This window comes from Populus nigra, chromosome 19, assembly GCF_951802175.1.
Source record: "Populus nigra chromosome 19, ddPopNigr1.1, whole genome shotgun sequence".
Taxonomy (NCBI): domain Eukaryota; kingdom Viridiplantae; phylum Streptophyta; class Magnoliopsida; order Malpighiales; family Salicaceae; genus Populus; species Populus nigra.
In genome coordinates, this window is record NC_084870.1 from 6,271,038 (window position 1) to 6,340,384 (window position 69,347).

Genomic DNA, 69,347 nt, shown 5'->3' on the forward strand with positions numbered 1-69,347 from the left:
AAAGAGGACCAGAATATAGATCTTAATACTGAGCCTGCACAGCCTGGCCCTCCTATCCTTTCTCACCTGAAAAAGATTTTGACCTGAACAAGCCCCTCGAGGAACGGTGACAAAGAGGATCATGCGCCAATTGACATGCAAAATTCAGGGCAAGAAAAGAAGTATATTATTGACGAGCCAAGAGCTTTATCAGGGTAAATTATCTAATTGACGCTTCCAATGCAAAATTAAGGGTGAGCAAATCCACTGGATGAACTCTTTTCCTGCCTTCGTTCTTGAAATGTTTCACTTCCCTCATCCAAGGAAGCAGATATTGTGTGTAAATTGTGAGAAATCGGCACCAAAAAGGACTGAAATGAACATTATAAAAAAGTTGATGCACTTAAAGTTAAAGAGACCATGTGGATACCATATCACCATGTCATCACTCACCATAAGATGCCACATCATTGCTAACGATAAACTGATAATGGGATAAGAGGGAGATGGCCTGACGTTTAGTCTTTCCATTTTTAGGAGAGAGCAGAACATCAAATGTAATGGCATTTGTAATGATAGCCAGACAAGCTCTGTTTCAGTTGAAGAGCAGCACGAGTGTAAAGGCCTGCGTTAAAGAGTGTAAACATGATAATTCTAACAGCAACGTTGTTCAACTTCCTGAGAAGACTCGCAACTCAAGCGTTCTTGTACTGGGTGGAACGGGTCGGGTCGGTGGGTCCACTGCCACTTCTCTCTCCAAGTTCTGCCCTGACCTTAGAATTGTGATTGGTGGTCGAAACAGGTAAATTTAACAAAAGCCCTTGTTTGTTTTCTGTTTGGTTTCCAAGAAAGTGACTAAAAAAGAAAAATAAGAAGTGAGGAAATTGATGGTAGGGAAAAAGGTGCTGCGATGGTGGGTCAATTGGGGAGGAACTCCGAGTTCACTGAAGTCAACATTGAGAATGTAGACTCATTGGGAGCAGCTCTGAAAGGTACAGTAATCTTTTAATTATCAGAATTGCAAAGCCATTATTTTTTACTTCTGTGTTTTCTAGTATCTGCTCATGTTTTGATCATACATATCCTGGGTCATTTTACGGCTCCATTCGGACTTAATTGGGGACAAGAAAAATAAAATTCAGAAGGTTAAGAAGGCTTCAGCAAGGATAAATTTTGCAACTATTTTTCTTTTCACTGTGCTTTTTGAGTTTTAAAGAGATCTTGCTGTTCATGATTGTGCTTGATTTATGTTATTTTAGCCCTCCATATATGTTGAGAAGACAAGTTCCTGTATCTCATTGGAGTTCTAAGCATGGGGGTTGACTTCCATTTGCTTCCTCTCTTATGTAGAATTTGTCTCATAAATCATGGGGTTCTACATTTTTCATGGAGCCCAACCAGGTTTAGTCCAGACAAGATTTAGATTCAATATCTATAAGTTCCTAAAAAATGCCATGACTTGGCCATGCTTTAGGAAACAAGCACACTTCAGCTGTAATAATTAATACCTCCCAAATGAAAATCTCGGCTGTAATCCTACTCAAATGAAAATGTAATGAACTGAACAGCTTTGTTCTGGCTTCTCAGAACTTCCAAGTCTCAAGCTGTATTAATCCCTCTGCAGATGTAGATCTTGTCGTTCATGCTGCAGGGCCTTTTCAACAGGCAGCGAAATGCACTGTACTTGAAGCTGCCATAGAGACCAAGGTGAGGAAAGGTAAACATTATGTTTCTGAATATCAACGTTCTGGTTAGATTTCTTTGTACAAGTGAATGCTTATTAGGCCTGTTTATAATTGTTACAAAGATATTATCTTAGGAGCTGTCTTTTTGCCTTTTCCTAACAGACAGCATATGTTGATGTTTGTGATGATACAAGCTATGCATTGCGTGCAAAGTCCTTCAAGGATAAAGCCTTAGCTGCAAATATTCCTGCCATAACAACTGGTGGAATCTATCCAGGAGTGAGCAATGGTATGATTACCAGCATTCTTGCTAGGTCATCATTTTTATTTGCATACTTTGTCCCCTGTATAAAATGCATTTCCGTATTTGCAGTCAAAACACACTCATCACTTATCATTTTGTGAATTTAAGGAGCATATCTTATCATATAAACCATGTGCCTCTGGATAGAGTCAAATTCAAAAAGATTAATTCCGGCAGCCCCAAGTACATTGCTTCATTGCTTTGAGATGACTTTTTTACGAAAAAAAGAAGAAAAGTTATAACTCAACGAAGCTTTGCAGTTTGAGTTTCTGAACATTCTTATGACTCATGCTATCAGCTGCCTTAAGGTCATGCCACTGCCAGTCTCATGCAAATCCACCATTTGGGCCAAGCTAGCAAATGCCTGAAGAAAAACATAATTACACTAGCATAGAGTAGCATCTTATAAGTTACATTGATATAGAAGTGGCGGATAGATCATACATTACGTCATGTGGAAAACCACCTCACATTCAGCTACTGTACTTTTATTCAACCCTACTTGCTAATTTCTACCACTATCATGACAGTCATGGCAGCAGAGCTAGTACGTGCTGCGAAAACTGAAAGCAAGGGAAAGCCAGAGAGGCTGAGGTAATTGTTTTCTCATCTTAGAACTTAAACCAAAGAAAGTTTTGACCAGTCAATAACTCCTTATTCATCACCAAATGCCACTATGGGTTCTCTTACAATTTTAGCATAATGTATCATCCCTTGAATGTTAACTATCCATCTAGAGATTCTTGCCTTACCGCCACTTTAGTTTACCAGTATCCGCAGTACCACCTCAGTTCTCTAATATAAGTTCTGATGAAGAGTGGTGCTCATCTCCATCCATAATTTCTGGTACCTCATAAATTTTTCCTTGAAGTGGAAAATGTGTGTTTCATTCTGAAAGCACTTCTTCTCCTTAGCCATGCCATCAACCTCATAGACCAAAATCCTTCATTTTCCTTTCTGATTTTGGTTGAAAGAAATTTGGTCCTTGGTGGTATCTTTAATGCTTATTTTTGAGTTAAGGCATATCATTATGAAACTCCTTTCATTCCAGTAGAAACTAATCAATTGAATTAACATGGAAGTGGCGCATCTTTGCTGCTTGGTAAATGGTGATCCATTGCACGATGCAATAAAGCAGCTATTCAATGGTTTGTTTTAAAGTTTATACTGTTTACACTCGAATTCTCTTCTTCTCAGGTTCTACTACTACACAGCAGGCAGTGGTGGTGCTGGTCCAACCATACTAGCTACTAGTTTCTTACTTCTTGGTGAGGAGGTTGTTGCATTTAATAAGGGTCAGTCTCAACAGCATTTTACAAACCAGCACAATCCTCTTCAGTTTCTACTGTAGTCCTCCTCCTCTAATCAACACTTAAACAATGGTAATGTTTATTTAATCAGGAGAAAAGATCAAACTAAAGCCATATAGTGGAATGCTTAACATCGACTTTGGAAAGGGGATCGGAAAGCGAGATGTTTACCTGTTGTAAGTGCCTGAAAGAAATTTCTCTCAAATCAGAAAAAAAATCAACGTGCCAGTTTCTAGATGCCAATTCATCTATTTAACAGATCTACAATCGAGTTTTGAATGACCCTCATAGATTGGGATGGACCAATTTTGATCATAGTTATATCAGTATTCATGCACCAGTTCTCACATCCTTATTTTAAGTACTTACAAATTTCCGTGTATCTTTCTGGCTTTGGTGAAAACTTTTGTTTTCCACACCCTTAACTATTGCAATTAATCAAACTTGGAGAAATTATAGCCTTGCCAATGCCACAGTTAGAAAGTTTAGTCACTATTTGTGTCTTTCAATGGCTCAAGACCATCAATGGATGAACTGCAAAACACTTCATAATCAAAATTTCATTTCCTACTTGAATCAACTATGAATAGTCTTCTTCTGTACATCAGCTTAAGAGAATTTCCTCTCTTCTCATCTGGAGCTTCTTCCTCTCCTTCCTAGAATGGTTTGCTTCATGTTGTTCCTCGTCCTTTTTCTTCTTTCTTCAATTCCATGATCACATACTTCTGTTTGTCAGGTTCTTCTTAGTTTGTAGTAGTGTAACCCTTCTATCCCCCGGGGTTCCCTTGGGGTAAATTGACCACAACTACATTGTAGTTAGTACTCGTTTTTTTTTCTTTTCTATGGCTTGTGCTTTGCTCGTTCTTTAGCATTTTATAGTTTGTAAACCAAAACTTATGACAAGAATGTTCTTCAATGAAGCTCATCCATGAATGAAGCAGTTTTCTGTTTTCCTACAAATACCAAGTCCTTCTAGGGTTATATTATTGGAAGTTAATTCATGTTTACTGGATCCAAAATAACATGTTGCACGTGTCACATGCATTTGGTTTTTTTATTCTTCTTTATTTTATAAGATGCATGTAGTGGTATATTACAACTTTGAAAAACTGTACATTATATGGTAACTGTCTTCTGTTGAAAAGAGCCATTTGGTTTCTGTCTTGATTTTTTTGTAAATATTGTAAAGATCCTTTGCTTTCAAAAACTTTCAACTCAATATATATCTTTATGTCCAGGAATTTACCTGAAGTTCGAAGTGCTCATGATGTCCTAGGAATACCAACAGTCAGTGCTCGATTTGGAACTGCACCATTCTTTTGGAATTGGGGAATGTCAGCCATGACAAATCTTCTGTCTCCAGTATGCTCTCACCTAATTTCCATAATCAAAATTACCAATACCACTAATAGTTAAAAAGTGTAGTTTGATGATTTCATAACAAGTTCATTCTATTGCTTCTGAAAATGTTATCAATGGATATTAATCTATACAAAGAGTTAATGATAAACTCTGTTTTTCCTTTTTTTTAACCAAAAATTGGCAGCTTGCCATATAATTTGTTTTTTGCAAGTGAAGGATCATTTGATAACAACTAAAGAAATAGGGGCATGCCGAGATACGATGTGCTATGCTCTTAAATCTTGACATTGTAGTTATAAACCTTGATTAATTCTTTGCAGGAATTTCTGAAGGACAGGACCAAAGTCCAACAGTTGGTTCAGTTGTTTGACCCTCTAGTCCGAGCAGTTGATGGGATTGCTGGAGAGCGTGTTTCAATGAGGGTGAGATGATGGTGATGATGATGATAAAGAAAGCAATTCATAGCTGATTATATTTACTTAGTTGTATTAGGAAAAGAGGATGGTGGAATGCACTGGATGTTAAGCAAATTATTCAACAATATGTTCCACTTCATTGTTAATTTTTCTACTCATTGGACAGGTTGATTTGGAGTGCACAGATGGGCGCAATACACTTGGTTTATTTAGTCACCGGAAACTCTCCGTGTAAGTCCCGGGTTTCAAGATAATTTTAGCCCATTCAATTAAAACCAGCATTCAAATGCTTCTGAAAAAATATGTTAATAACAAAATGCTAAGCTCTTGAAAATCCTGGCTTTCAGTTCTGTGGGAAATGCAACAGCTGCTTTTGCTCTTGCAGTTCTTGAAGGTAGCACGCAACCAGGGGTCTGGTTTCCCGAAGAGGTATGTACAAGAGCTAAATGATTTTATTAATACAAGTTCTATATTCAAATGTTACAAACTCATTTTCAAATTCTCTATATAGCCTGAAGGAATTGCAATTGAGGCAAGAGAACTTCTTCTGAATCGTGCAACAGAAGGAACGATTAATTTTATAATGAACAAGTAATTATACTAATCCAGAGACGCAATTCCCTTCATTTGTTTCTTTTTTTTTTCCTTAGCCTTGCGTTAATGTTTCTTTATTCAACAGGCCACCTTGGATGGTGGAAACAGACCCAAAAGAGCTTGGATTGGGAATATACGTGTGAGAATTCTAAGCTATCCAAGCATACTGCATTTTTCTTCCTCGGTTTTGCTACTATACAGTTAAAAGGTAAAATGTTCCAGTGTCATTTCATAATATGTCAGTGTCTGAATTCACAAGTCCAGGTTCAAGTGACTTACACTAATCTGACGTTTACTTTCCAGGTATTACAATTCAGGACTCAGGTGGTGGAGGTTACAGATTTATCCGGAGCTTTTTATTTAGCCCTAAAGGTTGCAGACTGTTCAGATGTTTACTCTTTTGAGGATATTCATGAAAATAGTAAACCACCTTAATGAACTAAGGAAACAATTCTAATTTTTCACTCAAGTATAAGCTGTAAAGTACGTACACTTTTGAACACGTTTAATCCTCTGATTACATGATCGAACCAAGCTTTGTACTTCTTCGAATATGAAGAGAAAAAGGGTTTGAAGAGGTAGGACTAGGGCAAATTCTATTTTTAAAATAAAGCTCGAGTTTGATGCCAAAATTCTCCGGGAATCCAAAGATTAACCAGACTTGAAAAGAGAGGGAAAAAAAAAAAGCAAATGAGAGAAAGAATCGGTTGCTATGACAAAGCTGACAATCAGGAAAGTATCCTATAATTCTCCTAATCTTTACCCTGCAGTAAGACATCGCAAACTCGATACAGTAGCAGAGGGGACAGAAACTTTGCTTAGAGAACGCAATGGAAAGATCCTTTGTAAGCAAAAAATACATATCAGAAAAAAAAAAATCGTGAAATGGGATGATTATGAACAAAAAATGCTTCTACAATGCCAAGAACTGATTTTGGACACTGAATTATGTTCATGCTCCTTATTGCCATGGGATGATTATGAACAAAGCATGCTTTTACAATGCCGATAATTGATTTTGGACACTGAATTATGTTCATGCTCATTGCCACATCCTTACCAAACCTGGAAAAGTACATATCCTGTGTAGGAAGAGGATTCTGTAATGGATAATCATTGCATGCATGTAACAACTAAAACCAACAGGATGGATGTGCTTCTACAACTATCTACAAACCCTCATGGTTATCTACTAGCTTCAGAAGAAATTTGTTACGTACCTAGTCTCTAAGAAAGGTGCAGCATATGAGAAGAAGAAGCTAAAGGTGCTACCACTGTCAATGAGAATGATCAGATCCCTGCCTTGATAGCTTCCTCTAATAAATTCGTATGGATGGTGTTATGAGCATAATTATCTGCTAATACATTCAAGGATAGGCCATATTTCTCAATTTTGCTATCCGGTGCCATTTCTGTATTGTTGTTTCCTGTTGCAGCATCCATAAATTCTTCCTTTTCCTGGCCTTCAATCATGTGCAGACCTTTGACAATGCACTTATGTCCTGGTATAAATTTTTCCCCACACTTAAAACATTATCCCAACCTGCGCCTCTGCTCATACATGGTTTCTGAGACCTTTGGTGTCTGCAGATTATTGCTCATATAGTTGGATTGTTGATTACCAAATGATCTTCCCCCTTGACTCCCCATTACTGGTTTGGTAGTGAATCTGTTCTTCCTTGCCAAGATATTGTTTGATTCCTCCTGCCATTTAGCTTGATCAAAGGCTGTCATCAACGTGCCTGACTTCAGTATCTTCAACATTGGCCTGATGTCCTCCTTTAATCCACTAATAAAGCTGGAAATGTAGTAGGACTCTGGCAGTAGTGGATTTAGTGAATGCATCAATGATTTTAGCTCTTCAAACCTCTCTATATACTCTTCCATGCCGCCCTCCTGTGTTAGCTTATTGAATTCCTCCATGATATCATCTCTACTACCAAACCGACTGTATATGGCTTTTAAGAACTTTTTGCATTCTAGACTAACATCCAGTCCGCACATATATCCTTCAAACCATATTTCTGCCTTCCCTTTCAAATACAGGGCTACTATTTCCACCCACTGTTGCAATGGAGTTGCATTGAGTTTGAAAAACTTGTTGCACCTTCTCAGCCATCCTCTAGAATTGTCTCCTCGAAATGTTGTTAGATCCATCCTAGGAAAACCTGCATTAAACATTGCTCTCTGCGGTTCCTGTCCATAATTTGTATCTCCCCTCGCATGGCCTTTTCCCCTAGAAAACATTCCTTCAGGGCTGCCCCTTGCTGGCGTCTGTAGTATACACCTGGAGGTACTTCCCATCTCTTTTCCAGTCATGTGGTGAGCAAGAAATGCCTGGAACTGACTTGATAACGTTTCAATTTGAACACTAATCTGATCAGTCTTCCTACTTTGTTCCCCAAGCTGCTCCTGCCATTTACTTTGTTGATCGTTCAAGGACTCCTGAAATTCTTGTTGAATGATCTGTATTCATTCCTCTAGTTTCTTGTAATGTTTTTCCACGCTTTTAACCATGGTGTTAGATCTTAAGGCTCTGATACCAATTGTTAAGATTGCTTAACAAGTGAAGAAGAAATGAGGTGAAGAACAGAGGAATTGTTTAGAGAGAATATGAGAGAGAAGAGTTGAGACTGAATTTTCTGTGTGTATATTCTATATCCAACTGATATCCTTCACGTGTGTTTTATAGTAACAGGAATCACTACTAACTAATTATTCTAACTGACTATAACTGTTGTAATAACTTGCTAACTAACTATTAGTAACAACTAACAGAATTAACAGCCATCAAGGGTTGCATGCTGCAGACGTTATCAACTCTGCAACACCCTTAACTTCATATGCTGCACCTTTCTTAGAGACTAGGTACGGAACAAAATTGAGCCATGTCATGCCTGTAACTAAAAGCAACTCCCAGCCCGATAAGAATCCATAGCTTAAGTAACAGTTATCTTAATGAAGGAAATTGTATATCTGATAGCTATTGTTAGCATATCTCTTGGAAGTAGAGAAAAGTTGAGCATTGATTCAGACGTGTATATTTGAAAGGATCAGCAAGTTGCTTCAAGCTACCGCTTCTCCTGCTAAACCCGGCCTCTCATCAGTTGTGAGTAATTTGGTATCAAAGCCACAACAACACTGCAAAAACAAGGGTCAAATTTCCTTGAAATAAACTACTAACCATTGCTCAATAAGAGTACAGACACAGTACTACTGTTTTATTAAAACACGACTTCCTGCATCTATGGGAAGGGTCACTGGCAAAATGAAGCATATCCTGCTCCATTAATTCTATTATTTTTTTGTTCAATGGTAAGGATATCCTATAGAACGATTTTAAGAAAGCATTTTCACCCAAGATTTTATATTAATTTAGTTTTATTTTTTCAACAAATTAACTCATTTTCACTTCTTTCTATTTTCGAATCCCAACCTGCCCTTTTGCCACTTGACATGAGATAGCAGCCATATTATCCCTTACCCCTCTTTTAAACCTTGTCATGAAAATGAACACATTAAAAAAAAAAAAACAAAATAGGATACTCCAATAGATAGAACTGAAGTCAAGGTATTCAAATGGAAATTTAATAAAAGGTTAGGCACTTGGAAATGGTGTGAGTTTGGGCATGCCACTCATAATTAACTTACATACAATCACTAGACGACATTAAACTAAGACCAGTACATCTAGGATTCACCTAAAGAATTCATCTAACCAAAGTCCCATATAATTTCCAAGATATTGGTTTAGTTTCTTGATTGCATTGTCAACTTTTCATCTGTACAAAGCCGATGCATTTACACAACTCGGACAGTTAGCAATCTCTTCCAGAATTCAACCTTCACGCAATCTGACATCTGACAATTACCTGTCAAACTTTCAATACAAACCAGCTCTCCTGTACCAAATTAGCTAGCATGTGAGAAATCCACGATTTTTGGAAAGGTTTTCAATGGTTAGGCGGTTCTCTGCATTTAGGTTGTCAGTTCTTAAGCATTAGTAGGTATGATTTCCCATCTGCAAGACCTCTGGATCAAAGATGCCGGCCAACCACCAGACTTGCTGCCTGACTTACAGATGGACTAACTTGATCAGGGATCTCGAGATTCTTCTTCTCATTCATGCCACACAATTGTCATCAAAATCTGTTAAATCAAGTGGATCCTGGCTTTTCATTGGTTGAGTTACCGACCATGTGACCTCCAAACCCCCTTCCAATGTCTCCTACTACTGCTTTCAAATGGATAATTCTGAGGTTCTGTATGTGTTCTGTATGTACTGCTTCCACTTCGTTTCTTTGGGTCATTCCTCATCGCTTCTTCAAGATCATACTGTGAGCGCTGCAAAACATTGTATATTGACCAAATAAACACCGATTTTTCTCACAGAATGGAAATACGAACCACAACATACCAAGGCATTAATAGGTGTACAGCAAAATAAGCAACTTATCCTCCAAATGAAGGGCACAAGTTATGCTAAGCGGTAAAAGAATTCACAATGATTTGTTCCAGTTTTTACATGTAATAGCTGAATTTATGAGTTTAAACATTTTTATTATATTTATCAAAAAGATTGGGCAAGGCCTAACACGAAAAGGGCAGGCCTGTATGATCTGCAAAGGAGTATTAATGGCATGATGATCTATGATGTTAATTACTGTGCAGCCAGTTAGGTTGCAGTGTACTTTTCCAGGGAACGCACATAAGAAAAGTAAAAATCATTATTCAGGGCAAAGGGAGCTACCAAATGTCCGACAAACAGCGTATTGTTTAATAGATAACAAGTCATGCAGATTACAAAAAGAACACTTCTAATGACACAGAGCAAGCAGCAAAACAAGTAAACAAGAAGTATAAGCATGCAAGCATCCCAGCAAAGGAAACACCATGAACAAGAAAGAGAGACATGCAGGAAGAGAGTTAAATTTGTCAAAACAAAACTAAGTGCATTATGATTCTTGATGTTCTTGTTCGGAGAAATTAAGCATGATTGTCATCACTAGACCATGAAAATGCAGCAAGTGTCTTAGCTACAAGCACATAAAGCAACATCATATTTTCACATTAAATAACTTCATAGTCAGCCTTGCAATCCACTAGTCGTTGTGTATGTTAGAACAAGAGACATGCAGCAAGAGAGTTAAGTTTGTCAACACAAAATTAATATATTATGGTTCTTCAAGTTCTTGTTCAGAGAAATTAAGCATGATTGTCATCACTAGACCATGAAAATGCAGCAAGTGTCCTAGCAACAAGCAAATAAAACATCATATTTTCACATAAAACAACTTCAGCCTTGCTATCCACTAGTCATTGTATACATTAGAACTTGGTTTTCCACATAACTAAATGCTCTCTACTTCACCTCCTTTTCTTCTCTTTTTTTACACAAATAACCACAAAAAGAATTTGCATAATTTTCATTTTATAACAAACCAACTATTTGAAATCATTGGAGACGGGGGGCAGTATTGTAAATTGTAAAAGAAACCAGTGAGCAACACACTGACACCCATATTGAGGCAATGCATCTTCTTAGACTAGCTCAAAGAGTACCTTGTTAGCAAGAGAAAATACTTCGGAACATAAGTTTTTCCCCATTTGGGAGGGCAAACAAATGATTATCAGATTCACAGCAATATTAAAAAGCTGAGCCAATAGAAGATGTGGAAGTATAATAGATTGCATAATAGAAACGTGCATGAGACCTTAGCAGGGTCTGAAAGCATGGCATATGCCTCTCCAATCATTTTAAAAAGTCTGTCAGCATCCTTGTGGACTTCTTCTCCTATCTCCTTCCACAGGCCATCATCTACATTATCACTTCTTGCCAAGGACTGACCAGCCTACATCAATAACCAATGTGTCAAAAGGGTGAATCATAATATGCATATCCATAAAGTAGAACATGTAAGAAACCTTGTCAGGATGGTGTCTAAGTGCAGCTTTGCGATATGCCTTCTTAACTTCTGATGCTGAAGCAGAAGGTTCAATTCCCCTGCCATCATAATTTGATTGGTAAACAATTTTATACCCCACATTTTAAATGAGTCTTAAATTTAAAGCAACAATGTGATAATAATAATAATAATAATAAATAAATAAATAAATAAAGAAGAAAAGTGGAGCAACAATAATAATTTAGTCTCTGTGATTTTGAAGTAATTGTAGGTGTCCTAGTTTCAGAAATCATAAGTTAATTACCTAACCAATATTATTATTGTTGTTGTTGTTACAAAGGAAAGACAAACCCGACCTGAGACCTATTGGGGGAGGGAGACATGGATACCAATTGAGTTACAAACTCATTGGCAGGGGTGGGGCGCGAACCAACTATGAGGGGGCCATGCCCCCCAACATTTTTGAAAATTCAGTAAAGCCCCTTCAGAATAGTATATGTTTCATATAAGCCACTATAATTTTATAATTTGGCCCCTCAAAAAACATAGTTTTTTTGTTTTCTTTAAAGCCCTATCCCCCACAACTTTAGTCACGCTCCACCCCTGTTCAATGGCTCCTTACCCAGCATCGACTGTTAATTTACTGAAAGATTGGTTTGATATTTTTTAAATACCCAAACAACCATTTTAATTTACAGCCTCATTTCTTTCACCCAGCCCTCTATCCCTCTCTCTAAAATTCAACAATCAAATTCTGAATCGAAAATCTCAAATCCACTATCAAAATTCATAATTTGGTGTAAGAGTGATTCTTTTTTTCTTGTCTCTTGTGAGCCTGGGATGTCTTGAGTTTTGTAACGCAGTCTAGACCTATCTTCTTCCTTGATCTTCAATTTTGGATAACAACATATATGCCTTTGTGGAATAGGAAATAGGCAAGGCTTGCAAATAACAGAAGTGAGAAATTAATAGAGAAAGAGAGAGGGTCTTAAGGCTTTCAGTTTTAAAATGCTTCGTAGTAGTTTAATTTAGAGAGAGAGAGATGAAGAAAAGAAACTTGGGTTAGGGTGTCACAAATGAGATTGGAAAATCTGGGTGGGAAGGAGGCGTGCTTTGGGAACAAATATTATTAAATTAATGACAACACGGCATCTCGTAAAATCAACAGTCAACTTACAGACGGACAAAATTATAAACAGGTTTTAAAAGGCAGGCTAAATATAGGATTTTTTTTAAACCAGATGCAACTTAATCACTAAAAGTACTGGCACTAGATGACAATGACATGGGGACTAGCTTAACCTCAGCTCATTTATTTCAACATTTGCTTAAAAAGAGTGATCATAAATCATATATCATATATCTCTCACATGCAATGGAGCCACACAAAAGACTACTCTCTGATATAGCAAACAACTACCGTCCATGATCAAAAGATTGAATAGAAACCATTCATATTCCAGCAAATGATAAGACATTATAAAGAGATCAGAACATATGGAACTTCTAGGATCAAAAGTGACTTACAGAATGAGGTACATATTCAGAGGAATCTCCTTTCTGGCTTCTTCTTCTATGGTAGAGAGACGTAGGCGAGCTTGTCTTAGATCATTTGCCAAGTTTGTTATTCTATCAGAGTGCCCAAAATGTTTAGTTTTCTCCTCTGCTTGCTTAATGAGAATAGCTACCACTCTCTGAAGATCATTAGCTGCTTGTCCATAATCCCTTATCATCTCATATAAAGTGGCTCGTCTAGAGATTGCCTAATAAAGCATGGAGAGTACATCACCAAAAAGGTTGTTCAACTGAAACCCGCGTGATTTTGGCCCTGAAAGTAGCTAAATATACCACTACTCTGCCTAAATTCTCAAACATATATTAAGAAAAAAACCAGTGTTTTCCAAGAAATTTATCATTTTTTTTCCATGGATACGAAATTGTGCATCCAAGGCAGAGCAAATGTGCAGATATCAATTTAGCAATTCAGTAAATTTCACTATCATAAACCTGAATTCTTGATGCAATTTAACAAGGCAAGTAATAAAGTCGGAATATAATTAAATTACCTTGAAAACATGTCAATTTCAACAAGTTCCACAACTTAACTCAAAGCCAGCAATCTTCTTCAGATTGACTTTGGCACCAGAAACAAAAACAATAATGTGATGAATCACCTTCGTAATCAAGTACAATTTTAAAGCTTCAGAATATAAACTTTTGATACCCAGACAGATTTATGCTCTCCCAATTTGAGCAAATCAGAACACTGAGTGTTTTCTCTTAAGAGCTAATTTAACCTTTAAGGCTCCGTTTAAATTTTCTAGTGCTCTTACCAACACCATAAATGATCTGGTTCAGCTAGGAATCGATAAATTGCCAACAGATTCCATACATCATTATGCCAAAAGAAAAAAAAAAGTAAAGGATGACATCGGTTTAGAAGAAAACCTTCAAATAATTTCCATCAAGAGCAATTGCCAGGCTGCAGTCTGCTATAGCATCAGTGATTTGGCCCAGTGCTTTGTATGCAGCAGCTCTATTGCAAAAACAAATGGCTGCAAAAGGCCGTGATTCTATGTTACGGGACAGAGCAGCACTGTAATGTTCAATAGCTTCTGAATGCTTTCCTGCTTGAAATGCTTCATTCCCTGCTGCCTGCAGTTAGTTGTATTTATTCCATAAGATAAGAGATTGAGATACGTCAAACACTATTCAGGGAAAACAATCTAACACAAGAATCCAATACCTTATGGCGTAAGAGTTCTTGTACAGTGGCAGCTAAGGGTACTAGTGATTCCTGTGTTTCAATATCATTCCTGGACAGACTACTGAAGAAACAATACTTTTATCATCATTCAAATAAACAAAATCAGAGATATGTGAAGCATATTACTTACTTCCTTGCAATAGAAGTAAGTTCCTCTTGCTTTTCTAGTGAAACAATAGCCTCCTCCAGTCTTCCAAGATGGAAGTAAGACTTGAAAATGAAGCGGCAACGCCAGATCATAAAGGAAGTGCCCTTTGTGAGTTCAGGACCAAGATTTTCTACATGGTAATCAGCATGTAATGGAGGAGAATTCTTCTTAGCAGAATCAAATGTATGCTCACACAGTTGAATTAACTCTTCATACTTCCGCAGCTGCTAGATGACACAAAAGTTAACCAAGCTCCCACCATCATTTTGTTGTTTATTTGATTCTTAAATAGTGAAATTAGTAACCACACTCATGTAGGATTTGATGTTGGGCTGGATTGGCATAGCAAGTGCCAGCCCAAGTTGTGGTTTTTTGGCAACCGATGTAAACTAATCACTTACTTCATATGAAATGAATTCTAATGATGCAAAGAAAATGAAACATGTAGCTTGCCCCAGATAGTATGGGAGAGGTTCACTTGGAAAGAAACTAATAGAATGCAGTTCACTAAAAATAAAGTTTTAAAGCTTCAGTAAGAGAATTACAAACCATGAAAAGTGACTCTGCTTTCATTTCAAGTAATTTTTCAGAGTACGAACTTATCAACAACCCCTCAGCAATTACTTGTAAAGCACTCTCTGCATCATTAGGTGCTCCCCGTTTCAGAAGTAGAGCAGCATGTTGCATGCACTCAGACACTTTCTGCCAGTCATGAAAAACAGTTAACAGCCACAAAATAGGAAAATCATATATAGTCAATTTAAAAGCAAAGCTTCTTGGCCATGTGGTTTGTGGAGCTGTAACTCTAAACCACTCGACCATGTTGCAAGCTTTGGTAGCAACACAGCAACAAGATACAAGAAGTTCAAACGTGGATGGCATCCAACAATTTAATCAGAGTTAAGTCATATTAATTGTGCATTTCATGCCATTATTTAACTAAGGGTACATGTACAGGGACAATTAGACCACAAACTGAATAAAATATCAATTTTAAGGTCTTATTCAAACAAAACAAATGAAAAGAAAGATTACCTGTGCCTTTTGCAGCCCGTCAGAGGCTTCCACAGCAGTTTTTTGGTCCACGCAGACATCAATGCCTAACCGTAAGCACCTCTTGAAATATTGCACTGCATCTTCAACTTCCCCCAGAGCAAGGTAACAACTTGGGATAAAAAAAAAAGAAGGAAAATAAGCACAGCACATACAAGCAAAACTGCATTTACAAGGAGCTGATATTCAACAAAATCAGAAGCTAATGATTGAAAAAGGGAATTGGCCTGAGAAAAAGTGATTAAAAGTTTAATGAATTACATAGAAGCAAGAGAAGTAAAACTTTAAATCATTTATATATTCCGTGTTTACATCAACAAACAGCAAGATACTAACTCAAGCATACAATGGCAACACAACTTCTGTGTCTAAAATGAGGAAAAAGAGCATATTAAGGCAGCAGTTACCAACTCTTAAGTACAAATAAGTTGAATAAGAAATTGAACTAGCAGTATGTGCATGAATACATAGCAATTAAATCATCAAGTCATCCAGAAAATTTATCAGAAACAAATAGTGGAGCTTACTTTGCAGCTCTGACTTGCACCCTGAGAAAATTGGGATCCATTGCAGCAGCCATCTTACAGTCTACTAGTGCGTCTCTCATTCTTCCAAGAGACATACGGGTAGCCGCACGGTTGCTATAGCACAACATCAATGCCCTGAGACAGCTTCTAGATGTCTCAGTTTTAGAAACACAATTTACACCTTTTGTGTAACAATCCTCAGCTTTAGACAAATCCCCGCTAGTGTATGCTTGGTTTCCCCTAAAATAAAAGGCATGAAAAACATAAGAGCAATAAAATCTTGCAACCATACAGTATGGTTACAGAAGCAAGAGGTAGGTAGATAAACAAGAGAATATATTCCAAATAAGATAATTTTAGAAACAAGATTGACATGAAGTTGACGAGAATGTATCGTACCTTATTCGCCACTTCTCACATGCTTCTTGAGCTGCAACAGATGCAGAAACAGACCCTTGATTAATCTCCTGTCCTCTAAGCAGCTCACGGGTATCCCCAACCACATGTGAAGGACCAGATGAGCCAGCTTTCTTGCTCCGTACAGGGGACAGGGGTGAAGATGGTCCAGAAAATGGTGTAAATTGCAAAGAAGATGATGCATATGAACCTTTGGAATTAGCACTTGAATTGAAGGAATCATTATCAACTTTAGCCAGATTCTTCTTTTTGTGATGACGTTTTGGAGATGCTTGTGCAGTAGAAGAGGCAGCAAAGGTGAAGCCCGAACTCACAGCTGAAAAAAATTGTGTCCTGAGGTCACTATCTAGATTTGCACTTGAACTGGCTTCACTTTCTGCTGAAGCAACCATAACATCGTTGATAGAATCTATTTCCTCATTTGCAGATTTAAAGCTTTCAGTTTCAGCCCCAGAAATAGACTCTTCCAGATAATTTTCAGCTCCAATATTTTTATCAGAACAGTATTCAGAGTTTTGCTCTTTAGTTTCTCCGTATTTCGTATCCTCTTCATTATCCATTTCCTGTGTTGCAACAACCAGATCTTCATCTATTGCATCATTCAGAGCAGCTGGTTGTGAATCAGTTGATTGATGTTGATTATCCAGAGTGAAAGATTCCTCCGATGCAACAGAAGTTTCCCTGGAATTTCGAGCATCAGACAATGTTTCCTGGTATGGTGAAATATCCATTGGTGAATAAGATTCGGAAGCCTCTGGAATTTCTTGGGAACCACCTTCCCTATCAACAAAATCTTGACCTGGCCACAGAGGGACTTTGACATGTTGCCTCAATTTTCCCCTTTTCTTCTTCACTTTCAAGTCTTTAAACTTCGTACTGAATTCCATTGTCGGATTTGATCCTGTGAAAATATATCCTTTGGGATTTGGTGTTTCAAATTCTACAAATGGAGACCTAGCACTGTCTTGCTTGCTTGCAAAACTAAACCAATCTGTCTTCTCAAGTCCACCAGTAGGTGGCACCCTGAACGCATTCCCACCAGCCAAGCTACTGGATGAGAAGGCATGCGATGGCCCTGCAACTCCAATTGGTTGTGCATCGACTTTTGGTTGATCTATAGGTACTTGAAAGCCACCAACATCTGTACCCAGCATTCCTCCTTCAAAAACAAATTCCGTTGGATCACCACAATCATGGAATTTCTCATCCCCCTTATTTACAGTTGGCATGAAGATTCGTGATGAAGAAAATCTCATGTCAGTTTGACTTGAATATTCTCCCTTCACACTTCCGAGGTTCAACTTGCAACCCCTCTCACGTGAAAGTATACTCTCATTTTCTCCACCCACATAACCGCCAGTGCTTTCCCTGCTTCCAAAAGCAAAGGTATCCTTCTCATTGTTTACATTATAAGTATCTACAAAGTCCTTTATGCTCAATTTCTTGATCCGATCAGGAAGTGCATTCTCTGAAGCATCAGCAAAAATATCACTACGCTTTTCACTACTTTTTAATCCAAACTTTTTGATATCTTCAGCTCGAAAACTACCACCACCATTAGTGGCATCCCCGGCCTCTTCAATATTCAATTTCTTGTCTAACTCATCTGATAGCACTGACCCCACATTTCTCCCAATAGAACCGCCTACATTGTCACCACTCTCAAACCTAGCATTTGCACTTAACTTAGACTCTCCATCTACAACTTTCTCCTTATCATCAATGCTCAGCTTCTGCATGCTCTCATCAACACCAAAATTCTTATTACCATCACTCGAAATAACAGAACCACTCTTATCATTCTCATTTACATTAGTTCCACCTCCAATTCTCAAACTTTTCAAGTCCTCTATAATTCCCTTGCTGGAATCCGAATTAAAACCCACATTACTTCCACTAGCTCCAAACAAAAACGCCTCATTACCACCACTCCCAGAATCAAACCCAGTTGAACCAGAACCGCCCAGTTCAACACGACTCGTATCAGGTCGAAACGGATTGAAACCAGACCTAGCCCAGATATCTTCATTGGCATTAAAGTTCTGGGGATTTGATTGCCTCCTAACTTTTACCAATCTTGGCCTCGAAAGACCACCTTTGGCTGACGATGATAACGATGATCGAGAGCTAAAGTTTGGATCTTGGTTGCTAAATTGGGTTGAGTTTGAAAACCCGGAATTTAAATTACCAAAATTTGACGGATTCATGCTGGTTTCTTGTTTTGATTGGGGATTTTTTTGAAGTTAGATAAGAATAACAATAAGAGGCAGATAGAGAATGAGAAAGCTGACCGTTGATGTAACTATTAGGGTTTGGAATCTGAGCTCCGGTGTCTAGCAACGCCGGTGACATGTCAATGCAGAAGGAGTCATTAAATCGAACGGTGGAGAATAGGGTGGTGGAAACTTGATGATCAAAGAGGTTTTGTTGTTAGTGGAGAAAATGATGGGGCTTTTTTTCACATAAATAATTGGGCTCATTAATTAAGATGTTTTTGTAGTAATAAATATTTTGGGGGGGTTTTAATTTAGGTGGCTAAATATTAGGAAGATTATTTGTATGTAATTTTGTGTGTGTTATATTTTATATGTATGGTGCTGGTTTGGTTACCCTTATCTAAAGGAATTTGAATGGATTCTTTTAAGGTTTTAAATTTTAAATTTTAAATTTTAATTAGATTTAAAATACACTTAGTTTTTAAAATAAGGGAAAACTAATTAATATTTGTTAAGTGGAGTATTTCGGATTCATTTGTATGTTAATTAATCTCTTTTTTTAATAATTAAAAAATTACAATTCTTATTTTGATCTATTGCTTTTAATTTTTTTTCTCGTGATTTAAATCTAAAAAACTTGATAATAATTATATAAGTTTTAACTCAAATATACTGATTTTATATGAGATAAAGTTGTGTTTGCTTTTAGAAAAAAAATTAATATTTTTTTAAATTATTTTGATGTATTGATATTAAAAATAAATTTTAAAAAATAAAAATATATTTTAATATATTTTTTTAAAAAATACAATTTAATAAGTAATCTCCATCATAATCTATAATGAAAAAACCTAGTTTTTGTTAAGGGTCACAAGGTGAGAACTTATATTATAATAAAATCTTTACTCAATTCTTCCCTTAAATGAGTTTAAATACACTATGATAAAATCAAACCTGAATTTATGGTTATTTTTTTAGAAAAATTGATGGTAAGGAATATTTCAGACTAGTTTGTGTATTATCATAAACTTTCTTTTTTTTCTAAAACCTCTACATATACATGGTATGTTGAAAGAGAATTTAATATTTTTTATGAATATTTACATGTTAAATGTAAGAGATGATATCAAAATGCTAAGAAATTACGAACACCATGTTATATGCATACATTATTTTTTAAAAATAAATCAAAGAATACCATGTTATGGGACGAACAGCTGCAAGAAACTGCTGCATTTATCGGGCACCATTCTTGATAGCTCCTTGTTCTTATATTTAAGTAGTAGAGCATAATTTAATCTATGTATTTTAGTAAAATAGTTATTTTTTTTTTTACAAAGAAGATCCTCTTTATATCATATATAATGCCAGTTATTGAGCTCTTGATTTTGTCTGAGGTCCTCACTTGATTCTTATGTTGGTCAGAAATTCAAAGTCTGTTGTAAGAGGAATAGTCAATAGACTAGCTTGTCAACATTGGTTTTTGGCAAGGCTCCATGAATTTCTTTCTGTTAATAAACTAGTTTGTACGGCAGTCATGCTTGAGCTTCCGAGTCCAAAAGACTTGGAGAGCTATTTGCAGGCTATAACTTAATCACACACCCTAAGAACTACTATCATGTATATATCGCAGTGATGGGCTGACGGCTCACTTTTTTCAACAAAACTCGTTAGCATTCAGTTTATGTTGCAGATGCACAATCCGTAGGGGGTTTGCCGTGGAAAGAATGGAAACAATTTGCCATCCGATCAGGAAGTCGTAGGCCTTTATCAAACAAATAGTATTGGAAGGATGCGAATTTATTATCCAAACAGAGACACACTTGAAGCCCTGAGAGGATCAAACATAGAAGTCATCCTTGGTGTCCCCAATGACAACCTTCGGGCCCTTGCTGACGCCTCAGCTGCTACAACCTGGATCCAAAACAACGTTGTAGCCGCTCATCCAATGTCGGGTTCCGCTACATTGCTGTTGGCAATGAAGTACACCCTGGAGATGCAAATGCACGATATGTTCTACCAGCAATGCAGAACATACATGATGCAATAGTATCTGCCAACTTACAAGGTCAAATTAAGGTTTCAACGGCGATAGACACGACTTTGTTGGGCATATCCTACCCTCCATCAAAAGGGTCGTTTAGTGACAGTGCAAATCCTTACATAAGCCCTATCATCAACATCTTAAGGATCAATGATGCACCACTTCTTGCAAATGTGTATCCCTACTTCAGATATACTGACAACCCACAAAGCATTGATCTTAACTATGCCTTATTTACTTCACCAGAAGTAGTGGTGCAAGATAGTCAATATGGATATCAGAATTTGTTTGATGCATTGTTGGATGCTCTTTATGCTGCTCTTGAGAAAGCAGGTGCCGCAAATTTGAGCATTTCTGTATCCGAAAGTGGTTGGTCATCTGAAGGTGGAAATGCAGCAACAGCTGGCAACGCAGGAACTTTCTATAGGAATCGAATTAATCATGTGAAACAAGGGGCTCCCAGAAGATCTGGAAAGGCTATAGAGACATGCTTATTTGCAATTTTTGATGAGAATCTGAAGGTAGCAGCACTTGAACAACATTTTGGTCTATTCCTCCCCGACAGACAGCCCAAGTACCAACTTACTTTTGGTTGATAGAAAAAATAGTGTAGCATTTTGCACCTAATTACTGTTTGAACAAGAGTGTTTGAGCTCATATACTACTTGTGATGTCCTGCCAGGCTTATTCATATAATACAATAAACTTGTTTGCATTCTGCAAATTATTAATTTGATGTTCAAGCAAGTTTCTTGATCCTCTCAAGCGTATACAAACTGGAAGGTTTGCTTTAGAATAAAGGAGAAAACAGAAAAGGAACAGAGGAGGTGCGTTAGCCATGTTTCATGACATGAGATTTTAAAATACTGATCATGTTCAACAAGGGGTGCTTTCTGCATTGTTTTGGATCATCACAATTTTTATTTTTAAGGGTGTCGTTAGTAAATTTATGAGATTTTATATAGAATAAAATATTTTCCTTTTTTAATTACTCTTGCAAGCGATTCATATTAGTAAATTCATGTGACTAGTTTTGGTAGAAAATTTATGCTGTAAACTACTTTAATGTGCATTCATTCGATCCCTATATCCTTGAATATCTTGTCATAAATGTTCGCCGTGAGATCGCCTTGCAGTCTCTCTATATATACGCCTAGAAGCAGGGGAAGCTTTAGAATCTAACACAGAATTTATGTCGACACCGGAGAAATCTTTTAGGGTTTTCTCTTTCTTGTCTTTCCCATGGCTTTCTTTAAAGCAGGTAGTCAAAAAACTAGCATGGCTGCCATTTCCCTATCGTTTGTTGGATTCTTGATGTCTGGCCTAGAAGCTGTAACAGGTACCGTAATCTCTCTAGCATACATACATACATATATATATACATACATACATACATATATATATATATACCCCCCCTCTTACTTTTTCTGTTGGCTTGGGTAGATTGCTATGTGGTGTTGTATGGTTGTAGTTTTTTCCCGTTTATTTCGCTGTTGGCTTGTTTGGAGCCCTTTTTGTTCTCCTCGAGCATCTGTTGATCTTTATACCGTCTTGTTGTTTATTTTTCTCTTAATACTTTCTCTTGAATTTTGAATCACTGATTGCTTTCTAACATATAATCTAACTTTGTTTCCTACTCCAACCAGGTGCTCAATCTTTAGGTGTCTGCAATGGACGGTTGGGCAATGACCTACCTTCTGAACAAGAAGTCGTAGATTTTTATAAAAGCAATAGCATTGGCAGAATGAGAATCTATGATCCAAATCAAGAAACCCTCCAGGCTATTAGAGAAACAAACATCGAGCTTACCCTTGGTGTTCTAATCCAAACCTTCAAGCGCTTGCTGATGCCTCAGCTGCAAACAATTGGGTCCAGGCCAATATACTAGCCTAATCACCTGATGTCAAGTTTCGATACGTTTCAGTCGGTAATGAGTCAAGCCTAGTGATGATGCAGCTCAATTTGTTCTACCTGCAATGGGAAACATCTACAGTGCCATAGCATCTGCTCAATTTGTCAAAGAACCATCTTACCTAAAATTTTAAGTTGTTAGGTGAGCTTCTAGGATATGATTTATATTATTCTCTAACACACCCCTTCAAGTGAAAGCTCTTTAGGCTTAAAACTTGCACATGCTTATTTTACCTTGTGCTTTATATTTATCAAATAAATGAGGATGGTGAGATTTAAACTCGTGACCGCTTGGTCATCAAGGTTCTGATACCATGTCAAAAAACCATCTCACCTAAAAGCTTAAGCTGTTAGATGAGATTCTAGAATATGATTTATATTATTCTCTAACATAATTTATCCTATCCTCCATCAGCAGGTGCATTTAGCACTAGTGCAGGCCCATACATTAACCCAATAGTCCAATTCCTAGCAACCACAGGGGCACCACTTCTTGTCAATGTGTACACCTGCATTAGCTATATTGATAGCCCACAACATATCGATCTAGGCTATGCGTTGCTTAACCCAAAAGGACCTGCTGTGCAAGATGGAGACCTGAATTACCATAATCTTTTTGATGCGTCACTGGATGCCCTCTACTCTGCACTTGAGAGAGCAGGTGGACTCAATGTGGAGACAGTTGTATCGGAGACTGGCTGGCCATCGGTGGGGAATGATGCAGCTACATTTAGTCACGCGGAAGATTACTATCAGAATGTGATTAAACATATTGCAAATGGAACTCCGAAGAGGCCAGGACGGCCAATTGAAACTTATTTGTTTGCCATGTTTGATGAAAACCAGAAGGGTGGCGCTGAAACTGAGAGACATTTTGGCCTCTTCTTCCCCAATAAACAGCCCAAGTACCATCTCCAATTTTCTTAGAAGAGTTCTGAGTTTGGTTTTTAGTTTTTAACTAACCAATGATGTTTTTACTCCTAATTTTAGTAAAGTATGTATATGAGATGCTTTTAAAGCATTTTTAATTCCATTTTACTATTTTTATGCACCTTGCGCCCCTCCTAATTTGAGTACAGCATCATTCTTCCACTAGGTATATGGATTATTTATTAAATTAACTAATATTGGTTATTATTTGAATCGCTAGGATTTTTCTTTTTGGGAGAATTTAGCTCTCTTGATCATGGTTTAGATTCTGACAAATTTGTTCTCTTGATTCAGATTTACTAGTTCAAAGGAGCAATAATTGTCGTGCTCATAATATTTTGATGCTCCCAGTATCATTTTCCTTCAATTTTGATGTTTTTTATTTATTTATTGTTTTTCTTTTAATAATATTGACAACCTCGTACACTTTGAAAAACACCCGCGTTAACATACTCTATGACATTGTGGTGACAAACTACATGATTTTCATGGCTGAAAATGCAGATATTTAGATGGCATACGTACAAAATGATGTTGCAGGGATAGACAACATCTCTCCCAATTTGTAATTGCATGAAGAAGGGTGAAAAAAAAATGGGAGATTTTTCTAGGAAACTAAAACTAAGCAGAACATGAAGCAAATTTAACGATCTAATGCATAGGTTTCCAGCTGCTAGATGCATAATACGGAAATTGTAAGAGCATGCAACATTGAAGCAGCTCTCTAGGGGACTATTCCCTGGACTTTTCGGCCAACAAGGCATTGTATTCCTCTCTCAGGCTGTTATATTTGTCACTCAAGCTCTTGAAAACTTCTTTTTTATCCCCTGAAGGTCCCTTCATTTTCTTCTCCAAATCAAGCTTCACTGAATCAATTTGACTCTTCAGCTCCTCAATCTTTCTGGTCTTCTCCTCGAGCTGTCTCTGCAGTGCTTGCAGCTCGGAAGAGTTTTTGCGTACATTTCCTAAAAGATTACTCTAATGTTAACAAATATTACAAACATCAATTTCCAGAAAATTTTATTAATCTACACACCTTCCTGTTAAACGTTAAAAGGCAGGCATAAAAGGGCACCTGAGAAGGAATTGTTCGAGGGGTCACTGCTGTTGTCCATGCTCTAGAACTACGCTAATTCCTGAAGGAACAAACTGAAAGAAATTTACTACTAGTAGAAAAATAGCGTGATATAAAATGTTTCCAAGGATTTGTCACCCTGTAAATGTTCCTAAAATTACTTTTTTTCAACTTTCTCCATCATATCTTTAATATGTTTCTTAATACATGTATAGTAAGCTCTCTGCCTCCAAAAATTCTGTGTCGACTAGGTTCCAATTATCAAGCCAGAAACTCCTCGTAGAATGTGGCTAAGTTAGATGGACATAAAAGAAAGATCTCAGCCTGACTAATGGTTTCCTCCAATTTCTTGATCCATGTAGCTGTTTTTTGTGTTTAGTTTTCAACCCTGTTTTTCCATGGTAATGTTGCTAATTTTATCTGTCATTGCTCAAAAGAAAATTTAAACGCAGTTTCTTAGAGTATTGCGATAAAAGATGAGAAATTCCTTTCGTCTCAAAAATTAAAGCAAATGGTATGATCATTGCTACTAATAAGAGATCATATGAAATTGCCTGTTAATGAATGGACTGAGTGTGTTAAGAGAAGAAAACTCATTGATTCTTAAGACTCGGCCCATCTAGTGACCTAACTGGGGCATGTCCCCAGCGTGTCGAGACAGGATTCTCCTGTTAGACACATAGCCCATTTATCAACCCAAAGGCCTTCATTTGGAACCATTACTCGGAAGTCACAACAAGTGTATGAACAAGAAGAAGAAGAAGAAGAAGAAGAATTATTTAGAGGGTGGGGGAGAAATTAAAAAGAAGGTGTTTGATCTTTGGTTTTATACGTAGAGCTTCAATATTTCAGCAAAACAGTGAAAAGCTTCTTCATTAATGTTATATAGACTGACCTTGGAGGTGTCACTGTGTTATCCAAGCAAAGAACTGCACTCTTCTTTTCTTTGTGGTGGCCCTTTTACTGTGAAATATTGTGTGCTAATGAATAGAACTTCTTTATATACACAAGCATAACTGACCATGGAAGGTATAGCTAGCTAGGTAGAACATGGGGAAGCCGTGAGGCAAAATCCAAAAACAACGACAAGAGGGCATCTTCCTTTGATGGAAGCAGAATCCTAGCCGTGGGTTCTGGTACTGATATTTGCTGGGCCATTGATGTTAAAGTCTTCTCTCAGACTCATCACAACTCACAGGTCTCGAACAGTGTACCATCGAGAATCAGAATATGTGCTTGTTTGGAAGGGACAGGAACATGTGTTTCCAAAACGCAAAAGAGCAACTTCATAAAGTTATATTGTCAAGTAGCTAAACTTTGCTTCTGCTATCACAAGGGAGTTAAGAGTGCTGCCAATTCATATCTACAAAGCTGTTATGAAGAAATCAGAGAGAATTGTCATTTATTGTTATTACATCCGTTACTCTTCTAATTTTCTAACTTACGATACCCCAAGGCTTCGTGCTTTCAAGAGAGTTGTTGAGATTATGGACCTGAGTTTTATTTAATATAGTTTTTTATTTGAAAATATATTAAAATAAATTTTTTTAATTTTTAATATTAGTTCATCAAAATTATAAAACCCCAATTAAATTTAAAAATATATATTAAAATATTAACTTGGAGATAGAATTAGTTAAATTGAATTAAAGATATAGAATTAAATGACAAGGGATGAAATTAAAAAAAATAAAAGAGTATATAGCACTAATTGTTAGGAAAGAAAAGAATTGGGACAAAAATAAAATAACTGAACAAGTGGGGTCAATATATAAATATTAAGAGTTTGGGCTATAAATATCCTATTTCCAGCGGCAATATAAAAGAAAGGGAGGGGGTATTGAAGTTTCCTACACCAAAAAAACAATTGAGAGGAAATTCAACAAATTAAAGGCTTTTGGATAAGATTTAGGTTAGATGGTGAGGGAAACAACTTCAAAACAAGAATTAAAGAAAAATAAGCGAAAGAAATTAGGGATTTGAAGAGGAAAGAAGGCAATTTATAGGGGGAAGAAGGAGTGTCGAAAATATTTTTAACTAGTTGAGAATCGAAGCTCACTTTATCACCATGCAAGGGGTTTTAGGCTTGATTACATAAGTTAGATTGAATACGATTAGGAATTTATATATAAATTGCAAATTCTATGTTAGGGTTCATGAGTAAAATTAGAGGAAATGATAAATTGGCTTTGATTAATGTAGTTGGGATAGAAATGAATAAAAACAACTTAGAATGATGAACAATTGAAGAAAAAGATTATGGTGTTGTGAAGGGTGGTGGTACCGACCAAAAAGGAAAAAAATTGGAAATTTTTCAAAACAATACACAAATGTTGTCTGGTTATAATTATTTTAGTATGTGTTGAAATGTGAAGAATATGTTAAAAAGAAATAGAAATTTTGTGTTTAATTTGTGATGGAAAGATTAGTTATGCGAATTTTTATGTTATGCTGAAGTGTTGTAGATGAAGGACTATAGTAAAAGTGAATGTGCTTTCGATGATAGAATTTTAGTTATTTATAGAAGTATGTGAGAAAAAAATTAAGTTAATTATTAAAGATACAAGGTTAATGATATTATAAGTTACATAAAGAAGAAAACAAATAAAAGTATTTTGTTGTATGTCAGAAGAAAAAATTGAAAAATTATACATCTTCATCACTAACTTTCAGATAGGTTTAGGACTCGAAAGTGATGAAAATTAGAATAAGTTCTTCATAAAAGCTGAAGTTTTGGATGTTAGCTTTCCAACAAAACCGAGAGAGGGCCGGATTAAATTTTATTAGATAGTTTTTAGATATTGCAATAACAAGCATTTTTTGATGTTTTAGTGACAAAACCATATTTTCTTCATTTAAGTAAAGTCATAGCCTTGTATCTTAGATTTTGTAATAAACAAACTATGCACGAAACTAAATTTTATAACTTCATATATTGTTAAAATATTGACAGTCGTTTTTTAGCGATTAAGTTAAGTTAAGTTGACTAAAAGTAGCTAAATTTAAAATTTGTTTAGGATTTCTTTTAATGTAAGATTTAATGATGGAAATTATAAGAAAGAAATTGTACATATAAATTAAATAGTTAATGATGATTAGCTTAAAGATATGGAATCGCACCAAGTCATTTTAAGTCAAGAATAAAATGATTGTCTATGGAGTTGAGTTTTAAAATGTGTTGAGAATAAAATAGCAAATGATATTGTTCCCACTAGTATAAGAAAGGCCATAAGACCCACCCAACAACGGAGGGCTATTTCACGTGTTCAAATATTAGGTAAATGTTTAACACTTTAAAACTAAAGTATTATTTAATTAAAAATATATTTTTTCTTAAATGTATCTTGAGATCATTGATAAATGTTAAGTTGTTGGAGAAATTAGTTATCATGGTAATAAGATTAGTGTCTGGTTAATAGAAAATTAAAGAAATTAATTACCCTAGTAAATGAAACTAGTGCCCTGCTTAATGGATAATTGGAGAAATTAGTTACCTAGTTAATGGAATAAACTAGTTCTTGGGTTCATAGGACTAGTACTTCGATTAATAGGTGATTTGAGAAATTCATTCATGTAGTAATTGAATAAATATATAGCTTGGGTTAAAGAGGACATTTGTATGCCCTTAAACTATACACAACTTGCATAGTTGGGCATACAAATATAATAATAAATATTCATTGTGTATAAATTGATTGCATTGGGTGTTATATAAATTTTCAGGTACCTCGTAGTATCGTGCCGAGTAGGAGATCTTGTACTTTTAGTTTTTTTTTTGTATAATCAAATGCATATTTTGCCATGTAATGTGATTTTGTATCAAAGAAAAAGTATTTGAATCTAAATTAAGTATAAATGATGTATCTAAATTAGCTTCTTTTCAAGACACATGATTGTAATTATATGAACTTATTTTTTAGATTTATTTTGCTTTAAAAAAATAATATATGTCTTAAATCATGTTATAATTAGATTAATCATTTCATTATTTGTAGTATTTATTGAATAATATAATAATTGATTCATTTGACTAATGTTGAAGAAGAAGAAGTTTGTTCTCGTGTTGGGTTTATTATAAACAAGAAAGTCCTGAATGACGGAAAAATATTAAAAGTTTTATTTGCAGGTTGTGAAAATTGATTGAGTTGGTAACTTAGTATTAAAGAATTAGAAAAAACTCTATCAAAATTCATGTGGAAATAGATTTTTTTTTTTAAAAAAAGAATTACATGCTTTCAACAATAATACAATATGTATACATGGAATCCTATGTAAGATAAAAATTAAGGTTATTATAAAAAATCATCAGAAAATATTAAAAAAAACATTAATTTAGTGTTTTTTAAGTAAAAAATACTTTTAAAAATATATAAAAACAGAAAAAATAAATTATGTTGTTTGCAACTTTAATTACTGTTTATAGTTGAATTCATGGAGAGACACCTTCAACTAAATTTAGATATAGTCTTTTGAAAAAAAACTCATTGTAATGCAATCTATACCTTATCCGAGTGAACATATCATAGGTGGTTTAAACTTTTTCAAACAAGGGTTACAAAGTTCATGTTTAATTTATTCCCCAAAAAAAAAAATAGAGTTTGTGTTCAATTTTTTAATGGCTTGTGAATATATATAAATTTCATGAATTAACTTACTAGTGTTTTTTAAATATATAGTCTAGTAAGCCAATTTAGTGATTCATTCATTCAAAACCTAACTCGGATTGAAATTTAAAATTAACTAGGTAAGAATTGATATTATCAAACATGATTGATCATTGATTTGGTGGGTAGTGGATTAACTCGCAGATCGGCCAACATAGTTAAAGTTTGGTTTGATTTAAAAAAAAATCAAAAAAACATTTTATCTTTTAAAATAATATTAAAACCACATCATTTATATTAACAAAATCAACTTAAATTAACTATTTAACCAGTAACCCAAGCCTTCTGCCAAGCCAGGTTTAATAACTTTGCACCCTGAGGTTTCATAAGAAAACAAGATAGCTTCTTTCCTCCTTAGAGCTAATATAACCTACCACATGTAAACTAATTAATAAGGGATATGTGAAAAAAAAATCAGCAAAAATAAGAAATTGTTTTCTTGATTTCTTTCGAAGAACAAGGTGTTCTCAAGTCATTCCACACAGCAACCCGAACTAAGTATATTTCCCAGTAATTTTAAAAATGTGCTCCCTGCATCGTTCTAATATATTTATAATAATTTAATAAATTCTCAACAATAAAAATGTGTGTAATTATATAAAAAAGAATTGAGGAAGGTTATTTATTTCTCAACAAGGCTCGGTTGAATTCGGCCCATGGTGCGGAATAATGATAGATGATGGACCTGTTGTTTGGAAGAGTATGGGCTTGTCTTTAAGAAAGATAATCTGCACTGCAACTATATTTAGAATTGTTTGGGCCTTTATGTACTGTTTTTATGTTTTTTATTTGTAAATATATTAAAATAATATTTTTTTAATTTATTTATAATATCAGAATTCCAAAAATATATAAAAAATAATAATAATTGTTTTATAAAATTGCTTTGGAAACGTGAAAACAAACTGTCAGAACCTAAAACTAGACCGCCCATCACTGAAATTTTGGTTTTGATGCCAAATTTCCAATCCGCCTTTTCACGATTTGATTGGACACGCACTTATTAGTGCTGCCGTCAGGTGGGCTCATCACTGCCTCGTTTGGATCTGACCCACCCTCCCGTTTGAACTTTTCTTTTTTCCATTTGTACAGTGCTTTAAATAATCATCTCTTCAAACGATGTGGTCATTTTCCCTGAAACCCAAAAAATATACAGAGACTCGTTTGAAGACTCCTTGACTCTTACCAGTCCTTCTACTCCAGTTGATGTTAAGAGGGTATCATCCAGCAATGTTTAGTGACATTTTTCTTGTTTTTGGAGATGAGGGGACGTATCATTAGATGATTCAGTTTCTTAAACGTATGGAGAAGGTTTTCAAAGTAGATAGAGCAATGGCTTTTCTTTTCTTTCATGGCAATGAAAGGCAGGTGACCATGCAGCCAAGACGAAAACAAGGTTAGCAAGAGAACCTGAACGGTTGGAAAATCTCTGTAAATTAACCTCATTGACAATCAAAAACAAAACCTGATATTTTAATGGAGTGATGTAATTGTACCAGAAGTGGGCAACTAAATTACACAGAAAGGACATGTTAACATCAGAAGAAACACACACAGGAAAGGGCAGTCAAAGCCATCTGAAGAGTAAAGGACAAGATATCTGTATAAATCATGAAATTGATACCGACCAGTCAACTACGGTGGTCCATAGTCTTCTCTGTGCACGTTGGAGAAAAAAAAAACTAGTTCTAACATAATCCAAATATGATCTTATGAGGGGAAAAGACTTGTGGCTAGCCTGACGGAGACAATTAAAATCATGGAAAATTAATTAGCTTGATACCTTGCTCGCAAAGCTAAACTAATTGCAAATTCTCAGCTTAAATGATTGTGCTCATAGCAGCCACCATGGTCAACCTTGAACCGTGGATGCATCGTAAATGATAAGGAACTTGTGTCAATGGTACACAACCCCTCGGGCCGCGACTGTCACTATTTCTGGCATCCTCTACATGCATCATTTATCACATATTCAGGTAGATTTTTCATGAGGGGACAATGCTGGGACTTGATGGAACTAAAAAATGTGGAGTTGTGAGGAAAAAGTCTGATGACAAGTGAGAGCCAGGAGCACATGCAGAATTACTGTATTCTACGTAACATTACCAGAGCAGTAGGGATCTAATATTAATAAACCATGAGAAATAAAAACAAACACTTTCGACAAAGCTGATAAGGAAATGAGCGGGATACCCTGAGGCATCTTTATACATTGTCAGCACCCATGTGACAAGAGTGGCCTATCCCCACATGCGGACCTAAAGAAATAAAATGAGACAAAAATGTCCCCTGAAAGTGTGCCTTGATATTCTGAATGACAAAACCAAATTCCAAAATCACATTTTTCAAGCTTTGTTTTTACTTTGATGATTCCAACGCGGATGAAAGTTCTAAACTTCGATTAACAAGAGCCAAGTAGCAAAAATTATTTGGATATCCTACTCAACTTGGACGCATGGTAGCTGAGCATTGAATTCTAATCTTCTTGGCACCGATTAAAAGCATGCTTAGTGTTCAACAATCACAAGACAAGGATGGTAAACGATTGTAAACATGTATAATTGTCATTATAACAAAGAGGCATGATATTTAAAGTCCAGCTATATAGTCTGTGGTCCTGCACACGACCTACAAAAAGGGCAAGTAGCAAAAAAGAGAAAACCCTACTAAAACTAGTTTGTCTGTCCACTACGTATGTAATATGTAGTTGCTGTTAGTAGTATCGTATTGGTGACAAGGATGGCTATCTAGCTGAGGTAATCTCTGCGATTCTACCATTAAGTGCAGGTATCATATAGGCTATACATCTACAGTTCCTTCTATGTGCTTCTCTATTTTTCTGCATGGACAAACAAGCAACTCAGCATCATAAAGAAATCATTTGAACAGAAGACAACCACAGAACTCAAATGGAGGAATAGTGCCTTACCCTAGTAAAGTTGGTCTCTTTGACCACACTAACCTTTATTACCTACAAAACATTAGCTACATATCCAAAATAAAACCAATCAGAAAAAAGGCTGTCCATTAGAAATAACATGCGCTTGCAATTGAGTCAAATTATAGGCAAGCAGATAGCACCTTGGCATTGGAACTCAATAAGAAGCCTCGTCACTAGTAGAAGTGGTGGGCACTGATGCATCATTTTCAGACCATGAAGAGACAGATAACTCATTGCTTTCTTTAGCTTTGGCATAAGGGAACAAGTCAGAGTGCTGATTCTCAGATGATTTTGTGAGGTTATCGGGTTCCACATTGCTTCCATGGCTACAGAATACAAACCAGAAAATGAGGAAACACAACGAGAAGTGAAAGGGGGGAATTAAGATCTAAAGAAGTTTGATACAAAAAAGAACAATCAAAGGTGGCATTTTGATATAAAAGATATCTTCCTGAGTCTGCAATTCGATACCTTTCAGTGAAGCTCTCCACCTTGCAATTAACATTGTCATTGTTCTGAATGTAAGCTGCGTTCAATTCATCCTGAAGACTCTGTTCAATGGCAGCAATATATGTAGATTTAGTGGCACCTGATAAATTCCCTTTCTCTGCCAAAAGAAAGTTACGTTAGTAGTGGGGAAGCTTCTCCATCATTGACATAACATGTTTCAAATGCTAACCAACCTTCTAATGTGATCTCATTCTTGCCATTGGAGGTAAGAATGTCAGTTTGATTAATGGGAGAATGATGAGTGTGCAGGGAAATGGGAGCACCAACAGACAGACTACGCTGGTGACGATGTACATAATCTCCCCTCAAGTCTGGAAGTTGCAGATTAATTAACCTTCTTCCCTGGAGTTCAATAGCTTGCTGCAGCTCTGCCTGCTCCTCCAATTTCCTTCTCAGCATAATTTCAGGCGTATTGTAAAGCATTCTTGCTCCTGTAGAAGGAAGTGAGATTAATTAAATAAAGATAATTAAAGAAACACGTATGATTTAAAAGTAGAAAAAAAATCCTAAAAAAATAAATATTTTCAAAAACATCGAAAGTTTATGCTTGTTTGTTTATTTTTTACTCACCAAGGTGAATATCACGTAGCTCTCTAGGATCAAAACCTGAAGGGCTTGAAGTAGGTGAAAAATTCCCCCTCTCAAGTAACTGTTGCATCCTGTTGTTGTTTCATTGGCAAGTAAACCATAAATGCCAGACATAAGACACAAAAGGAAACAGCAACGAAGAAAACGATACCATACTTGTTTGCTACTTTTCCTTTCTCTTTGTATGGCTTGACAAGCACACGTGACTCGCAGATATAATGAGGATTTCCCTTTGCCAATATTTCCTTCACAGTCTCTGGGTGGACAAATGTAACAAATCCAAACATCCGCTTCTGCTGGTATGGAATCCTAACATCTTGAACTGGTCCGAAAGAACTACAAAAATAAAGAAATCATCGTAAATACAATACTCAACAATGACCTCAGCAACCAAGAAATAAAGCAGGATATATCACAATTTTTTGCCTCTTCCAAATCATGTTTCAAAAATTTCTAGAGAAGAGAGCTCTATATCAGACTAAATACAACTAGCAATCACTATTTTCATTCTTTGATTTATCAATATGAGTCAAGAGACTCGGAATTCTAGATCATATCCCTTCCAACTCCGAACAAGACTCCAAACACACTGGCATACGGTCTTCAAACTCTCACCTCCACAGCTCAGCAATATATTTTCCCTTCCTTCTTCAAATAGACAAACAGCTTTTCATTTGTTTGTTTCTTTTTTTCAGATGGGCATGAATATCAGATGCTCGTCTATCTTTAGCCAGAAATGGTAGAAATATATTATTGTTTTCTTTACTCATCTATTGTTTCCTTCCAACTCCAGAGCAGGACTAAAAACACACACTGGCATACAGTCTTCAAGCAATATATTATTGTTTACTCCCTATCATCAGTCAGAGGAATGCACCGATCACAAATGCCGTCCCTTGAACCAAGAAAAATTTGTGACAATTGGCAACGTAAAGTTTACCAGTATTCTTAACTTTTAACAATAGGAATTTCCACCATGTACAATTCACAAATTATACTTAAGTTTCGTTGGCATAAACATGTTTTCATCTTTTTGCAGGCAATCTAATCAGTTCCTAGCACTTAACCTCTAGGTACTACTTTTAGAAGTAAACAACAATAATAACCAAACTGAATTCTTTGAGACGGGCAAGTGAAAAGTGGTAATTTACCAGAAATAATTAGAAACATCTTCATCTTTGAAAGAGCTGTCAGCCGGGAATGTCAAGTATATCTGTCTGGATGCTGAATTTGCCTTTTCAGCCATTCCCATTGCAAAAAAGCCATTCCTTCCACCACGGAGCCGACTGAAATTGTAAAATTCGTCACCCATCATAGCTGCTGCTGCCCCCGATCTGCAAGTACCAAACATCCACAAATCGCACCATTACCCAATCCCGAAGTAAAACTCCAATAACGAGTCAAATTCATAAGAAAAATGTCTTTCTTGTTAAACGGAGAAACATATGCATAACGAGTTCCATCAAATCATCCAATTAGACTAGAACAGTATCCAGACAAGAAAAAGAAAACCAAAACTAGCTCAATTAAAAAGATGAATTTCTCTCTAATCTTTTTCCTATCTATATATCCGCACTATGACTATTTTTTCTCTACCTCCCTCAAAAAAAGACTCTTTCTTTCTTTGACCAGTCAAAAAATAATAATAAAAGCAAACTGAAAGATGGAAACACTTAACCTATCGCGTACCCTTGGTCTCATCTTGTATGTAAGATGAAAACACTTAAGGGATTGCTCAGTTGAGCAATAATGTCCCGAGATTAACAGGTACACCAAATTAAGACCAAAATTCCACCAGTAGAACTGATTGAAATTGAAAATCTGACACGTTATACGAGGATACGGCATGCTAAAAGCAAAATTAGTAACCTTGAATATACCTATCGGTTTTATTCTGTTGCTGCAACAGAAAATTCATGTACTTGTTATAAGCCATTCTTTGCTGCTGCTGTTGCTGTGCAGCCTTCATTCTCATCAACTCCTCTTGCTGCTGCAAATAAAGTTCCTCCATTTCCCTTGGTGAACCCACAAGAACACCACCACCATTAACCTCAGCCATATTTTCACCACCATGAACAAACTTGCAACTTTCTCCATTCTTGCAAAACCCTCTAGCAAAATACAGACAAGGCTTATACCCAAGACCAAACCCCCCATCTTCAGCACCAAAACACGCATCACTCTCTGAAAATCTCCTTCTATGCAAATGGCTATCTCCATTATCAACCGGATAACCACCCAATTGAACCCTTTGGTCCATAAAGCCCTCATTTTTTGAAGAGGGGTCATCAAGAAACGAAAGATAATCATCTAATTGATACTCATCAGGGAAGTCAACACTATTATTACTGCAATCACCACCGTCATTACCACCATTCCTCGAGAATGGTGGCACTAAAACAGACCCAGAACGTATATTATCATAGGACAAAAAAGGACTGGACTTTGGGCTAATTGAAGTGTTACTGTTACTATTATTTGGCAACCCATGAACAGGCCAGGCATTTGGAGGCGGGTTTTTTCCAAAATCAAGGAAAGAATCATTATTTGTGACTCTTGGAGACGATTGTGAAAAGGGGTTAGTGTTATTACAAGGCCTTGCTATGGGATTGAGAGGCAACGGAGAAGATGGTGTAGAAAGTGTAGAAAACGTGTTTGTGGAGAGTCCAAAGTGGATTTTGGCCTTAAAGACTACATTTTGCAAAAGGGTTTCAGGGCCAAAGGCTAAACGTAACAAATCTTTTTCAGAGGGGACTTGTATGAGAATAAAACCCATAATTCTAGCAGCGTTTTCTGGATCTAAACTCTTGAGTTTAGTTAGCAGTATGTTAGTTATCTCATGAGTATCCATGGTGGTTTTCTTAGGGTTTTTTTCTGGTTGGTGGTGGTGGTGGTGGTGGTGGTTTACAATTACTTCAAGAAAGACATAAAAGCAGAGGGACGTGTGTGTGGAAGTTTTGGTTTATGAGGTTTTTGTGTTTTTTTTTTTTTTTGTTTTGTTTGTTCCCTGTTTGTTTAAATAGCCCAGAGAATAAAACAGGGAGATCTTGAGATAGGGTTTTGAAGTGAAAGAAGCGGGCTTGGACTTGGAGAGTGAAAATCTCTCTCCTTTTCCTGTATTATTTATATTCTGTAAAGATCTCTTTCTTATTTTGAGTCCTTCTACCTATGCTTCTCTATTATTGTTGTTATTGGATTAGGGAAGCGGCCACGGAGCCTTATCGGGACCACGTGCTCGGATAAAAATATAGGAACCTTAATCATTATATTATACAGTATACTATGCAGCCAAAATAATATTATTATTTTTCTTTTTACTCTTTATTACTGTGCATTTGTCTAGATTTATTTTTATCGTTTTTTTATTTTTTAGTATGATGATTAAAATTTATTCTTTTTAGTTTTTGAGTGTGTTTAAAAATATAGTAGGAATTGAAGTTGGGATGGAAGGCCACCCAACTATGCATATATCTAATTTATAAAGCTAGTTTTTTCTTTTTAATTTATTTTTTTTATGTCATGCATGAACTTAAATTTATTGTAAACTCTTTCTTCATCATTGTGTGCTATGTTGTCGATATTTTATGTGTTGAAATTTCATCAGAATGTTTGAAAAGAGGGTGGAGATTGTGCTTTTAAATTTTTCTTACTTTGAAATATATTAAAATATTTTTTAAAATTAATTTTTCACATTAGCACTTTAAAATAATTTAAAAACATAAAAAAATAAAACTAAAAGAAAATTCAGAACTTTTCAAAATTATGGTCCGACCGTAACACCAAACATACTTCTTAAAATTAATGTGCTTACCATTGTAATGGTTTTTACAGTTTCAATTTAAAAGGATAAATTCAAAAATGAAAAGATAAATTATAACTTTTTTCCTGTCCATTATTTTGAGGTGTAGTTTTTAGCGATACTCGTGTAAAATTATGATATGTATTGATTGATCAGACACTTTCAAGTTCATGGCTGGATCAAAATACATACCACACCACAAAAATAAACTGAGCCATGGAGTTTTCGTTTCACTGGGAAAACTAGATTGAGACTGAAGAATTTTTTCATTTGATTTAATTATTTATTTATTTTTTAGTTGAAGAGTGTTGTGAGGTTAAAAAAATTTGAAAATTAAGTTTTCAAGGTTCTAAAACCCGCCATTGACTTTCCGGTTACTTCTCAACAGAGAATTATATATAAATACAGACAACATGTCGTTTATCTTGTTTATATAAAAAAATAATTAACTTGTCGTTTGTTTATTAAATAATAATTAAAAAAGAAAAAAGAAAAAAAAAGAGGGCATGGCGAGCCACACACGCTTGAGCTTATTTATATTGGATCTCACCCCTCAAGACTCGACCACCTTGACTCCTTTTATGTTGCTCTTTGATATTTTTTTGAAAGAAACAAAAACTTGAATTCTCATTAAAATCACTGTAAATCAAATATTTAAAATATTATTCAATTTTGTATAGTTTTCAAGTATAATACTAGCAATAATTTAATGAATTACGTGGACCGATATTATATCTTTAAATATCAGGCATGGAATAAACCATCAACATCTATTTTTCACGGAACAATGCATTCATAAGAAAATATTTTATTGAGACGTTATTTTATGAACGAACCGATGTCAATTTCATCAACACTTGTCGCTTATCGTGAACCTGTCCAGTCTAAACCAGCCGCGTCAAGGTGGTGAGTTTGTATTTTCTGACCTCCGGGCCACTATCCAACTTTGGAGCATAATTGTCAATTCAATTTCTGATGATAGTTACAAAAAAAATTACAACTTTTTCCTAAGATTCGCGTTCCGAGATAGGTAGGCCAGCTCAAATCAAATTTTTCCTTTCAGGAGTTTTTTTTCAAAAAAAAATTACAACTTTAATTTTTTTAAAAAAAAATCCAATGAATTTTAATCATATCAACTCATTTATTAATATGTTTGGTTGATTTAGCTTAATAAAATCAATTCATACTTATTTCTAGTGAATTTTAACTGAAACTAGATATTAAATTGAATTATTAGATCGATAAATTATTAAATTGAACTTAATTAACTGGTTTAACAATATTAATTTGAATAAAATATTTTTATATATTTGATAGTATATTTTGGTACCAGAACATTCCATGCATTTTGGGATCCCATGCATGTAATATAAAAAATAATTGAAATTAATATTTCAGAACCTACCGATGTTTTATGCTATCGTCTATAATTATTTAGCCATGAACATGTATATTGCATCTTGTTTCGAGATAATTATAGTTTAGTCTCTGTGTTTCTCATGATCTTGTAAGCTAGTCTTTCTATTTTTAAAAATCATACATTAGTCCTTCAATCAAAGTTGAATGTTTTTTTTTTAATTTATGAATTATCATTTTTAAACACGATTTTTTTTTATAACTCGGGGTGTCCGAGCCGGTCTACGCACACCACGACTAATTCCTGGACCCACTAAACACCATGCAATCCCAATAAATAAATAAGATACCACGGAGATAACAAACATGTACACTGAGACTTGAACCTAGAATACAGAGACAAAAAAATCTTGCCAAAACCGCTGGGTCATAAGCCTCGTTGTCTTACCTGATTAAAAACACGCTTTTAATTCCACGCTTGGTGGATGTAATCAGAAATTCTGATTATAAAGGAAGGATATCCAAGAAAAAAAGTAATTTAATTACGATGAAAACCAACAGAACTCCGATTTTTTCCCTGTTCTGGTCCTTACCAAGATAGATGATCGGAACACACTCAGAAAATCTCAGGCCAGTTTCTGGTCGAGATATTCAAGACAGGCTCCCAAGCGAGATCAAGAACCTTGTTGTGTCTTTAAGGTGGTACGAGACATTAAATGATTAAATAAAATAGATTGACAACTACGTTTTTAAGTATTAAATAAAATACTCACTATAAGTTTATTTGATTCTATAGATTAATGATGGTTTTTTGAAATCTGAATCACAACATTATGGCGCATTAAAAAAATGAAATATCGAGTAAAGATGGAAAATAGTTTTTTCACGAGGAAGGGCCAAGAAAATGTTAATTTAAGATTTGTTGTTTTTGGACAGAGTAATGCATGGAGATGTTGATGAACATTCACAAAATCTAAAAAGATAGTATGAAAAAATTTACAAAAGGGATCATTCACAAGTTAATTGAAGTCGATTTGCTTTTATAAAAAAAAGATATTATGAACTTCTATAAAATAATTTCATAAAATTTAACTAATTATTTTAATTATATGATATCATTGAGAAATAAAAAGTTGTGTTATTGAAAGATTTTTTAAAATTACTTTTAGTATGAAACAAGTTAATTATTTATTTTGATATTTTATTGAATAAAAATAGTAATATTATTCACAAAGTTAATCTAAATCGATTTACTTTATAAAAAGAAGATATCTACGATCTTCTATGAAATGATTTCATAAAATTTAACTAATTATTTAGATTATGCGATATTATTGAGAAAGAAAAATTCATTTTGTCAAAAGATTTCCTACTATTATTCCTAGTATGAAATGGATCAATTAGTTATTTTGATATTCTATTAAACAAAACTGATGATATTATTCCTTTATTAATTAAAATTTTTTATTTTTAAAAAATATCATGATCATTCAATAAATCAATTTAAAAATTTATAGATTGTAACAGCTGAGGTCATTCAAACCTTTCAACTCATGAATATAGATCTCGAAACTGTGAATGAGATATTCTCGAAATTCACAGAGAAAAAAGGGGTATGGTATGGAAAGAAAATAAAAAAAATAAAACCTCATTGCTATTCCGAGCTAAAAAATGGCTTAATCGTCACTGTTCAAGAACCCCTTCCCGTTTGAATTTATCATTTCAGTTGCTAAACTTGGAATGATAAATACATATACAATTTGAGATCGGTAATCGTCACACCGGTTGGGTTGATCCACTAATACCATTTCAATTGATTTTAAAAAATCTAAAGTTGCTGCGTATAAATCAAACATGCTATAAAATAAAATAAAATTTATTTAATAATTAAAAATGCTAGATTAGACGGAATTATTTAACATGATATCATTCTAAGTAATTAAATTCATAAAATTAAATACAGTATAATAATACACATATGTAAATTTTAAAGTCAAGGGAATCTCACTTGAAAAGATGTTTAAGGAATAATATAAAATAATTTTTTAAAATGATGCAAATAAATGAAATTAACCAGAATTCAATTTAATTTAATATAATGCATTTGGATATCAACAAAGTAATTACAATGACAAAAAAAAGTTCTGATGTTTAAGGGTAGGCATTAGCCAAGTCGTGATTGATAGAATTGCATGCCATTTTCAAGCTCCCGCCTCAAAGAGGTTTTTTTTTGTTTTTCTCGTGGTTGGTACTGATTTTTAAATTATTTTTATCTAAAAATATTAAATTATATATATATATATATGTATAAATATTTATGTACTAATATAAAAAATAAAAAAATATATAATTTAAATAAATTCACATTTAAAAATTATTTTCAAAAACACCCAGGATGCATTAACAAAATGCTTTCCTTTGTAACTTAACATGTTCTGAAAAGATTATCTTTAAAAGATTCGCATGAGGAGTACGATTAGAAAAGTGGATCATCTTAGCCAAACGTGTTAGATAAGATTATCTTTCTCCCTCTCTTGCTGGCTCAATTGTGTGTGATTTGTGTCTATCAATGATACATTATGTGATTATGGGCAATGCAGTTATCTTCATGTAGAAGGTTTGAAGAAAACACCGTAGAAAAAGATAGATGAACATGTTTTTTTCTTCTTTGGAAAACCTTGAAATCCCGAGTTGCATTTTTGCTGACAGGAATCAACATGCTATTTGTATTAAAAACAAAAAAACAAAAGCACAATCCAGATAAATATGGCCATGATAATCTTGGAGGAAAATACCTAGCCAGGCCGAAGGGAAAGTTGTAAAAACACTTACAATTGAATGGTTCGTGGTGGTCATGCTATGATCAGAAATTTTCTTTGCTCCAGTAATGCATGTCTAGTTTTTGAAAGGATACTTGTCTTGTCACTTGGGTAGAGTTTATTTATTGTACTAGGATAGATGAGATCAAAACAATTGAGAAAGGGAAGAAAAAACAGAAAAAAAATATCAATAAAATTATGTTCGATAATAAAATATATGATAAAGTGACTGTCTTTTCATGTTATTAGGTTATTAGGTTACATGGAAGAAGACAAAATAAAATATAAAAAATTTATTTTATTTATTATTAAATTTACATATTTTAAAAATAATTGGATATTTTTACATATTTTATTTTGTTTTATGCTAGTCATGGGTGGCCCATGCTTACCCTCCAAGCACATGATTCGGATCTTACCCGGAATTAACTATTGAATCGGGTTTTAAAATTACGATAATAATTATTTTTGTCCTTGTATTAACTTGGGTCGATGATCAACCCTACTTATGACTTGGGCCTTGCGCTAGGTCGATCCCAAAATTAGCTCTTAAAACTATAATAAATATCACTTTTATCTTTGAATCTACTCAGGTCAACGATGCTCCTGGTTAATCCCCGTACTCGTTTTTAAAACTATGACGATAATAATTTTTGTTTTTAAATTGACTTAAGTCAACCATCAACCCTATTATTGACTTGGGTCTTGTCCTAGGTCGATTTCTAACCCGAGTTTTAAAATTATGATCATAACCATATTTATTGACTCGGGTCAACCTGACCTGTGACCATGGCCTCAACCAGTGACTCAAACTTTGTCATTTATCGACTCTCGAGTTGAGTTTTAAAATCATGACAATAACTATTTTTATCCTTACATGTATTTGTTAAATAATTCTGGAATTAAGAATTTTTTACAAGGATAATTTAGGGATAAAAAAAATAATAAATATTATATTTGAAGACATGTTTTTTATGTACCTCCAGTTTTTTAAGTAAAAAATTCACTTCAAATTTGTCACAAAGATAGATTTATTTTGATGTATTCATCTTTGCTTTTTCAACAAAACACATTTTTGTCTAACTTGTCTATGCCCCTTCCATTATAAAATACAAATCAAACACTATCTTGATATGTGTTTGAGATTATGATACATATGCTTTTATAATAGCTTTTTCTTTAAAAATATATAAAATGTTTATTTTTTTATTATTATTGGCATTAGAACATTAAAATTACAATATATATATAAATTTGAGAATTCATAAAACCAAAATACTCTTAAAAAACACTTCATGTTTTGATGTTCTTCTTTGACTATGAATATTATATTTTATTTTTAACTTTATGAAGTCCGAAGTTCAAAATCAAGATCCGTTTGAAAAGTTAAGGTAAAACACGTGTTTAGTTTACTATGAAGTAGAAGACTGTTTATCCTTAATAAAACAACAAAAAGACTATTTGTTTTCAAAAAACATCAAAATTATGTTGAATTTGGAGCTAGATTTCATTGCCCCAATGATTCTTAATGCATAGCCTCAAATGTTTTTTTTTTCATGTTTAAAAAAGCTGATTTTTTTTTCACATCCAGAACATATTTATTTTATTGTATGGTACTAATAAAATATCAATGCCAAGCATAATATTCTTTCTCCTTGTTCGATGTGCCCATTCTCCATCAGTCCCATCCCCTTCGTCTCTCCTCTCAATCTGCAAGCAACTCCTCAAATTTGCCGGTCCTTTTTTTCTTACTCTCAAGAAATGACTTCCCAATTCCCATGAGGATACAGAATCTGTTGCCGTAGAGATCCCAAACAAACCATCGTCAAAGCTACATTAACAAAAATAAAAAGAAAAGACACAGAAGCAAAATTATTGTGTTATGGCGATCGAGACTTTCTCAGCATGACACCTTATATATGGAATTTTGACATGGAAATTATTACGTGGAACAGGAAAAAAGGGGTAAAATCATCCTGCAAGTAAACTCATAAGAGGAAAGGACAAAACGATCAGCTTTTGCAATCATGGCGATTTAAATTCCAAGGTCGAGTCTCATGAAGGTTCAAATTTAATGGTGCGCTCCAATTTCATAAAGGGAAAAAGAACAGAGAGGAGGGTGACTGCCTGGTTATATTGAAGAAAAAGGGCCAAGAGGAAGAAGAGCCAAATTCATCAGGAAAGAGTCCATTTATCTTGTCAATTTTACAGCAGCACCACCAACATGCACTCACGAGTTCGAAGAATTAAATTCCAAAAGCAACGCCATGTGTCAATAAATATTTGACAAGATAGGCACGTGTGGCTTAACTATAGCGAAGACAAAAAACGAGAAGATTGCTAGTAGCCCTCTTTCTTTGATAACACTCTCCAGCCTCCTGCTTAGGGCTAGACTGCCTCACTCGAGCTGCAATGTCTAAATTAACATTTTTAAATTAAGCAGGAAATAACAACAATGATAATATAGTGATGGGTTTGAATCATCAAATATATATTTGGTTAGATAGCTTTCTAATGTCATAATTTCACTAAAATATGTTAAAAATATTCCATAAAAGTGATAAAAGGATTAGTTTTTTATATATATATTTTTAATGTAAGGAGATTGGTCTCCTTAATCCATGGAGGTAGTGAGTTGAGTTGTTGGACTCAGTAAACTGGGGGGTGGCATGGAAGGCAGAAGAGTCAAGCTGTCAGGAGTCTGCAACTGAGAGAAAGGGTGCGAGCGTGTGATACGCTCACTTGAGTCACTACTCCCTCCTCACCGGCTCACTGCCCTTTCTAGCTTGCCGAACAGTGCACGTTCTGTGCTGTTTTTGCTGACTAATCTCCCTCCTACTCTGTGTACTCTAGCTGTAGTGATGAATCTTTCTTGAGATTTTACACTCAGATTTACCCATCAAAAAATAGCAATACATATATAATTTGCCGCAGTGCTGTTGGTGTGCCATTAATGAGCGCTTGATTGCTTTTGCTACCATAATAACAACCATTTGATGAATCTCAGTGCATCGAAGCAGGTGGGTCTGAGGGTCTAGATTCGTTGATTGCGTACCCCTTAATTACAGGCACATCAGAAGCCCTCACCCAAATTTCGGGTCAAAGCCTATCTTTCCCGCCGGCCTCTCTTTCACTGTGTCACCGGGCCCCTTTTCTGATTTTTCTCGAGGAATTTAGAGGATTAGGTTGGAAATCTCAACCTCCTACTTGGCATGCAAGGAGAGCTCGAGCTCAATGGGCTGGCTAACGAATCGCTGTTGGTCTTCGATGAATTTAATGTCTGGATTACAACAATATTTCATGTGTAAAACAGCATGGAAAGAAAAAAAAGGCACACATGAAAAGGAAGGGAACCAGAAACTACAAAAGTGGCTTATCAACGAAATGATGTAACGTTATGTTTTTCTATCCAATTGACGAACCTACCGAACACACTGATATCATTACAGAGATGATTTTATACAATGATTACTACCACAACAAATTTGCCTCCGCCACTTTAAAACATCATTATGGCATATAACGGTTTGAAGTTGGAACACCTTGATAATTAACATCGTCGATGAAGTTTTGAAATGGCAAAAAGTTTCTGTAGATGAATATCGAGTTTAAGCTAAAACCCTCTTTTTTTTTTTTTAATTTAGTTATTTAAAAGGGTTTTGAAACCCATTTGATGGAATTCATTCTCGTTTAAAAACTAACAAAAGAAATGATCCAAAAAATTATCCTAGTAATAAATCAATTAAAAAAATATAAAAAACAACTTATTAACCTATCAAATTCATAACTCGAATCATGAGTTGATGATAACTTAATAAAAAATAAACCGAAATAAATCATGAAATTTAATTTTCTACTAACCCAATATTAAATGATAAAATCATAAAAAAATAAATTGAAAAGATTATGAAAGCCTAATCCTTAATAAATCTAACATCAAGTTATAAAAATTGAATTTAAAATAAAAAATCAAAAAATACTAAAAAAAAACCATTCCAGTGGATATTATTATATTAGAAGCTCTTCTTTTTTAGTTTTTTTTTTAAATTAATATTCACTCGGCATAACCTTTTGAACCAGGTAAAAGTAGCACTTTAATAATTGAAAAAGGCCTTCACATTGAAAAATAAGGCATCATGGCGTAATTAAGAATGTATAAGCCATTATTCTTGCCAGTAACGCCACTTCCATCGCTTTCATTTCTTTAATATGTTGCAAATATCCTTTACTACAATTTTTTTTTTTTATCCAAGCGGGAACGCTGCTCTTATTCCTCTAGCATGAAAGCCAGGTTGATGGGGGAATCGCTTCTACTTGCTGCATTTTTGCTTCTGCAGAGCTAAAAGTGGCCTCTGTTACTGCAACTTTTAGTTCAAGCTTGCAGCATTACATCATGAAGTACACATATTTACGAAGGTCTTCTGCATCCGAGTTGGTGAAGAGACAAGGTGGGTCATGGTCAATTTTCACTCGAGGGAAAACACTGTATTGCTAATGAAAGTACCCTTTTTTTTTATCTGGGAAGTGAAGAAACAGTTTTACCGAGAGGTCCGAGACAAAGCCATAACAAGCAAGCATCATTTTACTTTTATTTTATGCAAAACCTCCAAGGCAATTGAAGTATCTTTTTTCTGCTGCAGAAATCACTGGCAGGTTTCTTCCACATTCACAAGGCACGCTGACCGAGGTATATTTCTTGGGATTCTATGCATCGCGTTGTAGTTCACTCGTTCTTTTGTTATTTTTTGAATTTTGAATTTTGAAATTATTTCTTTTGTATTTTTAGATTATTTTAATATAATAATATTTAAAATAATTTTTATAAAATGAAAAAAAATATTATTTTAATTTTAGAGAAAATAGTTTCCCTCTTTAAGTTGCTATTCCCAAAAATGATTCATGGCTTGACTTGAAACCATCGTAGTTGTTTTCCACTCTCATACTCCATTTTTCACGCCTCCCCTCCCTCGCAACATTTCTTTCTGTTCATTATGATTGAAGGGCACCATGCATTTTGAAATATATTCAAAGGGAAGGGGATTATAAAGGAGGTTTAAGGATTGTTTGAAGTGTAATTATAATTATATTTTAAAATATTTTTTCCTTGAAAATATAACAAAATAATATTTATTTTAAAATTATTTTAATATCAACAAAAATACTATCTTTAATACCGCGAATGCTAACTAATACCCTTCGGCAATAATATAATATCAGGGACAAAATCACTTTCAGCCATCCCATATTAAAATTGACAACACCAAAAACACCAAAACCCCAGACCTGAAAATGAGACGTCACATACCCCTGGTCACCGACCACCCGTTAATAACTCCATGGATAAGACAGCAATAAGCCTGCCCATAATTAGAAACAAAGCAGTGGTGTAATTAACATTTCCTCTTCATCAATTTGAGGCCTCTAATCTCTCCACGCAAAAGGAAAATGGTGTGATTTGGACATCACTTGAGTAATATTTTAGGCTATTTATCGACAAAATCGGGGACAGCTAAGCCTGCAAATTGCTTCCGAGGCAGCTAGCTAAAGGGGTGCATGGAATTGACATCCTAACTCCCCAAGAGTGGGTAGTGCGAAGCAGAGCAATATCAGAAAATCTACCAACATTTTAGTTATCCACCACCAAAATTCCCCGCGGTGGCCCTCCTTGGTCCGGCAAAAACAAGATGCTCGAAATAGGACAATAACCTCACATGGTGGGCAAGCACACTGCTATGGAAAATTTGTGCACTAAATAGATCCAAGCGATGCTAAACCCTCTAGTTTATCATCACAACCACCAACAGAGGCAAAAATAAAAAAAAATAAAAATATACGAGGGCATCAACACCTACAAGACAGCAAGGTAGCAAAAAGAACAGCAAAGAAAAAGACACGCCTATAAAACAAAAAAGGAAAATAATTTAAAACCTGTGCGGATTGAAAGGGAAAGAAGTGAATGGCCACCACCATGTGAGGGTGTGGCCCTAACCCATTCATGCCCACCTAAAAAAGACCATTAATGAGACAAAAGAGTCCCCTAAAGTAGACTTTATTCACATGAAAGAACAATCTTTTATTTACCCTTCACTATCTTTTTCTTCCCTGAAAAATAAAACTTTACTGTTCTACCTGTTCCCTATTCCAATGGATGACAGATACAATGACAAGAAAAGCTGAAGAGCGCCAGAGCACAGCTTTTGCCCACCACTTAGAGTCTGCGTTTCTTTAACCTTTCAAGGTCTGGCGATGGAGTAAAGTAGTTAAAACTTCTGCTACAGTTCTTTTTAACCTCTTCTGGACTATTTCTGTACACATAGCGACATAGGTCGTAGTATTTTTCTTCCATATAGACTTCATTTCTATTTTTTTCCCAACTCGTAAAAGGAAGGTAAAACAAAATAAAGATAAGGACTAGAATTACAGATGATTGTGTTCTGCAATGCAATTGCTGTGTGGTCCAGCACACTGCATGCCCACATACATACCCGCAGAGAGGGTACATAACAGTGAGGAAACGAGAGAGACCCCACTCCCTTATAGTTCATCTGTCCTTTTATGTATGCTTTTATGTATTCATTGTAAGTAGTATGCATTGATGATAATGGTGATCTTGCTGAGATCTTGTCTACAGATCTTTTTCTTTGTTGAGGGGTATAGTTTTTTGGCTATGCAACTAGAGGATTTCGTTTTTAACTTCTGTATATGCTTCCAATTTATCTGCAAAAGATACGAAAGTCCAACATTAAAAACGAATCCAATTTGACAAGTTGAAAACTTTAATTGGATTGAATGCGCCTATCGTATCCAATTACACAAATTTTGCTGATCTCTCACCCTAAAAAAAGTCAATCTCCCCATTGCTGGCATCACTTTTGCCATCTATATGCCAACGGTTCCATGCCCAGAAGACAACCTGAAAAAACAGATAATGAAGCTCACTTCCTTCAATAGGGATCATTAAAGTGATTTCTTGCTATGTTACCTGGGCATTTGGAGAAAACATGATTTAAGAGAGGTCATGTTGAGAGAGGTGGTGGGCACTAAGGGGTTACTGTTAGGAGAAGATGTAGTAAGGCTTGTGGTACTGTCATCAAGCTCCACAGAAGCCGTGGAGAAGACAGTGACGTTGTCACCAGCTGATTTCTTAGGAGAACCAAAGAGATTGTCCGGGAGAATATGCTCCAAACTGCTCAAATGACACAGCATAAAGTTAAGGGGATTTAGGAGCAGGTAAAGCAACAGTGAACAGAATATAAAAGAGGTACTAAAAAATGTAAAGTAGAAACATAAAGTAGAATATAGCAGAAATTAAACAGGATCTGAGTATAAAATGTGCGTTCTTACTTTTCAGGAAGATCACTTTCATCACTGTTGGACTTCTCCTCCTTATCTCTATTATTACAATTGCCATCGTTGTGATTGCAAGCTGGACTCACTTCCTGATCAGCATCTGCGACCGCATTTTGCGCAGCTGCAGCATCAGGGTTGCTACCATTTTCTGCAGCAACACAGTAGATGTTACCTTCATTTTCTTAAAAAATTATGAACCTAAATTAATAAGTTAATAACAATTAAGGATTGATTAACTGATGAACTAACCATGCTGAACTTCTTTGTCAATGCCATCGATCGGAAAAAAGAGGGTTTGATTGTTGGGACTATGCAAGATAGTTGGTGAAGGAAGGGGGGACCCAGTTGACAAACCGTGGAAGTATCGATGTTGGCGATGATTCTTTAAGTCGAGAAGTTGCAGATTCAATAGCCTTCTCTCTTGGAGTTCAATAGCTTGCTGTAAATCAGCCTCTTCCTCTAATTTCCTTCTCAGCATTTCTTGAGTATTGTAAAACATTCTACCTCCTGCAGACATTAAAACCAAAACTCTACCTCACTAAAAAGGAATGCAATTTTTATTAGATATTCACACTTTTGCTCGTCTTCTTACCAAGATGGAGATCAAATGGCTCTCTACAATTGATCCTAGATGGGCTTGAACAAGCTGAATACTCTTCCCTCTCAATCTGTTGCTGCTGCTGATGCTTCCTGAAATCGTTAAATTAAGAACATAACCATCAATGAGCAACGCACAGAAACTAAACAGAAAAATTCTCAAGATGAAAAGGTTATAGGCCTATACTTGTCCGGGACTTTTCCCTTCTCCTTGTAAGGCTTAACAAGCACACGAGAATCACAAACAAAATGCGGGTTCCCTTTAGCCAATATAAGCTTCACTGTCTCAGCAAACACAAATGTAACAAATCCAAACATCCTCTTCTGCTGGTATGGAATTCTCACATCTTGCACTGGCCCATAAAAGCTTCAAAACCACACAAGCAAGTAACCCGTTCTCAACAAATCGTCCTAAATTCAAATTCTTTTTATGGAAAAACAGAAAAAAAAACTTACCTAAAATAACTCGAAACATCTTCTTCTCTAAATGTACTGTCAGCAGGAAATGTCAAATAGATCTGTCTTGCGCTTGGGCTCATTGCACCTCCCAATCCCATTTGCGAAAAATCACTCCTTTCAGGCCGGATTCTTCCAAACTTGTGAATCTCATCCCCCATCATCAATGCAGCTGCTGCAGCTGATCTAAAACAGCATATTGGAGCTACCACAGTTAAAAAACCAACTAACGAAACCCCTTTTTTTTTAAAAAAAAATGTAATTTGGAGAATATTGGAGCACAGCAAGTACAAATAAAAAAGGTTTTCAGGTCTCAACTCCATGTGTAACGCATATACCTTTGGCTTTCATTTTGTTGCTGATGAAGGAAGTTCATGCATTTATTCTGGGGTAAAAAAGTAGCTCCAGCCATAAACTGTGAGGCTGCGGCTAGCTTCCTTTGCTGGGCAGCAGCCTTTGACCTAAGTATTTCTTGGCACTGTTCAAACTCATTAAGTTCACTCGGTGAACCAACAATGGCAGCACTATCAGCCGAATCTCCATGAACAAACCTGCAACCTGTGCCATTTTTGCAAAACCCTCTTGAAAAATATAAGCAAGGCTTCCAACCAAACCCGGAATTTGAATCTTCAGATCCAAAACACATGCCTGGTACTGAAAAACTTCGCTTGTGCAAGCTGTTATCACCGAATGCAGGTGGACTCATGGCTAACTCTCCCCTTGGATCAAATAAATCATCTGTCTTTGAATCATTGAGAAAGGAAAAGCGTTCCTGGAGTTCATACTCGTCAACAAGATCATTAGCATTGTCATTGTTATTGCTGTAAGAAAATGCCTTAGATAATGAGACAGTGGGTTGAAAAGGTGTTGAACCAGCATTGATATTACTGGCTCCATTAACAACACTGGCATAAGAGAGTGAAGTAGTAGAGTTAGGACTCAATAAAGGCCAGGAATTTGTAGAGGGAGACGAGGAGTTTGTGGTGTCAAAGCCATTATTGTTTGGTATTCTTGAAGATGAAATGTACAAAGGACTGGGTCTAGAGGAAGGAATAAAGGCTGGAGAGGGTGTGGATGGTGTATTTGAGGGAAACCCCAATTGGGTTTTGGTTTGGAGAATGAGATTTTGCAGAAGGGTCTCTGGTCCAAAGGCTAAACGTATCATCTCTTTCTCCCCATAATCTTGTAAGAGAAGGTAGCCCATGATTTTTGAGGCATTTTCAGGTTCCAGACTTTGGATCCTTGAAAACACCATATTAGTAGCTTCATACGAATCCATGGTGTTAGAAAACCCAGGACAAAAACATACCACAAAAACTTCACCTTTCCAGAGCAAGAAAGTAGATAGACGGGGAGGAGGTATGGAGGGGAAATGTGGACTTCGTTGAAAAAGCAAATAATAATGGGACTGGGATTTGTTATTTTAAAGTAATGATCTTGAAGCTGTAAAAAGGATGAGATACTGTTATTATAAGAGGTGGGGGGACCTTTTTCCTCATATCATGAGGAGCGAGGTTTTCAAAATGCTTGGGCATGGAAAAAAGATGAGAGAGAGTATCAATCAAAGGGAAGTTTGGCTGTGGTGCTGTACTGCTCTCTCTCTCTCTCTCTCTCTCTCATAAACTGAGAGCCACAACTTTTGTTGGCAGTGCAAACATGCAACAGCCTTTGGAGAGTGAACTCACTCACATTCACTTTCCTCTCTCTTGTTTGATTGGTGTTGGTTTTTGGGTTTCTCTCCCTCACTTTCTTTCTCTTTAATCTTTTTAGGGCTTGTCTTTTACAGATTTGGACAAAACAAGGCTAAAGTGGGAGGGGAGATTCAGATATCAGCCTCAAAACCAAGAAAAGAAAGAGCTAACACCACTCGCGCACGCTTAAGCATTTCCCAAAATGAAATTAATCTTATCGAATTGTTTCCAAAAACAATACGCCTATAAATCCTGCACGTTCTACAGTGATTTGAATTTGAAAATCTACTCAACGAGGGGAGAGGGATGCGTATCGGAGAATTTTAATGGACTCCTTGGAGAAAGAGCAATAAAAAATATAGCTGTCACTTTTGAATTTGATTCGCAGAGTAATTTAAAAAAGATTGGGATCACTGAGTCATGTGAGATCAACTTGTAAATTATCAACTCATTGATTCGTTTATAAATAAATCATCGGGTCAACCTGGCTCTGAGTTAACAACAAACTATGGAATGCAGCCCTTTTGAGCGGGTGAAGAAGAATTGGTGTATTTTAAAAATTTAAATTTTTTTATTTTTAAATTATTTTGATATACTATATCAAAAATAATTTTTAAAAAATAAAAAATATTAATTTAATATATTTTTAAATAAAAAACACTTTAAATATCAACTAAAACCGCATTCTTCGCTAACAACTTAGCTGCTGAGGATTCCACTGGGTCCAAGCCTACACTGCAACAAATATGAAAATGACTTGATTATAGCAAAGAAAACGAAAGTAGAAACTATAGTTCCATGTCTGTTGAAGCCCAATTCATAATATGATAAAAGGGGAAAAACTACGGCTCATGATAAAGTGTTTATAAGTAACGATTATTTTTGAAATTATTTTTTATTTAAAAATATATTAAAATAATATTTTTTTTATTTTTAAAATTATCTAAAAATACAAAAAAAAACACAAAAACAAAGAGTTACATGAGAAATGGTGTTTTCTTAATACCAGGCACTCTCTCCGTAAAATCCTCCACCCAGCCAACTTTAAAAGCCTTGTCCAGCAGCTTGCTAGCTGCAGTCCAACGTATCAACAAAACTTATCTCCAGCAAATACTACAAATGCAAGTTAAATAAAATTCAGCAGTTGCAATCATTTTAATAAAGTACGATTGTGCGATGTAAAATATAAGATAAGCTAATGAATTTTTTTTCTTCCAAAAATAGCAAAAACAACATCCTTACCGAGCAGACATCCCTGGACGAGGTGCTCTAGCAGTAGCAGCAATGGTTACCGCCTGCCTACGGATCCCAAACATTTTCCATTGAAGGAAAATGAAAGAAAAACGGCTGCTACACTTACAGCAGATGAAAAACAACGTACAGCTGATTATGGCCTTTTGTTAATCAGAAAATAGAAACTACATGAATGCAGTTTTGATTCTGGTGAGACAGAATTCGTAGCTAATCGATTTCTAGCTTCACAATAATGCAAGCTAGTAAATTGGTAGTTCTCTTGAAGAAGAGCTCGTCAGTTATCTCAAGAATGCCAGGTACTGCTGCCTAGAAACCAAAACATTATCGACAAGAGAATAAAATAAACAGATGACCCTTGCCATGTCCAAGATTAATTTGATTGGGGATTGAAAAAATCAACTCTGGAAGAAGTCTAGTCTATACACTGCAAACTTTTTTGAGCTATGGATGGCTATTTGTTGAGGTGAAGCAATGACTTGATGAATAGCATGCTGCAATGTCTAGCACTCTTAGCTGAAGTTTGCCAACAGCGATTCAATTATTTCTAAGATTTAGCTGTAGTCAAGAAATGTATCTCAACGTCCCTTGCCGCCCGCAACTGCTTCTCAGCAAATCTATGCGAAAGCTGGAAGAATCTTTATTTTTACAGCTTTCAACAGCAGAGACTGCAAATTGGATCATCCAGATCGATGCGCTACTGAACAGTTAGTAGCAAGTGATGACAGGGTCTGACATCGATTGTTTAGGTTGTTCTTCTATCTTGGGGGTCCTCAAAACAAATTCTATCGACACGAAAGGCAGCCTTTGTATGGTTGAAGTCTCGTTCAACTAGACAATATGTGATAAAGAAAGTCCATGAAAAACAAGAGTTCGGTATGCATTCACCATCCGTTTCAGCAGATGCCGTATAAACCTAAACCATAAAGGACTTGAACTCGATCGATCATGCAAAATACCCGAATGATTTTGGCCATTACTATTCCAGACTTACATTTAAATCCAAGCATTAATCTGTTTTGGTCAATGGCACTTTCCAATGCACTAACCTGGACGTCGAAGGTTGTAGTTCCTCCAAGAAATGTCCAAGAACTTTTTTTGCAACAACTTGAAAGGGAAGCGTAATGTCTAGCTCAGAGAGAGAAGAGCAATTAGGATTTAGATTTTCAATTAAAAAGGGTCTTAAACCAGGCCAGATTAGCTGGATTGATATTCAATTATAAACCTTCCTCGATCATATTAGACTCCAAGTAACAGGTTTTCAGAGTCAACCCGTCACGAATCAGGTTCCAGGCACCATGTTTTCTTAGCAAACCCTAACAAGTATATATGATCAAAATAATCTATCATATGCTAATTATTGTTAAGATGTTTTTTTTTTCTTTATTTAATGGCTTTTTACGTGCTTTTGGTTAGTTGTTGAATGAGCTCTCTCCTCTTACATTTCAAATTTAAATTTGAAAAAAAAAAAGGTATAAAGAAAGAGTTTTCTTAAATGCATTAAATACATGACATAATTTTAATGCATCAAATTTAATTCAAGAGAATCAATATCATAGAAAATCACTTATATGACATAAGTACATTAATATAAATATACAACATTAATAAGGATTCTCTTTTCTTTAAAGCATTATGAAAAAAAGGGTTTTCTTTGAAGAATATCTGAAATATATTATTGAATTAGATTATACCGAAATCAGAATTATAAAAAATAAACATTGAAAAATCATTAACATATTAGAATTATAAAAAAAATATATTAATTTAAGTATTTATTGAATGTGCATTCTTGTTTGTTTTTGTATTTTAACAGCGTTTTTTTTAAAAAATTATTTTAAATTTTTTTTTTACTTTAAATTAATAATTTTTTAATTTTTTTTTGCTTCAATAATTTTTTAATTTACTAATATTAAAAATAATTTTTAAAAATAAATATATTATTTTAATATATTTTAAAATAAAAAACAGCTATAATCATTATTTTTAAATAAAATTATAAAAATGATAGCATTTGAATTCCACCGGTACACGTGAAAGACTTGATCCAAGTCAAAGAAGGAGGAAGAAAAATCCATGGTCATAATCACATGAATAAACAATAGATTCATGTTTGATGTTCTTACAAAGAGACCAAAGTACAGGAACCACACTGGTCCTGTGTCTCTGTCGGTGAAAGACACGCGCCTGAAACAGCGCATGTGAGCACCCGTCCCTTGATGTTCCTTGAGACTGCACGCTCACCTGCTTTCGTTCTGACACAATCTCCCGTACGGTGCCATGCAGGACTTAAAACTAGATTCGCCATCTTCTCCTCTCCTCTCGGCACTCTTGGAATTACTTCTCTGCATCTCCGTCGTACAGTTCACATGCCTTTGGTGTACATACTCAGGAGTCAGGGTACTGTGCTGTATCCATACGGAGTACAGTATAAAGAAGGCTTTCCCACGGCCCCTCCCCTCCAGTCAAGGGGTCAATGATTGAGAGGTTCCTTTAATTGCCTTTTAAAAATCCATCTCACTTTAAAAATTATTAAATTAATATTATTTTAGTATTTTTCTATAATTATAATATACTAATATCAAGAAATAAAGAAATTTTAAAAAACACACTTTTTTGTTAGTTTCAAGTGTTATAATTAGAAGATGGAAATAAAATCAAGAAGAATAATGAGATTTAATATAAAAAAAAGAAATAAAGAAATGACATCTTAAAAAACTAGTATGTAAATTCCGAGATACACCAATTTAAAGAAAAAAAACTGATAGAATAATGTCAAAATCACATTAGTATTCAAGTTGAATATAAAAGATATTGTTCATGGATTGATATTATGAAATAACAACAGAGGGACTTTTTTAGTAGTGTATTTGGTATTTTAGTAGTTTTTATTGTTATATTTTGAAAAAATATTTTTAATTATAGTTTTTATAAAATACATACTTGATTAAAACTGTTGTGAAGTGAATATTTTAAAAATAAGTCTTCATGAATAAAAAATATATTATTTTAATTTTTACATAACTAGATTTTTAAAATTATATATAAAATAATGAAAACATAAGCTATTTAACTAATTAAATAGTTTTTTTTAATGAATGAGGAATAAACAAAAGCTATCGTAATAAACCTTCTTTAAGAGGTTCTTGAGAGCACAGTATAATCATGTTTTGTAAAAGTTTTGGTTTTTTTTTAATTTTAAATTAATGTTTTTAAATAGTTTTGATGTTCTAATATTAAAAATAAAATTTAAAAATATCAAAAATATTATTTTAATTTTTTTATAAATAAAAATTATTTTCAAAAATAACTTCTACCACAATTTCAAATAGTCATTAAACACATTAAATGCATAAGGACTCGACAAACATTTTCCCTACAATAATTCTTAAGACTTATTTGTTTTTTACGTTGTTTTCTTAATTTTTGAATTTTTTTTATTAAAATTAATTTTTATTTGATATTTTTACATTGTTCTGATATTTGTATTAAAAATAATTTTTAAAATTAAAAAAATATTATTTTTATATATATTGTAATAAAAAACATTACAAAAAAACAACAATTATTAAATTTCATATCGATACCTCTCTCTAGCCTGTGGCTACGGGTTCTTTTTCTTTGTCCTTGGCAGCATCATGGCCACTGGCCAACTTGCTGTATCTGGAAGAAATTGGCGATACCCATAAAATAATTCAATCTGGGTTGTCTTTATTAAGTGGGTCCATTTCTTTTATTTTGTACTGTGAGTATTTGGTAGCTTGGTAGCTGTGGCTTTTAAATGCATTTTAAAATTGAGATTCATTTAAAATATATTAAATTGTTATTTTTTTAAATTTTAATGTATTAATATTAAAAATAAAAAAATATTTTAATATAATTTTAAAAAATATAATTTGAAACCAGCCCGACCTAGAGAATGAGTGGATCTCAATCCAAATTTTGAAAGTTGGGTGCACGGAGGAAGAAATGGGCTATTTATTCAAGTGGATCACTTCCCTTTAGAAAGAACACTTGTTTTCCTTTCCCCACACCATTACCCTAGAAAACAATCTAAAATGGGCACAGATCTAAAATTGGTTTATTGAATTTTTTTTTCATGGAATAAAAGACTGACTATCTAGGTCGAGACCCGAGTATCAACAGGGACTCTAGCTTGAGAAATCTTTTCCAAGGAAGAGAGACTACCTAGGCCAGATAGCTTCCAGAGTGTTTTTCAGAAGGATGCAACGTTTTTCTGTTAGACATGAAGGAATCTGTCTTCTTGCTCGGAAGCGATAAAATTCGAAGAAGACACTTGTGGCCGACGCAAATCCAACCTCGATAGACATAATTTTTCTCCCTTTAGCATGATGCCCTTCATGAATTCTTGTCCTCCTTTCCCTGCTTTACAAACGTGATTAGCAATTCGGAGGACTTGAATCAACCTCGCCTGTGTGTGAGCTGTCAAATTATCAGCGTAGAAGACTCTTTTTTTTTTTTTTTAAATATTTTTAAATTATTTTGATGTTGCTCTGATATTAAAAATATATCTACTAATAACCGAGCTGATCTGGAAGAGCTCAAACACTCACATCCCCACCCCTAAGGGAATTAAAAAACGAAATTCTTTTTTGTTTATAGGAAATCGATCAGTCCATGCTGCTATAAAATTAAATGTTCTATTTTGTTGCCTCCAAAGAGCTCTCTTCGAGACTCTCTCTCTCTCTCTCTGTGCTTCTTCTCTCGATATCTTGTCTCTATTTTCAAATGTATCTAGTGAAAATGGCTTCCAAGTCTTGACTCCTTGACTATACATGAAACTCTGTGCAACCTAGAAGTGAAGAGTTGTCAAACAATGGCTCAAGTTTCTAGTGTTTTGACTTCACCAAATTCTGGCATAACCATTTTCCTGTTTTATCATCCAGGCAAACCTTGATCTCCTAGTCACAGGGTAAATTACTTGTATGGTATCCCTGCTGCAGGTGGATGAGAACTTACCACTTATTCTGGATTTCATCACATTCTCTTCTTAATGGGACATCCTTTTTTCTAGCTTTGTTTTCTAGGGTTTCAGAAGAAAGCCGTGATCAACCGGAAACCAGAAGTGGTGGCAGATTCTTATAATTCACAAACTTAATACAATGTTACCTGTAACTTCAAACATCACAAATTATGAAAAAACATGAGGAGATTTCAAGAGAATGCGATGCTTCATCATTCTTAACTAAAAATATAAGGAATACATTATTTATGTACCAGTCCCACCTTCTCGTCAGTTGTATTACTTTGAGGTTTGTACTGAAGTGGGGTGTTCATGGTGTCGTTGTTTTTTAAATATTTTTTTGGTTAAAAAATATATTAGAATAATATTTATTTATTTATTTTTAATATCAAAACAATCTAAAAATTAAAAAAAAAAAACAATTCAGTAATTCTCCATTTTGACAGCACTCCCAAACAGAGGTGAAGAAGATTCAGCATTTATCCAGAAAAACTAACTTTACTCTCTCAAAACACAAGACTTTGCGCCGAAACTCATCCAGTTTACAATCAAAACTCACTTATAAGAAAATTTAATTTAGAGCACTCTAAATTATAGTAGTAATTATGAAATCAATAAGCTCCACCGCAGAGGTTTCTACGAGAAATATCCAACCAAACATCACAAGGGTTTGAGAAGACATCAAGAAATTACAAAGGGCAAGCTCATTGCCCACTGCTAAATAAAAACAAGGGCTGAAAAGTTAAAATAATGTCACGCGATACCTATTCAGACAAGCTTTCATTGCTTGATGGGAGTCTTACGCATGTTTGAACATCTTCATGCTAAGCCAATGAAAATACACAGCACTGACCAGGATAGGAAGTGTCAAGGGCACCAAGAAGCAGTAATACCTGTTGTTATTAAACAAATTAAGACCAGTTTAGATTTAAGAAAAAGAAAACGAAAAAAAGCCAAACGCAGCAGCTAAGTAAAACTCACCTGTCGTTTTGAATGGCAGAGATGATAGGATTGTCTGATAATGGAAGAAGCTTCGATATCACTGCCGCGAATAGAAATCCCACAAAGGAAACGGAACCCATCAAGATAAACAGCCATCCTCTAAACGTTGCCGTTTCGCTTAATCTCATTCGAGAAAAAACCATTTCTCTCTTTGGAACCAGTTGTGGAGGCGCTAAGGAGACGGTCGGGGAGAGGGACAATTCCGGAAAATAAAAATGTAAAATTTATCTTCGGGTCGGGTATGTAGGAAAACAAATCGGAACCCGTGATTTAGCAAATGTGTTTAATTAATACCGTAGTGTCTCTAGTTTAATATAATTTAATGAATTTTCTGAAAAAAACACAAAAATATTCATTGTTTTTTAATGAAAAATACCGTTTTAAACACGTTAACAAACGGCATGTAAGGCCCAAACCCAAAGCCCGTTTAAGAAAGTAACACTCAGCCATAAATAACTAACACTGAAAAATTCCCAAAATTCCAGAGAGGGAAACAGAACAAAGCACCCACAATTTCTAGAGCGATAAACCAATCAATAATAATGGCAAATACGGAGGCAGAAGCGGTGGATTTTGAGCCAGAGGACGATGATTTGATGGACGAAGACGGTGCCGTCGACGTTGACGCCTCCTCCTCGCCGCGAGCTCCACTTCCGAAGTTAAAGTCGGCTATTACCGGAGGCAGCGCGTCTCCTTCACTCTCCGCTCCTAAAAAGACTAAAGGCCGTGGATTTAGAGAAGAGGTTGATACTGAGAGACAGAGCCGATTCTCCGGTCGTGGATTTGATTCCCTCGGTTCTGATGGTGGGCCTGGCCCCCAGCGATGTGAGTGAAACTTAAACCCTAGATACTTTTAGCTTGTTTGAATTCTAGGGGATTAGAGTTAATTGAAAGTAAAAAAAAAAACAATATTAGGGTTTTGATTGGTTTTGTGATTTATGAGGTGCTTAACTGTGAATTGATGTGGTTAATTACTTTCTTTTCACTCTTATTATTGAAAATTTAAGATGGAATGTGCTGTTTTTTTTCTGTATATGTGATGCAATTAAACAAATAAAATAAAATAGTGAAACTTTTGTTTGAAATTAGGGGAATATGGCATCGAGTCTTAAATAATACTAGAGACTGCTCATGTAAACTAGCTCTACATTGGGTGGAAAAAATCCCACATTGTGCTAGAATGGTTTACTTGCGTGGGGATCCTCCAAAACTAAACTATCTTGTTGGTTTGTTTTGGAATAATTTTATTGGTTAGAGTACAAATCTATTGGATCAGTTGCCATTGTTATTTAAAAAACAGTACCCCGTTATTCTTAGTCATTTCATGAAGCCATTTGTGAATGATCCTGGTGCTTTGAAGGTTCTTATAGCTTGAACAAATAATGTTTTGTTCTTGCTAGCTGATCTCTGTTATCATTTGTTTAAAAAGCAGTTTCTTTTTGTTCCGAAACTTGTGGTGGATGTTAATTGTTCCATCTATTTGCAGCTGTTGAAGGATGGATAATTTTGGTGAGTGGAGTTCACGAGGAAGCACAAGATGATCATTTGCAAGAAGCTTTTGGTGAGTTTGGAGAAATAAAGAATTTGCATTTGAATCTTGATCGCCGCACCGGTTTTGTTAAGGTAAGCAAAACCTTTCCTTTTTTTAAATCTTTTTTGTAGTTGGTTGGTTCTTTTGTTAAGTTGGGAGGCCATATCAGTGAAAACCATTGTTAGATTGGAATTCAAAACACAGAGATCAATCTTATTACAAGTCCCTGTGCTTCACTGATTTTTGGTTTGGATCATTTGTTCCAAAAATTTTCACATTTCAATTGGAACTCAAATCTAGTGATTCAAAATAGCACACAGCAATCTCACTTTTCTTAAAGTATAAACTGTGGATTGAATCTTTAATTGTTATGATTATAGGCATCTTCTAAAAAAAAATCATCTCTATTCAATTTGCAAGTTAATGGATGCTGAGATACTAGCTGTGGCAGCTCAGATTTTTTTAGTTTTCATTCTGAAATGGTGTTACATGCTGCATGACTGTATCATTGATCCTTGATTGTCGAAAATGATCTACCCTTGACTCCACTTAAATTGTGTACTATTTTTATATTTCCACCTGCTTTATTTGCAACTTGCTCGAAAGGTTGTGTATAATGCTGGGCTTTTTTTTTTTTTTTGTGAGGAACTGAAACTGTAGTGGTTTTGATAATGCTTGACTGTCTTTAACTGCTTTCATTCATGTTAACTCATGTGTGTGGATAGTATTACGTATATGTGCTCACCCAGGAGAGAGAGTATTGATATATAGGATTTTTTTTGGTACTGGTTGCTCTGGTGGTTATGCATATGTACACAAAGCATGATTGCATAATCTTTGACGTGAAGGAAATTTGGCAACTTTTCAGTTCCAAAATTTTGAAAGCAGCTAATGTTTATTTACTCATTCCACACAAAACAAAAAATCATAACATTTGACATGTATGGAGCCACATGTAATTCTGATAATTGTATAGCATGGTATTGATTCAATTGGGTTTTGAGGTGGCCAAATTCAGCACTAATGTACTATATCATTTTGCAGTCCTTGGCCCTCACAAAGCTTTATTTCTTGATCATGAATGTGATTTCATGCCTTTTATTGTGGTCATGACAATTAACAATAACATTGGCCTGTTGTTTTTGTTGAAAATTAAGAAGCAAGTATTCTTTCATTAAGTTAATGCATAATACCTTTTGTTTTGCAAGGGCTATGCGCTGATAGAATATGAGAATTTTGAGCAAGCAGAGAATGCAATAGCTTCAATGAACGGGGGAACATTGCTTGAACAGGTTATCAATGTTGATTGGGCCTTCAGCAATGGTCCCAGCAATTGGGCCTTAAAGAGAAAGAATATGAGGTTTGTCTCTATGCATTACTTTCATAAAGTGAAAAATTATTTGATGTCATATATTATTACATAGAGAGGATGTCAGTGTTATTACATAGAAGTCTCCTCCGAAATGATCAAAGTTACTCTAGAAGTTTGAAAAACATTTTAATAACTCGGGTCTTCTAACTCTGTAAATTTCTTCAGTGGGAGTTTTAAATTGTCTCAACCTGCCTGTCGTCTGTCAAGGAAAAACTCTGGCTATTAATGACAGATTTCTAGGAATTGTTGTATGACCAGACTACCCTCAATCCTAGTCAAATTCAAGGTGCTGTTTATATTTGGTGAAAGAACATGTAGTGCTCTTCAGCTGGATAAAACTTTTATAGAGTGGTTTTAGATAATACAGTGAAATTCACACTGCTTCTAACTACATGGCATTAAGCTCAGACTTGGGTGAATTGAAAAGGGAAGTGGTGGTTTTGACGTGGATTTTCTTATAAAATAGTCCAGGTGTTTTTAAGGGGCTTATAAGCTTCACCTTGCTTCTTCATGCTCTTTACTTGTTTGACTTTTTGAACAGTTTAATTGAGATAGTACATGCCTGTGTGCGATGTTGTTTCATCTCCTTGGGGATGTGCTGTCCATTACTATTATATGACTTCCCATCAAATTCTAGATAAGTGATAGTATCTTCTTGATGCATGACGCTGTCCTCTTTGACTATATATGAGTTGCTTCAAATCTGAGTTAGATCTTTCTTTAGTTGTGTTAGCTGGGAATATAACTTGTTATCTTTCAAATTTTTGCAGACCTGGACGAACACATCGCTCAAGGAGTCCTAGGAGGAGATACTAATGGGTTGAGATTTCTGTCATGAAGGTGTATGATTTTGCTTTGAGGCATTTTCTACTTAGTTATCATGGAAGATCGTGGTTGATTCTTGTCTTCATTGGGTTTATGAATTGATCATCTGTTTGTTGGGAATCCCTCCAGTTTCTCCCCTTTTGTTGAATGGATTTACACTAATTTCTAAGTTTAGTAATCACTGTGTATTTGACTCTGATTTTGTACTAATCTTTAAGTTTAGTAATCTGGTTTATTTGGGTGCTTAAGATATATTCAGTTCTGAGATTTTTGCGAGGCTTTTAAGTTCCATTAAGAACGTTGCTCAAGCGAGGCTTCAGTTAGTTTATTTGGCTTTGGAGTCCAAAGATTTTTCCAGTGCTACATGGCCGAATTTGGTTACTGATTTGGGTTCCAGAGCAAGTGGTGTTTACCTGGCAAGGAATTCCAATATTCTTGTATGCTCAAACATTAGCATTCAGCAATTCTGTACACAGTGATACTCGGAAGCCATCCCTGCTGTTATTCTCCAACAAAATTATGTTTAACAGCTGTATTGCTATGATTTGTTTGGGATTACGGTGTGGTGTGGTTGTGTATTTTTGTATGGGATCTATAAAAAAAAGCAAAAAAATAAAATATATTTTTAGTTTTTAGTAAGATGAGATTTACAACACGCTCGTGTATGCTTTGATAAATCCCCCTTGTTCACGCAACGAATGGACTGGAGCTTCTATGAAGGTATTGACGATGGTGTCATCATAAGCTCAACCAAACAAATATTTCCCCGAGCAGAGATGAACTACTTCGTCGTTGTGATATCATTATTAATCTCCACTTTATGATGAATTTTAGTGGAGGTACGTGTACCAAGAGGAAGAAAGCCCCCAACGTACCTTGCTTGCTTGTTTGCCTGTCAGTCAAGAATAAAATTATCAGCAAATTACCACATCTATAGGATACCATGTCATTTCAATGATATTATAATGAGGGGTTGATGAGCATGTTCTCAGCTTTCCTCTGAATTCCTCCACTGTACAAACAGTCATATTAGAAATTCTGCTCCTGATGATTCTCTACTCTAATTCCAGTTCCTGCTCTCCCACAGCAAGCGAAAAGAAGGTCCGATATTTCTTACTTTCTCTTCTTTGTTAAATGTACAAAATTCGTGTACTTGTAGTAGCTGATCTATACATGTATGTTTCTGACATGTTCTTCTGTATGTTGTATGTTTTCCTCAAGAAGCCACAGCCGTCCAATAATTGGCCATGCACAAGGATGTTGGAGTGCCAATAGTGCGTGACCATACCCACTGTGTGCCCTCCACTCTTCGCATCTCTGCCAACTGCCACAAGTATTAACGTGAGCACCATTCTCATTTTTATATCCCTTTTAAGTTTATGTTAGCTTGGAAAAATGTTTCAGATTAGAAGCTTGCAGCCACTAGAATTTTAGAAAAGGAATGAAAGAACAATCCTGTCCTTTTTTAGATTATAGTTAAAGACCGATTCGGTTCTTAATGCATAAATTGCACATAGAAAGTAATCAATAGCTCAACTTTTAACTTCCTGAATAAAATTTCTAATAAGTTTGTTGTCAAGAGTGTTAGACTGTTTCCTAGAAAACATTTGCTGACATGTATAATGTGTTTAGCTTCTATGAAAATGTTCATGTAGTTTTCAAGTTTTAGTCCAACTCCATTTTCTTGGTCTGTTTATGTGAAACTTGCAGCTCTTTCTTTGTGAATTAGGATAAACCCTACATCTCAAGTTTACTTATGTTCATTATTAGAAATCAGAGACTGTAAATGAACAAGTGTTCCTTACTCTTCTATCCTTGAGCTCGAAGATAATTGAATCATCAGAAAATGGGATTGGCCTTGTTGGTGCCACCTGTGAATGTTCAAAACACTCATCATTGATTTCTAATGCTGTCCAGCATCCAGTTGGTATATGAATTTTTTAAAAAAAAAGGGGGGAAAGATTCTTATACCAACCTTTGGGTCACAGTTTCTATTATAATCACTATACTTATCTGCAACATTCTCCAAGCTAGCTGCAAAATCTTTATCCATGCAAACTTCTTCATTATCATCATTTCCACCCTCTTGTGTTTGATCTTCGTTCATTAATTTTCCCACATATGGGAAGCCACAGTTTTTCCATCTCCATGTCATTTTGTCCATATACCTAACGTACACTTTTCCATCTGAACCAATAAGAAAAAGTTGATTACCTTCAAAGCATGGGCTAGGGGAAGTGATCAGGGTTACACCTTTATTAGGTGTTCCATGTTCAATCCAATTCCATCCAACACCGGTATTCCAATGATATTCAACCAGTCCACCATCTTCTGAAAGCATAAATAGTGAGCCTGTAAGTGATTGTGATGATGCCCTCATAGCAGTTCCAGGCAATCTTGATAAAATCAAATGTTGCGACTGATAATGCATATGCCACAATTCAGTCACTTTGTTATACTGGTATAGCTTTCCATTCCTTCCGATGACAAACACTATGTTGTCCCGGAACAGCTCCTGATCAACAATACTTGCAACTTTGGTATTTGGAGGGTTTTGACAATCTTTCCATTTGAATTTCCTCAGGGCAACCTGCACAGAAACTTGATTAAATGATCAGCAATGAGCTGCTTTACAAGTCTGGGAAAATCACAGAAGTACCTTTTCTGCTGTGGCTTTCTAGCCTTCAGTAGGAGTTTAAAGTAACATTTCAGAATATTTGTTTCTATCAATCAGTAATGTTTCTTGGTTGCCAGATCACATGAAATACTTGTATGGATGGTGATGATGCAATGACATAATGAAAAATTAAGTGAATCAGAAGTAGGAAAAGAAATTCTCTGATGCTTTTAATCTTTTGTACACATTGGAGTTGTATACCAATAGAAATAATCTGGTTTATTTGATTCCTGCTACTTACTGTGAACTGCAGTAGTCTTCCATTTTTGCTCACTAAGAAGATTGCATCTTCTTCTGTAACTTTCAGAGCTTTACCTGGAATCCCATCCCATGGAGGGCCTCCGATAACATGTCCGAGATTCCTCATGGCAGTGCAATTCACCCATGCTAGCCCCTCACCGCTTCTTTCTCTTATAAGTAGACTCCCATAAATGTCTACCAAAAACAGACTTCCATTGTAGTTTCCAAGGGCACCTTTCATTGGTGTTGGGTGGTCATGCCTTAGCCAAAGCCATAAATTTTCAGCATAAATATATTCAAAAGTCAAACCACCATCAGTAATAAGGAAAAATGATTTGCCTCCATGCATCATTCGCAGACGAAAGTTAGTGTTGATCCAATTATCTGGGAATCTATATTCTTTCGAAACTTTCTTTGGTCCATTAGCACCTGCAAATAGGTAATCTTGTTGTGCTTGGCTTCCCTTTCGCCTTCTTGCCATTGATCTTGTAATTCCTTGATCATTTGACTCATCTTTAATGCCTTCAAGACAGTTCATCGGTCCACGTTCTTCTCTGCAATACTCAGCATTCCACCCTTCAGTCTCTGGGGCATCTAATATTGACCATACATATTTAATTGATATCTTTTTTTGGAGATTGACTTGATGGTTCGGCCCTGTGTTTTCTCCACCTAGTCCAGGTAGATGCAATTCTGCAAGTCTACCATCATGCAGTGCGAAAACTATTCTGCCAACTTGGACTTGTAACCCAGAAATTCCACTCGCAACTTTTGCATGCGGGGGATGCGTATGACTCGACCATGCTTCAGGAATTTGGTTTCCCTGATCAGTGCCTGGCTTCAAGAGAAAAGGTTAGGTCTGACTTAACAATGATTTAGCTACAAACAGCAAACATGTTCAATGGCACACAAAGGTGCAAATCAGTCAAAAACCATGGCTTTCATCTTATTGAATTATTTAAAAATCCACAATCTACCATAATTTCTTTAAGAAATGGTTCCAAAAACAAAACATCTGTGATTTTTGTTCTTCCAAAATTTCTTTACTAGGCATTGTGAAAGCTATTAATCTCATTGAAGAAGCAGTGCAGAAGAACAACCTATTTTCAATGCTACTTCTATTGGTTTTATTACTAGCTAGATGCATTTCTCTATTGTGCCAACTTTTCAAATATACCAAGAGCTTTGAACGAAGAATGAATTTCAATTCCATGAGAATCTTAATGGGCAACCAGAGGAATTATATGTTATTCCTGTTTTTCACCAGCCAGTCATGACACATGGAATTCCCTAGGAGTTTCAAAAGTTGCCCTTTCCCTTCCCTGAAAAGGTTATTTGTCCAGTCCTTTGATGAACCGCCTTAACTGTTCTAAGGGGGAGACAAAGCCTACTTCCAGAATTAGGATTAGGGATTTAAAATATATAAACTGGTTACTTGATTTCAACTCAATGGAACAGCATTCTCTGATGGCTTCCCAGAGGATGCATTTTCCTTGGTTTTCCATATGCGAGTCTCAGAGTAGTGAATTGGATATATACGAGTGAAAACCAGAAAAACCATACTTGGTTGTCTTTGTTATGTGACTGTCCTTCATTGAGTCTATAAAGGAATCTCATTAGAAAGCATAAGAAGAAGAAGAAGAATAGCGAAAAGCCTCACCATTTTGAGATTGAAAACAGTTTATAGTAACTGCTTCACTCACCTGACTGTTTTGATATTCGATACTCAAAAACCGATCCAGAGGATGTGGTGAAAAATAATGAGAAGAAGTTTTCATTCGTCTCATCTTGTAGACCTGGTGTGATAGATGTCAACTGATGATCTTTGGGACTTCCATGGACTATCCATTTCCACTTCCTTTGGTTCAATCGTCTCTCTACCAATTTACCACCCTGGAAATACAGAATACATTGTGAGTAGAGGCCAGGCAATCGTTTAGCTTCCTTGGAAACAAGAAGATATTCATAATACTTCTGCTGTGCACATTGTTCCCCCTATTTGGTTTACCTTTTTTTTTTTTATCACTTTCTGTTGTCTGTGTGTTTGTGCGCATTATATTTACAAATATGGTACCTTAGTTAAAAGAAAAATAGAGATGGAGTAGTCTCCACTCAAGCCATGTAGCGTGCATCCCATCGATGGCATCAGAGAAGCATCTTCTACTTTCCCTTCTGTCCATATATGCTTCTTCCATGATGGTTTTGACCTCCTATCGTATTCGTAGAGATCACCTGTAGAACTGCTTTGCAGCACACATTTTTTTCTTTTTCAAATGGCAAAGAAGATAATAGCCTAGAACCAATGAGACAGCTTAGCCACAAAGCATGGCTTGGTTGGGACATTGTCCTACACAGAATATCTGATTATAACTACTGGCAACTTCACATTTAATTTGATGTTTGCCGGTACACTTCTCAATTAGATATACTTTGTGGTAGCCCTTCCAAAAAGGTTATTACTGATTTCTTTTAATTTGAGTTGTTGATTTGAGATAGATCTAACCTTACGGTATATACTACTTCTGGTCTAATAGTAGCAACAGCAGCAATTGCTGCAACATCTGCACCAGGTGGTCGCCCGTGATTTTCCCATCTGTTCTATGTTTACAGCATAAACTTCGTTAATATTAGAGTCTCCCCATCAGAATCTACTCTGTAAGCAGAGATTAAAATTCAAAAACAATAAAACTAGTTGTAGTTAAGACAGCTTTTAGTTTTAGAAATTCTAGTTTTACCTTGGAGGTTCTGCCTCACTAAGTTCTAATAACGAGCCATTCTTTGAGCAGAAATAAATTGTCCTGGCAAATAATGCAGTGAAAGCAAGGAGTTAATTACTACATTTGCTGCAGTAAAGGAACGTGATTACGCTGTTTCAGACTCTTGGTATGTATAATTCACTGAATAGAAGGTCTTGAAACTGAAGTGATGCACTCACAACCCATCATGTGAAATGACGCCTGACTTTATTGGGATCGATGAACTTTGTCCTGCTTCTTTATTTGTGCTTTCATCGAGAGTAGGTGTGAACTCTGTCCAAATTGGCTGTGAGCGCTCACTGAGTCTCATCTGGAAAGGAGAAAAAATGATCCAACACATGAAACAGTAGTGCATTTGACAGTTATAGTGATCAGCAAATCCATTTTTATCAAGCAGGCATCAAAGTCAAAGCACGCTTGACCATCAAATTCAGAGCACTCCCTGATTGTTAGCACATATGTCCTGAAGTGGAAGAACTAGTTTTGGTTTCGATTGAACAGTATTAACTAATACGAGAAAATTGCTCATGCATGAAGAAAATCATGGGACCATTGCACAAGCAACTTCAAAGACAAAACATGTGTTAGAGCTAATTAACATAGAGCCAGCCCAGTTTATGCAAAAGTGCCATGCCTGAATGCTTGACTTGAGTTGTGACATGGTTACACACTTAAACTGATTACAAGTGCTTGTATAACACAGATTGCAGATTTGATGGTAGCTAGAAAAAAAGTATGTATAACTTTCCTGATTGAATCCAGTACTACTGGAAGACAAAAGGCTCTTGCAACTACTATGCAATCAAGGTTTGCAGGTCTGATAGTAGTAATTAGCAAACATTTCTGCCTCGCCAAACTAAAACTTGTAGAAACAGGATAGGTAGATATAAAATAAAGGAGCAAAATATAGATGATCTTAGAAGTAATTGAAACCACGAGCTTTTTTTGAATTAAGATAGATAACTGCAAAGATGCCTCATATTATATATGGTTTCTTCCATGATCATATAGACAAGACAGCAACTTTTATGAGCTGAAAAAAAGACTAGTACCTGAAATAGGATTCCTGATTCTGATAGAGCAAGAATACTTTGATTGACAATAAAGATACAGATTGCATGACCAACCAATACTGGTAGATCATGGGGTGCTATCACCCACTGGACTCCATTCCAGAACCTCTCATAGATAGACCCACTTTCACCAGTTACCCAAATGGATGACTCAGACATTTTGGTCAAAGAAATCCTCTTCCTCAATGGCAGAACAATCTCAGAATTCTGTTCTTTTCCTC

The 69,347-nt window shown here is 35.3% G+C and overlaps 6 protein-coding genes, 2 long non-coding RNA genes and 2 pseudogenes across 12 annotated transcripts in view; 4 read left to right on the top strand and 6 right to left on the bottom strand.

Annotated features, from left to right (window-relative positions):
- The first annotated feature begins 446 nt into the window (after positions 1 to 446).
- Positions 447 to 6,282, top strand: LOC133679555 (uncharacterized). Of its 2 annotated transcripts, none has more exons than XM_062102182.1 (14): positions 447 to 781; positions 856 to 971; positions 1,604 to 1,686; positions 1,827 to 1,953; positions 2,499 to 2,562; positions 3,166 to 3,263; positions 3,370 to 3,454; positions 4,517 to 4,640; positions 4,961 to 5,062; positions 5,223 to 5,287; positions 5,404 to 5,485; positions 5,568 to 5,647; positions 5,736 to 5,858; positions 5,954 to 6,282. In XM_062102182.1, the coding sequence occupies exons 1-13, from the start codon at positions 540 to 542 to the stop codon at positions 5,791 to 5,793; spliced, it is 1,326 nt and encodes a 441-aa protein (XP_061958166.1). In that variant the 5' UTR covers positions 447 to 539; the 3' UTR covers positions 5,794 to 5,858; positions 5,954 to 6,282. The 2 variants fall into 2 exon arrangements, with proteins under 2 accessions (XP_061958166.1, XP_061958167.1); XM_062102183.1 differs by having other exon boundaries at positions 448 to 781; positions 874 to 971.
- A 2,923-nt stretch (positions 6,283 to 9,205) lies between these two features.
- LOC133679923 (uncharacterized) lies at positions 9,206 to 18,985 on the bottom strand. 3 transcript variants are annotated; one of them, XM_062102665.1, is made up of 11 exons: positions 16,451 to 18,985; positions 16,052 to 16,291; positions 15,507 to 15,636; positions 15,021 to 15,173; positions 14,454 to 14,698; positions 14,303 to 14,381; positions 14,005 to 14,211; positions 13,084 to 13,319; positions 11,576 to 11,654; positions 11,365 to 11,502; positions 9,206 to 9,994 (listed from the first exon to the last, which is right to left on the bottom strand). In XM_062102665.1, the coding sequence occupies exons 1-11, from the start codon at positions 18,673 to 18,675 to the stop codon at positions 9,839 to 9,841; spliced, it is 3,888 nt and encodes a 1,295-aa protein (XP_061958649.1). In that variant the 5' UTR covers positions 18,676 to 18,985; the 3' UTR covers positions 9,206 to 9,838. The 3 variants fall into 3 exon arrangements, with proteins under 3 accessions (XP_061958649.1, XP_061958647.1, XP_061958648.1); XM_062102663.1 differs by having other exon boundaries at positions 14,303 to 14,384; positions 16,451 to 18,984; XM_062102664.1 differs by having other exon boundaries at positions 14,303 to 14,384; positions 14,454 to 14,695; positions 16,451 to 18,983.
- Positions 18,986 to 20,098: 1,113 nt separating this feature from the next.
- On the top strand, positions 20,099 to 21,452 carry LOC133679202 (glucan endo-1,3-beta-glucosidase-like; annotated as a pseudogene).
- A 554-nt stretch (positions 21,453 to 22,006) lies between these two features.
- Positions 22,007 to 23,566, top strand: LOC133680143 (glucan endo-1,3-beta-glucosidase-like; annotated as a pseudogene).
- Positions 23,567 to 24,091: 525 nt separating this feature from the next.
- Positions 24,092 to 25,693, bottom strand: LOC133679433 (uncharacterized). The gene is made up of 3 exons (XR_009836166.1): positions 25,540 to 25,693; positions 24,645 to 24,705; positions 24,092 to 24,534 (listed from the first exon to the last, which is right to left on the bottom strand). It is a non-coding gene; the product is annotated as an uncharacterized LOC133679433 (long non-coding RNA).
- A 6,153-nt stretch (positions 25,694 to 31,846) lies between these two features.
- LOC133680625 (zinc finger CCCH domain-containing protein 55-like) lies at positions 31,847 to 36,471 on the bottom strand. Of its 2 annotated transcripts, XR_009836351.1 has the most exons (9): positions 35,228 to 36,471; positions 34,499 to 34,681; positions 33,504 to 33,683; positions 33,330 to 33,418; positions 32,933 to 33,190; positions 32,721 to 32,856; positions 32,390 to 32,575; positions 32,238 to 32,293; positions 31,847 to 32,147 (listed from the first exon to the last, which is right to left on the bottom strand). XR_009836351.1 is itself a non-coding variant. In XM_062103655.1 (7 exons), exons 1-7 carry the CDS (start codon positions 36,196 to 36,198, stop codon positions 32,404 to 32,406), a joined length of 1,989 nt encoding a protein of 662 aa, XP_061959639.1. In that variant the 5' UTR covers positions 36,199 to 36,471; the 3' UTR covers positions 32,238 to 32,403. The 2 variants fall into 2 exon arrangements, 1 of the variants encoding a protein (XP_061959639.1); XM_062103655.1 differs by lacking the exon at positions 31,847 to 32,147 and having other exon boundaries at positions 32,238 to 32,575.
- Positions 36,472 to 47,337: 10,866 nt separating this feature from the next.
- On the bottom strand, positions 47,338 to 51,455 carry LOC133680428 (zinc finger CCCH domain-containing protein 53-like). Its single transcript, XM_062103382.1, has 9 exons — positions 50,063 to 51,455; positions 49,725 to 49,910; positions 49,456 to 49,635; positions 49,264 to 49,361; positions 48,921 to 49,178; positions 48,666 to 48,819; positions 48,304 to 48,507; positions 48,156 to 48,234; positions 47,338 to 48,038 (listed from the first exon to the last, which is right to left on the bottom strand). The coding sequence occupies exons 1-8, from the start codon at positions 51,001 to 51,003 to the stop codon at positions 48,201 to 48,203; spliced, it is 2,055 nt and encodes a 684-aa protein (XP_061959366.1). The 5' UTR covers positions 51,004 to 51,455; the 3' UTR covers positions 47,338 to 48,038; positions 48,156 to 48,200.
- A 6,786-nt stretch (positions 51,456 to 58,241) lies between these two features.
- LOC133679996 (uncharacterized) lies at positions 58,242 to 59,056 on the bottom strand. Its single transcript, XR_009836256.1, has 2 exons — positions 58,632 to 59,056; positions 58,242 to 58,543 (listed from the first exon to the last, which is right to left on the bottom strand). It is a non-coding gene; the product is annotated as an uncharacterized LOC133679996 (long non-coding RNA).
- Positions 59,057 to 59,105: 49 nt separating this feature from the next.
- LOC133679995 (RNA-binding protein Y14-like) lies at positions 59,106 to 62,632 on the top strand. The gene is made up of 4 exons (XM_062102765.1): positions 59,106 to 59,477; positions 60,139 to 60,275; positions 61,392 to 61,543; positions 62,326 to 62,632. Exons 1-4 carry the CDS (start codon positions 59,195 to 59,197, stop codon positions 62,369 to 62,371), a joined length of 618 nt encoding a protein of 205 aa, XP_061958749.1. The 5' UTR covers positions 59,106 to 59,194; the 3' UTR covers positions 62,372 to 62,632.
- A 659-nt stretch (positions 62,633 to 63,291) lies between these two features.
- LOC133679993 (uncharacterized) overlaps positions 63,292 to 69,347 on the bottom strand; it is a 7,194-nt gene continuing 1,138 nt past the window's right edge. Inside the window, exons 1-10 of the mRNA XM_062102764.1 lie at positions 69,106 to 69,347; positions 68,233 to 68,363; positions 68,033 to 68,095; positions 67,801 to 67,890; positions 67,372 to 67,537; positions 67,001 to 67,190; positions 65,299 to 66,131; positions 64,356 to 64,970; positions 64,186 to 64,251; positions 63,292 to 63,704 (exon numbers count right to left, since the gene is read on the bottom strand). The exon at positions 69,106 to 69,347 is cut by the window's right edge and continues 1,138 nt beyond it. Of these exons, the coding sequence (XP_061958748.1) occupies positions 63,597 to 63,704; positions 64,186 to 64,251; positions 64,356 to 64,970; positions 65,299 to 66,131; positions 67,001 to 67,190; positions 67,372 to 67,537; positions 67,801 to 67,890; positions 68,033 to 68,095; positions 68,233 to 68,363; positions 69,106 to 69,347 (2,504 nt within the window). The 3' untranslated portion in view covers positions 63,292 to 63,596. The remainder of the gene's footprint in view (positions 63,705 to 64,185; positions 64,252 to 64,355; positions 64,971 to 65,298; positions 66,132 to 67,000; positions 67,191 to 67,371; positions 67,538 to 67,800; positions 67,891 to 68,032; positions 68,096 to 68,232; positions 68,364 to 69,105) is intronic.

What these genes read in the sequence shown, in the direction of transcription:
- LOC133679555 (XM_062102182.1), top strand. Translation starts at nt 540, where the DNA reads ATGGCATTTGTAATGATAGCCAGACAAGCTCTGTTTCAGTTGAAGAGC. An exon ending in AAGCGAGATGTTTACCTGTT is followed by an intron (nt 3,455 to 4,516) that starts GTAAGTGCCTGA and finishes CTTTATGTCCAG; the next exon opens with GAATTTACCTGAAGTTCGAA. An exon ending in GAGAGCGTGTTTCAATGAGG is followed by an intron (nt 5,063 to 5,222) that starts GTGAGATGATGG and finishes CTCATTGGACAG; the next exon opens with GTTGATTTGGAGTGCACAGA.
- LOC133679923 (XM_062102663.1), bottom strand. Translation starts at nt 18,675, where the DNA reads ATGAATCCGTCAAATTTTGGTAATTTAAATTCCGGGTTTTCAAACTCA. An exon ending in CTGAATATGTACCTCATTCT is followed by an intron (nt 11,655 to 13,083) that starts GTAAGTCACTTT and finishes TTATGATGGCAG; the next exon opens with GGGAATTGAACCTTCTGCTT. An exon ending in TGCTTTCAGACCCTGCTAAG is followed by an intron (nt 9,995 to 11,364) that starts GTCTCATGCACG and finishes AATGTTTTGCAG; the next exon opens with CGCTCACAGTATGATCTTGA.
- LOC133680625 (XM_062103655.1), bottom strand. Translation starts at nt 36,198, where the DNA reads ATGGATACTCATGAGATAACTAACATACTGCTAACTAAACTCAAGAGT. An exon ending in CAACAGAATAAAACCGATAG is followed by an intron (nt 34,682 to 35,227) that starts GTATATTCAAGG and finishes TGGTACTTGCAG; the next exon opens with ATCGGGGGCAGCAGCAGCTA. An exon ending in GCTACGTGATATTCACCTTG is followed by an intron (nt 33,191 to 33,329) that starts GTGAGTAAAAAA and finishes TTCCTTCTACAG; the next exon opens with GAGCAAGAATGCTTTACAAT.
- LOC133680428 (XM_062103382.1), bottom strand. Translation starts at nt 51,003, where the DNA reads ATGGATTCGTATGAAGCTACTAATATGGTGTTTTCAAGGATCCAAAGT. An exon ending in GAAAGTGATCTTCCTGAAAA is followed by an intron (nt 48,508 to 48,665) that starts GTAAGAACGCAC and finishes TCATTTGAGCAG; the next exon opens with TTTGGAGCATATTCTCCCGG. An exon ending in TGTTTTCTCCAAATGCCCAG is followed by an intron (nt 48,235 to 48,303) that starts GTAACATAGCAA and finishes CTGTTTTTTCAG; the next exon opens with GTTGTCTTCTGGGCATGGAA.
- LOC133679995 (XM_062102765.1), top strand. Translation starts at nt 59,195, where the DNA reads ATGGCAAATACGGAGGCAGAAGCGGTGGATTTTGAGCCAGAGGACGAT. An exon ending in TGGGCCTGGCCCCCAGCGAT is followed by an intron (nt 59,478 to 60,138) that starts GTGAGTGAAACT and finishes ATCTATTTGCAG; the next exon opens with CTGTTGAAGGATGGATAATT. An exon ending in TTAAAGAGAAAGAATATGAG is followed by an intron (nt 61,544 to 62,325) that starts GTTTGTCTCTAT and finishes AAATTTTTGCAG; the next exon opens with ACCTGGACGAACACATCGCT.